Source organism: Mangifera indica, chromosome 10 (assembly GCF_011075055.1).
Source record: "Mangifera indica cultivar Alphonso chromosome 10, CATAS_Mindica_2.1, whole genome shotgun sequence".
Taxonomy (NCBI): domain Eukaryota; kingdom Viridiplantae; phylum Streptophyta; class Magnoliopsida; order Sapindales; family Anacardiaceae; genus Mangifera; species Mangifera indica.
Window position 1 is genome coordinate 17088316 of NC_058146.1, and position 72089 is coordinate 17160404.

At 30.6% G+C, this 72089-nt stretch overlaps 7 protein-coding genes and 1 long non-coding RNA gene across 11 annotated transcripts; 6 read left to right on the top strand and 2 right to left on the bottom strand.

Moving 5' to 3' along the window:
* Nucleotides 1–732: 732 nt before the first annotated feature.
* LOC123227383 (phospholipase A1-II 1-like) lies at nt 733–2528 on the top strand. The gene is made up of 2 exons (XM_044652162.1): nt 733–1292; nt 1772–2528. Exons 1-2 carry the CDS (start codon nt 756–758, stop codon nt 2252–2254), a joined length of 1020 nt encoding a protein of 339 aa, XP_044508097.1. The 5' UTR covers nt 733–755; the 3' UTR covers nt 2255–2528.
* A 5281-nt stretch (nt 2529–7809) lies between these two features.
* On the top strand, nt 7810–33709 carry LOC123226871 (phospholipase A1-IIgamma-like). Of its 2 annotated transcripts, XM_044651410.1 has the most exons (3): nt 7810–8375; nt 8855–9204; nt 33551–33709. In XM_044651410.1, the coding sequence occupies exons 1-3, from the start codon at nt 7839–7841 to the stop codon at nt 33681–33683; spliced, it is 1020 nt and encodes a 339-aa protein (XP_044507345.1). In that variant the 5' UTR covers nt 7810–7838; the 3' UTR covers nt 33684–33709. The 2 variants fall into 2 exon arrangements, with proteins under 2 accessions (XP_044507345.1, XP_044507344.1); XM_044651409.1 differs by lacking the exon at nt 33551–33709 and having other exon boundaries at nt 8855–9614.
* Nucleotides 8777–13623, bottom strand: LOC123226873. Of its 3 annotated transcripts, none has more exons than XR_006504401.1 (5): nt 13503–13623; nt 13336–13386; nt 12748–13236; nt 9255–9851; nt 8777–9162 (listed from the first exon to the last, which is right to left on the bottom strand). It is a non-coding gene; the product is annotated as an uncharacterized LOC123226873 (long non-coding RNA). The 3 variants fall into 3 exon arrangements; XR_006504403.1 differs by having other exon boundaries at nt 9255–9350; nt 13503–13621; XR_006504402.1 differs by having other exon boundaries at nt 9255–9331; nt 13503–13620.
* LOC123226872 (phospholipase A1-IIgamma-like) lies at nt 28572–30202 on the top strand. The gene is made up of 2 exons (XM_044651411.1): nt 28572–29160; nt 29575–30202. The coding sequence occupies exons 1-2, from the start codon at nt 28624–28626 to the stop codon at nt 30055–30057; spliced, it is 1020 nt and encodes a 339-aa protein (XP_044507346.1). The 5' UTR covers nt 28572–28623; the 3' UTR covers nt 30058–30202.
* Nucleotides 33710–44008: 10299 nt separating the features above from the next.
* LOC123227425 (phospholipase A1-II 1-like) lies at nt 44009–45726 on the top strand. The gene is made up of 2 exons (XM_044652216.1): nt 44009–44639; nt 45118–45726. Exons 1-2 carry the CDS (start codon nt 44373–44375, stop codon nt 45574–45576), a joined length of 726 nt encoding a protein of 241 aa, XP_044508151.1. The 5' UTR covers nt 44009–44372; the 3' UTR covers nt 45577–45726.
* Nucleotides 45727–53007: 7281 nt separating this feature from the next.
* On the top strand, nt 53008–54851 carry LOC123227900 (phospholipase A1-IIgamma-like). Its single transcript, XM_044653034.1, has 2 exons — nt 53008–53627; nt 54107–54851. The coding sequence occupies exons 1-2, from the start codon at nt 53091–53093 to the stop codon at nt 54587–54589; spliced, it is 1020 nt and encodes a 339-aa protein (XP_044508969.1). The 5' UTR covers nt 53008–53090; the 3' UTR covers nt 54590–54851.
* A 3250-nt stretch (nt 54852–58101) lies between these two features.
* On the bottom strand, nt 58102–60053 carry LOC123227902. The gene is made up of 2 exons (XM_044653035.1): nt 59809–60053; nt 58102–58519 (listed from the first exon to the last, which is right to left on the bottom strand). The coding sequence occupies exons 1-2, from the start codon at nt 59909–59911 to the stop codon at nt 58299–58301; spliced, it is 324 nt and encodes a 107-aa protein (XP_044508970.1). The 5' UTR covers nt 59912–60053; the 3' UTR covers nt 58102–58298.
* Nucleotides 60054–63864: 3811 nt separating this feature from the next.
* LOC123227903 (phospholipase A1-IIgamma-like) lies at nt 63865–65414 on the top strand. The gene is made up of 2 exons (XM_044653036.1): nt 63865–64424; nt 64934–65414. Exons 1-2 carry the CDS (start codon nt 63888–63890, stop codon nt 65390–65392), a joined length of 996 nt encoding a protein of 331 aa, XP_044508971.1. The 5' UTR covers nt 63865–63887; the 3' UTR covers nt 65393–65414.
* Nucleotides 65415–72089: the final 6675 nt, after the last annotated feature.

Below are 72089 nucleotides of genomic sequence, written 5' to 3' on the forward strand. Positions count from 1 at the left end.
AATGATTTCTTCTTCTTGGAATTTTCCATTAGATTAAGGTTGTGATAGATGAAGGAGAAAATAAATCTAATTATAGATATGTCAACAATTTTATAATTAATTTGGTTAAATGAGCTTTACTTGATTTATAATAGAAATATTATATCGTGAATTGGAGGTTAATTATTGTTTATGGGCTAGTATTCTTTGGACTAACTTAAGAGCACCAATTGTTAGGAGCAAACTGCCCTAGATGGGGGAGTAAGACCTCTTAGAAGACACAATACTGGAGAGAAAATTTTATCATATTTTTATTCAATACCTCTTATTAATTCTAAATGGTTCATATAATGGGATAACAAAAAATATATATTTCTATTAAACGGATGGAACTTTTAATATTTCTAATTAAAAGTATGGCAAAAAGTAAAAACACAAATGAAATTGTTTTTTTTTTTAAACAAGATAATTAATTTGATATTAGTAATTAAAAATACTAAAAATTAAGTGTTTTTCGATATAAAGATATGAAATTTATTTTATTCAATAAAAAAAAATTGAATCTGGATCGTAAATGTGATAGGGAAATTAAAAAAAAAAAAAAGAAAACACTACAAATTTTCTTAATTGCGAAAGGTGTCTTATTTCCTAAATAATATCATCATGAGACCAAAAGGTTGCCTAATTCTCTTCCAGGCTCCATTTGTTCTATAAATGGCATGCAGAAGTATGAGTGTCTCCTGACAGCAAGATCAAGCAAAACGAAGAGAAGGGTGATGGCGAACTGGAAGAAGCTTAGTGGCGAGAAGAATTGGGAGGGCCTGTTGAAACCTCTGAACACCAATCTGGGAAACTCTATAAAACTCTATGGTGAAAGAGTTCAAGTTATTTATGACTCGGTTAACTCAGAAGATGAAACACGTCCAGCTTATGCAAAGGAAGACTTATTTTCTGAAGCTGCCATTAAAACAGGTACATTTGGGAATTTATACACTGTGACTGACTATATTTTTGCAAACTCAGACGTTGCTTCCTGGATCGACTGGAAGGTGGAGGACCAGTCTGCGTGGTTTGGGTATGTTGCTGTGGCCACAGATGAAGGAAAGAAAGTGATGGGAAGAAGAGACATTTTGATTAGCTGGAGAGGAACTCTTTCTCTGGCTGAGTGGTTCAAGAATGCTCAATTCGATCAAGTGTCAGCTTCTGAGATTTTTGGGAAGAGCCATGATCCACAAGTGCACAAAGGGTTTCTCTCAATCTACACATCGCCTAATACTGAACCCTCCTCCAGTAAATTGAGTGCTAGAGACCAGGTAAGAACGTAAGATGAATTTGCATGAATAAAATAAAATCATTTCAGTGCGCAGGATATACATATACCTTATAGAAACGATGAATTTAAGCAGTTTAAGATTACAGGAATTCCGGATGTCTCATGCTTTCTGAATTCATAAACATCATAAAATTACAATGACCTGTCGTCCTCTCATGAAACATTTCTGATGTGTCATGCTTTCGAAAACCATAGATTTTTTAAAATTCACAGTAACATAAATTCCTCTGCTGGAACTTTCTGAATAACAACTTTTAATGTATAAAACTATTGCATCTGGGTTTTCAAAAGGAAACCAAGCCTAAGGTCAAATTAACATGTGTCTACCTAAATCATAACCCATGAACTATATTGGTATGACAGTAAGTTATGTAAGTTTTAATTAAATCAAAATAATTTACTGATTTTTTCATTTTCTTTTTTCTTGATATGTATTTCTATTATGGTACATTTACGTAGGTGCTGAATGCTGTTAAGAATCTGGTGAACAAGCCCGAGTACAGGAAAGAGGAAATCAGTATAACAGTAGCAGGTCACAGTCTGGGTGCTGCTCTTGCAACATTGAACGCAACTGATATAGTTACCAATCAATACAATAAGCGCACAGGTTCGAACAAAGCATGCATGGTCACGGCCTTTGTCTTCGCCAGCCCCAAGGTTGGAAACGAAGGCTTCAGGAAAGTGTTCAATGCACTCAGCAATCTTCATCTCCTGCGCATTGAAAACAGATTGGACATCGTTACTGATCTTCCTCCTTCTTCTATTTCCTACAAAAAAGTGGGCATGAAGTTAAGAATCAAGAGTCACAAGTCGGCATTATTGAATTTTACAGACGGGCTTCAGCTTCATGACATAATACCTGAGTCGCACAGCTTGAAGGAGTATCTCCAAGGAGTCACAGCCAGGCAATCACAGTTGGGGAAGCTTCAGAGTGAACTCTAAAAAATGAATGGGGCTGGATTCATCCATTAGGGCTATTTTCCCTTGCTGTTTAGTTGTTACTTTGTATATTGATTTCTTATTATTTGTTGGTAGAGCTTGAATCTAGTTAAGATGGAATAAGTAAAGTATGAGTCGATCTTTATAATTGGATTTGAGTCAACTAGATTGTGTAGGTCTTGTTCAGAGTTAGCACACTTTGATTCTAGCCCAATCTGCGAGTTTGATGTATTTTAACATCCATTATTATCAATAAAGATGTTTACCATTGAAATTACATATTTATGTTTATGAGTGAAACAATAGAAAAAGAAAATTTTGACTAAACCAATGTGATTTGTAAAATTAAACTTAACAAACTCGACAATAACTTTTGCTTCTATAGCAATTGACATGGCAAGGGCTCAAGGCAACCCGTTGCCTAGATCAGGTCCTTTTTTATTGGTTTGGCCTCATGGGGATATGATTTGTAGGCCATCCACGTTGTGCTGGGGGATTTAACACAAAGCCTACTCGTTGATCCAATATGATTAGTTAAAAAATAATAAATAATTAAATTTTTTTAAAAAAATATTGTATAATTTTGTAGGTCAACTCGATAAGGGCTCGTAAAGGCATGTTCTAAGGAGTTCTAGGTCTTGTTACGAGCCTTGACAAGCTAGTAGGTTGACCTGTCTCTAGGCACAATGCACTGTGTTGAAGTGGTTGACACAACCCACTGTTATGTCTATATAGTTGATTACATTTTCTTTGGCTCACTATTGAATTCCAAAGATCATATCATAATTCCCTTGGGGAAGAATGTAGACATCCATACAAAATTATTGTCCTTGCATTTTCCAACTGAAGCCCTCACACATCAAGTTGCACTCTAATTCTTGCCCATTGTCTATTCTCACCTTTGTTCCTTCAATAGATTCAAGTCTACATCCTGGTTTAGAGGTTTTTTTAGCACTCAATATTGTGAGTACTCCCAGAATCAATCAGTATAAAGATGGGCTTCCCTCTATGTATCCGTTGCAATCTCATGATTCTGGGGCCTGTTGAACCATTGAGGGCATTTAGGGACAGGTGCAGAAGGTTCAGCTCTTCCTCCACTACCTCTCTATCATCATCCATCAATGGATCTCCATCAACCCCTATATCTACTTGCAATTGTAAAGTGCACAATTGCTTTTTCTTACACTTATGCCCAAAGGCATATTTGTCATTACACCAAAAACACATGCCCTTGCCCTTCCGTTCATTTATTGCTTTGCTAGTTAAGGCTCTGGTGTTTTATTGGTATTAAATGGTTGTGGTTTTAGCAGGTTTTCATTCATGTATGCTACCAAAAGCTGAAGATGAATTTATATCTCTGTGTATAAATGGATCATATGTGTATTTCTGCTGAAAAGTTGTATGGAAATAGATTCTCCTTAGAACATTTTTTTAAAGAATTAAAATTGAAATTAGATACGAAATAAATGATATGACAATAGTCCTAGTCCAGGGGAGTGCTTTCTGGCGATAGTAGTGAGCTTGTCACAGGAGGTGGCAGTGGTTCTTCAACAAGTCCAGACTCTTAACGGGCGAATTTGATGGGGCTTTTTCCAAGTCTTTTCGGTTGAAAATTCAAGTCAGAGTGATTCAAGCCTATAAAGAGGATTAGGCCACCTTAGCTTGATCCAAGGAATATATTAGCTAGGAAAATTATGTCAGGAAATAAGCAATAATTATATATTAGCCTTTTATTATTATGCAAACAAGAAAGTTAGTAGACCTTTTTATTATTATGCACCAAGACTTGTTAAGAAAGTAGGATTAGCATTGAAAATAAATAACAAAATTACATTAATATTAGATTGGATATTCAAATAATATGTGATCATATTATTAATGATTTTAATTAAAGATAAAATTATAACTATTTACACGGTGAATAAAATTAATTTGGTACTGAAAATGAGTGCATGTAAAATTGTGCAATTTGTAAATCCACACCTTCTTCATTTGCTGATGGAATTGGAGAATAATTTGATCAAATATTTTCTTTCCTTGTTTTCTTATTATTTACACCTTTTAAAATTATCCCAAAAGTAATCTTTTCCTATTTCAAATATTCTTTTAATATCTTTGCAAGGTTTTGATTTAAAAGATTTTGATTTATCTTGATTATTACTATAATTGCTCTGTGCATATAGTATTGATCCTTATAATTACTTAGATAACTTTAGTTTCTTGGCTTAATTTAGCTTAATATTCCCTTTCTTCTTGTTTCTTCTTCCTCCCGTAGATGATAATGTAAACGTTTGTACATATAAAGGTGGTACTATTTTCTCTATTTTCGGTAAAAGATCAATAATAAGACGTCTTAACTACAAAAATATTATTTTTTACCATTACAAATATAGATGTATAGATTAAGTAACAACAAGTAAAATTTAAAGAGATTATAATGTTTCTATTACATTGTGCTTAAATGTAGATAAGAGAAAATGAATGTAATTGAATGAAGGTAGAAGAACTATGAGTCCATTTATTTTCTTCGATTTGGTCTCCCATAAATTATACTTAATTTGCTATGTATAAATTTATTATACACTTATTCAATGTCACGTGTTAATGACTCCATCTCCATGACTTATTCAAAGTCACAATTAATCTATTAGAATTAATGTTACAAGTCACAAGTAAATGCATTGTTTATACCAAATCTTAGATTTTTCATTACATTTTTTTTAACCTAGTATTGTATATATATTTGTAATTCATAAGTTCAATGTAAGAACAATATATTCAAACTTAGATCAAATGTAAACATAGTCTAAGGATCGATCTAAGTCTTGATTGGTCTAATCAGTGGTCAAACAAATAATAGATTCAATAAATATTGGAATAATAGTCAGAAAAAAAAAATTATGAGTTGGTGGTATGTGGTACATATTCCTAACAAACTAAACTTTAGTTTGAGTCTTAACAATCATAAGCATTGAGTTTTTCACTACTGCAAACATAAAGTCTAATAAACTTTAAGATCCATACTAATGTTATCCACCCAGAGCATAAACTTTAATTATACTGAATTTATTTTTATTGATTACTTAAATTGTTATCGAATTATTCAATTATCTGATTTTATTAAACCAAAATTATAATTAATGTTAGTACATATCAAAAAATTTTCTAACAAGAAAAACTCCCACCCCTTGAGATAGCGTATGGGATTGGACAGATTTTGGTTGTATTGATTACAGAAGAGAGCATCAGGCTTGGATGGCTACTTATTTGAATTCACAAGTTTCAACAATGTCCTATTGTTTGATATTACAAGTCTATTAAAATTACTATCACAAATCATAAGTAAATGCATTTTTTATAACAAGCCTTAGATTCTTGATTATAAGCATTTTTTTTAGGATGAATGTGCTTTCAAAGTCTATTCGGTAGTTGAAAATATGCGGTTATACTTGTTTGCCTATTTGCAGATAGTTAATTCATAGTTATGAAAAAATTTTAGGCCATTCATTTTCTTTGATTTGGTCTCCCATAGATTATATTTAATTTGCTATGCATAAATTTATTATATTGCTTATTCAAAGTCACCTGTTAATTACCCCATCTCCATGTCTACTATACTTGTTTTGACCTTTTGTTCCATATTACAAACTATTAGAATTAATGTTACCAGTTATAAGTGAATACATTTTCATATCAAGCCTTAGATTTTTCATTACAATGTTTTCATTTTTGAACTTGGAGATTTATACATGTTTGTCATTCATAAGTTCAATGTGAAAATTGTGAATTCAAACTCAAATTAAGCATTGACCTAGTCCAAAAGTTAGTTTGAATCTTGATTCATTCGATCGATAATAGAATAAATAAACATGAAACAACAATCAACAAAAAAGATTTGTGATCTAACTATATGTGTTATATTTTCCTTACTAAACGAATTTGGTTTGAGTCTTAATAGTGACATCTATTGAGTTGTCTCATATCCCTTTAAAAAGAGACTAGATGCAAGTATCTAATTGTATGGGAAAATCTCAACCTTTAAAATAGTTTGGTATTGATTACACTAGAGCTTAGATGGTTGTTTATTCAAATTAATAAAGTTTCAACAGTGTCCTATTGTTTAGTGTTACAAATTTATTAAACATTGACTCAGTCAAGAGCTCGATCTGAATTATGATTTATTCGACCAATAATAAATTAAATAAATATTAAAACAATAAGCAACAAAAAAAGAACTATGATCTAATGTTATGTGGTGCATTTTCCACAAGCCTCTAATTGTGAGGGAAAATCTTACCCCTTAAAATAGATGGGTATTGATTCCATGGAAGAACAACAAACTCTAATGGTTGTTTATTCAAATTCACAAGTTTTACATTAGTTGAGAGATAGGCTACATGTTAGTGTCAAGGTGTGAGAAAAAGTCTCTCCACTTAAAATAATAGTTTCTACTATATAAATTACATGGAAGAGTGTCACCTTGGTTACTTATTTAAATTCACAAATTTCAACAATGTCTTAATTGTTTGGTATTAAGTCTATTCAAACTACTATTACAATGCATAAGTAAATGAATTTTTTTTATACCAAGCCTTAGATTCTTGATTACAAGTTTTTTATTTTTTTTAATTTTCTAACATTTAATTTGTAGAAATCTTTCTTCCGAATTTATTATCATTGATTTTACATGCCTAAGTTTTGTTTTCTACGAACCTTGATGAACAAGTTTTAATCCGGCCAATTATGGAAAGAGAAGAGTTGGAATATTCTTCTCCACACCTTCATCAGTCGGCTCTATTCCGACTTTCATGACTTTTTTCCCTAGATAATTTCGATGATTTCTTTTTATTGGAATTTTCCATTAGATTACGGTCGTGATAAGTGAAGAAGAAAAAAAATCTAATGATAGATATGTCAAAAATTTTATAATTAGTTTGGTTAAATGAGCTTTATTTAATTTATAATAGAAATATTATACCGTGAATTGGAGGTTATTTATTGTTTATAGGCTAGTATTCTTTGAACTGACTCAAGAGCACCAATTGTTAAGAGCAAACTACCCTAGATGAGGGAGTAAGACCTTTTAGAAGACACAATATTGGAGAGAAAATTTTATAATATTTTTATTCAGTACCTCTTATTAATTCTAAATGGTTCATATGATGGGATAACAAAATATATATATTTCTATTAAACGGATGGAACTTTTAATATTTCTAATTAAAAGTATGGCGAAAAGTAAAAACACAAAAGAAGTTTTTAAAAAAAAAAAAAGATAATTAATTTGATATTAGTAATTAAAAATACTAAAAATTAAGTGTTTTTCGATATAAAGATATAAAATTTATTTTATCCAATAAAAAAAAATTGAACCTGGACCGTAAATGTGATAGGGAAATTTTTTTTTTAAAAAAAAAAAACACTACAAATTTTCTTAATTGCGAAAGATGTCTTATTTCCTAAATAATATCATCATGAGACCAAAAGGTTGCCTAATTCTCTTCAGGGCTCCATTTGTTCTATAAATGGCATGCAGAAGTATGAGTGTCCCATGACAGCAAGATAAAGCAAAACGAAGAGAAGAGTGATGGCGAACTGGAAGAAGCTTAGTGGCGAGAAGAATTGGGAGGGCTTGTTGAAACCTCTGAACACCAATCTGGGAAACTATATAAAACTCTATGGTGAAAGAGTTCAAGTTATTTATGACTCGGTTAACTCAGAAGATGAAACACGTCCAGGTTATGCAAAGGAAGACTTATTTTCTGAAGCTGCCATTGAAACAGGTACATTTGGGAATTTATACACTGTGACTGACTATATTTTTGCAAACTCAGACGTTGCTTCCTGGATCGACTGGATGGTGGAGGACCAGTCTGCGTGGTTTGGGTATGTTGCTGTGGCCACAGATGAAGAAAAGAAAGTGATGGGAAGAAGAGACATTTTGATTAGCTGGAGAGGAACTCTTTCTCTGGCTGAGTGGTTCAAGAATGCTCAATTCGATCAAGTGTCAGCTTCTGAGATTTTTGGGAAGAGCCATGATCCACAAGTGCACGAAGGGTTTCTCTCAATCTACACATCGCCTAATACTGAACCCTCCTCCAGTAAATTGAGTGCTAGAGACCAGGTAAGAACGTAAGATGAATTTGCATGAATAAAATAAAATCATTTCAGTGCGCAGGATATAAATATACCTTATAGAAACGATGAATTTAAGCAGTTTAAGATTACAGGAATTCCGGATGTCTCATGCTTTCTGAATTCATAAACATCATAAAATTACAATGACCTGTCGTCCTCTCATGAAACATTTCTGATGTGTCATGCTTTCGAAAACCATAGATTTTTTAAAATTCACAGTAACAAAAATTCCTCCGCTGGAACTTTCTGAATAACAACTTTTAATGTATAAAACTGTTGCATCTGGGTTTTCAAAAGGAAACCAAGCCTAAGGTCAAATTAACATGTGTCTACCTAAATCATAACCCATGAACTATATTGGTATCACATTAAGTTATGTAAGTTTTAATTAAATCAAAATAATTTACTGATTTCTTCATTTTCTTTTTTCTTGATATGTATTTCTATTATGGTACATTTACGTAGGTGCTGAATGCTGTTAAGAATCTGGTGAACAAGCCCGAGTACAGGAAAGAGGAAATCAGTATAACAGTAGCAGGTCACAGTCTCGGTGCAGCTCTTGCAACATTGAACGCAACTGATATAGTTACCAATCAATACAATAAGCGCACAGGTTCGAACAAAGCATGCATGGTCACGGCCTTTGTCTTCGCCAGCCCCAAGGTTGGAAACGAAGGATTCAGGAAAGTGTTCAATGCACTCAGCAATCTTCATCTCCTGCGCATTGAAAACAGATTGGACATCGTTACTGATCTTCCTCCTTCTTCTATTTCCTACAAAAAAGTGGGCATGAAGTTAAGAATCAAGAGTCACAAGTCGGCATTATTGAATTTTACAGACGGGCTTCAGCTTCATGACATAATACCTGAGTCGCACAGCTTGAAGGAGTATCTCCAAGGAGTCACAGCCAGGCAATCACAGTTGGGGAAGCTTCAGAGTAAACTGTAAAAAATGAATGGGGCTGGATTCATCCATTAGGGCTATTTTCCCTTGCTGTTTAGTTGTTACTTTGTATATTGATTTCTTATTATTTGTTGGTAGAGCTTGAATCGAGTTAAGATGGAATAAGTAAAGTATGAGTCGATCTTTATAATTGGATTTGAGTCAGTTAAATTCTATAGGTCTTGTTCAAAGTTAACCCACTTTGATTCTAGCCAATCTGTGAGTTTGATGTATTTTAACATTCATTATTATCAATGAAGATGTTTACCACTGAAATTACAAATTTATATTTATGAGTGAAGCACACACAAAAAAAAGAAAGAAGAAAATTTTGACTAATCCAATGTGATTTGTAAAATTAAACTTAACAAACTCAACAATAACTTTTGCATCAATAGCAATAGACATGACAAGTGGTCAAGGCAACCCGTTACCTAGATCAGGTCCTTCTTTTTGGGTTTGGCTTCATGGGGACACGACTTGTAGGCCATCCAAGTTGTGCTGGGGGATTGTCTACTGGCTGATCCAATATGATTCGTTAAAAAAAAAAATAATTAAAAATTTTGAACAAAATATTATATAATTTTGTAGGTCAACTCTGTAAGAGCTTGCAAAGGCACGTTCCAAGGAGCTCTAGATCTCGCCGCAAGCCTTGACAAGTTAGTAGGTTAACTTGACCCTAGGCATGATACATTGTATTGAAGTTAGGCTGACAAAACTTACTGTCATGTCTATATCACTGATTACACTTTGACCTTTATGGTTGAACTACCATAGATGTGATTTAGACACCGTAAAGGTCAAAGTGTAATCGGTTTTGATTGATTCGACTAATAAGGTCAAAGTTTCAATAGTGTCCTATTGTTTAGTGTTGCAAGTTTGTTAAATATTGACTTAGTCAAGAGATCGATCTAAATTTTGATTGATTCGATCAATAACAAATTAAATAAATAATAAAACAATAAGCAACAAAAAAAGAACTATGACCTAATGTTATGTGATGCATTTTCCACAAGCCTCTAATTGTCAAGTTTGTTAAACAACAAACTCTAATGGTTAGTGTCAAGGTGTGAGAAAAAGTCTCTCCAGTTAAATTAACAGTTTCAACTATATTAATTACAGGGAAATGTGTCATGTTGGTTACTTATTCAAATTCATAAATTTCAACAACGTCCTATTGTTTGATATTATGTCTATTCAAACCACTATTACAATGCATCACTAAATGCATTTTTTTATACCAAGCCTTAGATTCTTGATTACAAGTTTTTTTTTTTAATTTTCTAACAATTAATTTGTAGGAGTCTTTCTTTTGAATTTAATATCATTAATTTTACATGCCTAAGTTTTATTTTCTCCGAACCTTGATGAATAAGTTTTAATTCAGCCAATTATGGAAGGAGAAGAGTTGGAATATTCTTCTTCACACCTTCATCAGCCGACCCTATTCCGACTTCCATGACTTTTTCCCTAGACAATTTCGATGATTTCTTTTTCTTGGAATTTTCCATTAGATTAAGGTCGTGATAGATGAAGATGAAAAGAAATCCAATGATAGATATGTCAGCAACTTTATAATTAGTTTGGTTAAATGAGCTTTACTTGATTTTATAATAGAAATTTTCAACCATATTAATTACACGGAAAGATGTCTTGTTGGTTACTTATTCAAATTTACAAATTTCAATAATACCCTCCTATTTGATAAGGCCAAAGGACTATTTCCCACCCAAAGTATGCGCATTTCTCAAGTTTCTCTCCTTAACTTTGAAAATCTCATTTACCCACCCATGAACTGTTAAAATTAATTGAGTTTGTTAGTTATATTATTTCCCACATAAACCCTAAAAACTAATCATTTCACCCCCAACCCAAGTTTAAAAAAAAAGCATTTTCACCCCTAGGGTTTCTAGTTTTGAAAGTGCTTTTTTTCGGTGCCGTTTCTTCCTCTCTAGTGACCTCTAGGCTATGGCTCCTCCTCTCCGACACTGTTTTCTTTTGATGGCTCTCTTAAGAGTGGTGATTGACAAAGACGAGTCATCTTCGTCTGGACAAAGACAACTCGTCTTCCTTGATGACGAAGACCTCGTCTTTATCTCTGGACGAAGACTATTCATCTTTGTCAAAGACGAAGACGACTCGTCTTCGTCTTGACAAAGACAACTCGTCTTCGTCCAATCACCTCTCCCAGGAGAGCCGTCAGAAGAAGACCGTGTTGGAGAGGAAGAGCTATGGCCTGGAGGTCACCAGAGAGAAAGAAACAACATTGAAAAAACACACTCTGAAAACTGGAAACCCTAGAGGGGAAATGCTGTTTTTTAAAACTTGGGTTGGGGTGAAATTATTAATTTTTAGGGTTTAGGGGGGGAAACTTAAATCAAATTTAAGTTTATTTTTTAAAATACAAACAAAATGATGATTTTACTCTTAAAACTGTTAGTTTTAACCGTGCACGGGTGGGTAAATGAGATTTTCAAAGTTAATAAGGAAAAACTTGAAAAATGCGCATACCTTGGGTGGGAAATAGTCCTTTGGCAGTTTGATAATATGTCTATTCAAACTACTATTACAATGCATCACTAAATGCATTTTTTTATACCAAGCCTTAGATTCTTGATTGCAAGTTTTTTTTTTTTTTAATTTTCAAACAATTAATTTGTAGAAGTCTTTCTTCCGAATTTAATATAATTGATTTTACATGCCTAAGTTTTGTTTTCTCCGAACCTTGATGAATAAGTTTTAATTAAGCCAATTATGGAAGGAGAAGAGTTGGAATATTCTTCTCCACACCTTCATCAGCCGGCCCTATTCCAACTTCTATGACTTTTTACAGAGACAATTTCAATGATTTCTTTTTCTTCGAATTTTCTATTAGATTAAGGTCGTGATAGATGAAGAAGAAAAGAAATCTAATGATAGATATATCAACAACTTTATAATTAATTTGGTTAAACAAGCTTTACTTGATTTATAATAGAAATATTATATCGTAAATTGGAGGTTAATTATTGTTTATGGGCTAGTATTCTTTGGATTGACTTAAGAGCACCAATTGTTAGGAGCAAACTACTCTAGATGAGGGAGTAAGACCTCTTAGAAGACACAATACTGGAGAGAAAATTTTATCATATTTTTATTCAATACCTCTTATTAATTCTAAATGGTTCATATGGTAGGACAACAATATAATTGAGTTACAATTCTTGACTAGAATTGATTATCATATTTAATCAATGTGAAATTTTTTCCAAGAATGTTACAATTTGCATTCTCACATGTTTTATATAAACCTATTTACTAAGTTCACAAACCATTAAAAAAAATAATTTTTTTGATAATTAATAAATTATTTTATCAAAATAAACATGAGAAGAAGTGAATAAGCAATCAGAATGGGGGGAATAGTTTATGCTTACCAAACAAGTATTTTCCAAGATATTCCTTTAATTTTTCCTTGTCCTGTTTTGTCATGTCTTTCGTTACTCCCTGAAGATACTCTCTCATCTTTTCACAGCCATACTGAGCTGCGATATGAATCGGTAACTTCTTCTGGACTCTACGGCCGTGTATACCTGGTAGATAATTATTCTTCCTAAACATCGCCTTGGCAACTCCCACCTTTTCGTATGCAGCAACAAGAAAAAATGCAGTATCGCCGTCACTATTTTGAATAGCCAAATCGTCTTTCTTCATGTATTTTACAAGGTTTTGGGCGAAAGTAAAGGACTCTGCTGCAACTGCAATGTGAAGTGCGGTGCCCCCATTTTCAGATATCCTAGGTGTTAAATATTTTGAATTTTTCGCCGGATTTCTGTTGAAAACTTTATCATAAGCTGTTTCCCAGTCATTTTTCAATGCCGCTTTGTACAATGTTTTAATTGGGTCTTCATTTACGCTTTGATCATCTGTGCAATTTGAAACACAAGAACAAGTTTTTGTGGTGAAGTACCGAAGAGATGTTTAAGGATGCTAAAACAAGTCCATCTTTAAATATAAAATCTTACTATTCTCATATTTTCCTTCATTTGAAGCATTTCCTGCAGCTGCTGCATTATCTGAGAAGTTTCATAATGATATGAATTATATATATTAATTAATGCTCAAACAATGGAAGTATAAAATAATATAACATGCAATGATTTATTGTCGCGTAATATGGAATCAGACCAACCTGTTGTTGCGGGGGAGATACGACGGGAATTCTCACTTCATTAAGATTAGACATCCCCTAGAAGAGATACAAAAGTTAATTAAATAAAACCCTATCAGCTGAAAAAAGGAGAAACAGGTTGAAAGACTTACCTGGGTTGGGAAAATTTGGAAAGAAAGTTGTAATTGCAAGTGTGGAGAGTACTCTCTAAGGCCAGCACTATGATATTTATACGTGAAGAATGACCAAGTCATGAAACAGTAAAACACCTCTAAATATGTGTGGACTTAATCCTAGCTACTTGGATTTCAATGAGTTAATATCAAATTAGAGCTTTAATTTGATAATTGGATTTAAAATCTGTTTATTTGTCTATTTAGCAATATTATTTATATAGTGAACTATAATATTGTTCATTTCACTTATCAACAATTTTCAGATGATATTATACATAGTTTAAATAAATTTAAACTCGAGATAAATATTTTAAATTTGATCCAAACTTAAATTAACCCAATTTTAACTAGGATCAAATCGACCCATGCCTCTAAAATCCAAAATGGAAGCCAGTCTCGCACACTTTGTCAAATTAAGGCCATTAACCAAAGCAAGATAAACAATGTGTGAATCATAATCTTTTGCACAAGATTTCGAGATCCGACGACACTACTTTACCTTACCTTATTTATGATGAGGACCACACTTTAGATTCTTCGCTCAGCCATCATCTTTTACTTTTTAAACTTGTTTTTTTCTTTAGTTTTAAAAACAAATATTTTCTTGACGATACAAATTTACCTACATGAACAAAAAGTATATAATGCTACACCAAAGCCACAATTTTGTTACTATTATGCATGATGATGAATTAATAAAGATAATTATGATGAGTTTATGAGATAGTGCCTTAAAAATAACTGCTCATAATTTAATAATTTATATCTACAATTATATTATTTATGACTATGAAATGAATTTCACCAAAGTTTTGATATTGTTTACAAACGAAGTATTTTGTAAACAATATCGGAACTATCTATATATAAAGCATGCATGTATGCATGCACAGATTTAAGTTAATTCTAGCTCACCCTTTTCAAATATTATTTTTTCTTTTAATTTATTTGAATAAATGTTGTGCTTTGGAAGCTATATATGATTATATAATAATGAATTAATACTGATAATATAACCAATTAAATTAATTTCATAATATAATAACACATTAATTAGTATTCATAAATAACCAAATTTTATTTACATAAATTATATATTATATTCATTTATTCAATAAAATTATGTCATATAAGATTTTATTTATTCTACACTGTCATATGAAAATGAATATGATAAAATGACAATCAAAAATAGGCACACCAATATGATATACGTGTTATTAATTAAAAAATATATATAAATATGAGGATTTTTCTGTATAAATACTATTATTACACATACACATTGTAAATATTTTCTTATCATATCATTTATCTTTATTTATTAAACATATATATATATATATATATATATATATATATATATATATATATATATATATATATATATAATGTAAATAAAAATTTGTATACAAGATATATATGTCGAGTGTGATCTAAGGGTTTAAACAAGTTGAATAGCACTTGTAAGTAAATAACTTATATATTTATAAATTATTTTATATATTTAAAGTTAAAAAATAAGATTTTATAGTTATATTTATAAGATTTTGAATTTTTAAAAATTTATTTATATTTTGTTTAAACCAAATCGTATGATCATTGAATTAATCAACATCAAACTTAAGTTCAATTCAAAAATTGAGCTCAAATTACTATAGATGAGTGGAGCCGCAAAAAGCTTGGCTTGTTTGCACACTTAGTGAGATCCTTGATTATTTTGAAAGCTATCCCATCGAAGCAATGTCTTCAAGCTAGTCATGATAAGGGGTACTCCAACGAATATTGTGCTGTCACATGGAAATTATGAACTCAACCTAAATAATAAGGTATACCCTAGTTAGTAGACTTGGCCATAGTTCATGAATCGGTGGTTTCGACTTGAAACCACCGGTTTACGGTTCGAAAAAATAAGGACCCCTTAACCGAAATCGTAAAATAACGGTTTGTAACCGGTTCAGAATCGACAGTTTTGGTTCACGGTTTCAGTACGGAACAGACGGTTTCGGTTTGGAATCGACATTGAACCATCAATTCTAATAGATGATCTTGATTTAATTTTTAAATTATTAATTACAATAATTGAAAATTAAAAGAAAGGTTTTGACTTAATTTTTCAATTAAACTTTTTACGTATTTTCTTGGAGTTTAGAAGAATCAAAGTCTACGTAGTTTTTTACCTTTGCATATTTAATAGCTGACAGTATCTCATTACCTTATCATTCACCTCTAGTATCTTGACTATTATTTACCGTCATCGAACTATCCGTAGTTAAATCAAGCGATTATTCATTGAAGTCCACTTTTATATCTTGTTAACATAATTCGGCTCTTGTCCAATCGTTCACGCATACTTGGGCTTTAATAGACTCAAGAGCCAAACTTGATTGTCTTTCATCCAATATATTACCCCTTTGACTAAAAGCTTGTACTACTGTGACAGTTGATACTGGTGCTGCCAGGACTTGTTTAACAATAGCTGCTAATATTGAAAAGGTTAATGCATGTCGACTCCATCATTCTAGAATTAGAAAGTCTTTACATATATTGCTGTCACCAAACTTAAAAATAGTAGTTAAATAAATATCAAACTCCGAGGTGGAGCCTAATGTTTCTTTAGGTCTTTTGCCCATTTGCATCATAATATGATCACCATAACTCATATTTTGGACTGATGATGGGACAATAAGTGGTAGAGAGGAAGAAGAACCACTTTGGTTACCATAAATTAATGAATATTCAACATAAATTTATTTAATTAAATTCATAATGTTAGTTATAGTTAATGAAATATTAACTTCATCATCACAATCTAATTGCAAACATTCATAAAATAATGTCAAATAATCTATGACACCATCTAATTTAAATCTAGGATAAAAAAAAACAAGCAACAAGGAAAAATTTTGGAATTATTTTATAGTAAGTTAACCATTTTGTTTTCATTAAAAAAATAGCTTATTGTAGAATAATATCTTGTTCGGTTTCTTGTAAAGCCTCAATAATATTAACGGCTTCATTTAAAAATAAATGAGAAGTGAGATAATAAACTCCACTTAAAGTATAAGTTGTATTATTAAAATTTCTTAATACATTTAAAATTATTTTACAAATATTCCAATATTGGGGATAAAATGTAACTTGTAGTACATGTTGTGAAATAAATGAGCATAATAAATCCCTATAATCAAAAGACTCATTGAGTAATTCATATGTTGAATTCCAACGAGTCGACATATCTTTATGAAATCTTTTTGGTCTTCTATTATGTTGTTTACAAAATTTACCCTATTTTTTCATAGTTTGGGGATGTGTCCATAAAAATGAAATTGCTATTTTTATTGGACTAATATAATTATTAAGACAATGTAAATCATCTTGTACACATAAATTTAATACATGACATGCACATTTAATATGAAAAAATCTATCACCTAAATTAGGTTTGCAAATATTAATTAAATCATTTATTGAGACAGTATTTGAACGTGCATTATCAAATAAAATTGAAAAAATTTTATAAAGTAATTTATATTCTTCTAATATTCCTTTAATTATTCTATAATTATTATCTGTAGTATGTCGGTCATCAAACACCCTAAATGCTAAATTTTTTTTTGTAATTGAAAATTATCATTTATCCAATGATAAGTTATACTCATATAAAAGTAAACTTGTCAATGGTCACTTCAAATATCACTACATATAGATACACGTCTATCAAAATTTGTAAAAAATTGAATTAATTCTCTCTTTTACTTTTTATATAAACTAAATAATGTTCTTTTTAATATGTTTCTTGGAATAGTTTTATGTGCAGGATTTAATGCAGTTTTACAATAATTATTAAAACTTAAATTTTCGCCAAAACCAAAACTAAATACACACCCATCAAACTTAAGTTCAATTCAAAAATTGAGCTCAAATTACTATAGATGAGTGAAGCCGCAAAAAGCTTGGCTTGTTTGCACACTTAGTGAGATCCTTGATTATTTTGAAAGCTATCCTGTCGAAGCAATGTCTTCAAGCTAGTCATGGTAAGGGGTACTCCAACGAATATTGTGCTGTCACATGGAAATTATGAACTCAACCTAAATAATAAGGTATACCCTAGTTAGACTATAACATCCCATTCTATAAACGGACCTTTAATGGTAATTATTTAATTTATTTATTTATGTAAAATTTTCTTTTTTTAATAATGATAATCACCAAATACAATTTGATGGTTATGAGAGATCATCACATAGGCACTAAATCGATCCCCTCGTTTTATAAGTAATGCCAACATTGCCTTCCCAAGATTTGAACTTGAACATAAAAAAAAGAAATAATAAAAAAACTTGACATGAATGCATTGAAGGCTGTTTGGTGTGGATTTTTACTTGGTGCAGGTGCACCACAATGTGTGTGGCTGCGCACATGGCATCCCAACCCAATAAGAAATAGCTTAAATGGTGCAAGTGCATCCTAATTTCTGTGGGCGTGCACGTAGCATATCAGCCAATGCATGGCTGGCATGCAATGCAGAGTTCAATTTCCACCCAAAAATTTCGCCATGCCAGAATACTCCAGTTTCTGGAGATTTTATTCTGCCTGGGGTGTGCAACACCTACTTGGGCATCCTTGTTGCACGTCCGACCGGTGCACAGCCCATCCGACGAGTGCGCACACATACAAACCAACACCAGCACCCATATAATTATTTAATCCTTCAGAAATATCATCACACAGCCACGTAATACGTACGACCATCAGCAAATGCATATACGCATATAGCAATATGAAAATCGGTATCATCAAAACTGAAAGTGCAGAAAACTAACAACTAAACGTCTACGTTTTCTTCTTTCTGACATTCTTTCTCAGATTTTCTTTCTTTACATGCCTAAGCACCGAATCAGACTTCATCAATTTATACGAGATTATTTCAACTAATATATTGCAATCCATCATCACCGCTTAATCAATTCCGAATTCACGATGCGTTCGTATGTCTATTTCCTTTTATATATATACACAAACATAATAATGGAGCCTCTGGAAACTTTCATATATATATACACACACACGCACACACAAAACACGCGCATATATATATACGCAACAAATTATCAACTAGTTTTACAGTACACAGATTGCAACAGGGAAGGGTGGATCAAAAGCCTACCTCTCCTTCGGCGATGACGTCCGTCTTCACGTGGCAGTAATCTCCTCAAAGACCTCTTTCTCTGACCGGCGAACGGAAGACTCTTCTTTCTCTTTGGCTGCGTAAGTTGCTGGCAATGTAATAATTATGAAGTAAGAATTCCTTTCTTGGTGCAAAGGAAACAAATAAGAAAACCCAGCCGAGAGATCTTCAGAAAACTGCCTCTTTTCTTTTATACAGTTATCCCTCCGAAACGTCTTCCAGGAGAATTATGTCCAACAGGCGTTACTCAATCCAACATAAATGGCAAGAGTGCGTCATGCCTGTGCACAATTGGTGGGAAAAAGGAATGCGTTTCCCATATGCAATCTCTTAAACAAGTGCCTTATATATATAAACATACATATATTTATTCAAACATTTAACTAAATGACTAAATTGCCCTTTTATTAAATTTAGGAATATTACATAGACAACCCTACAATTGAAGGGCTATATGCCCTAATTTCATACTTCTCATTATTCTTGTCTTCTATACCACATGATGCATTCACTTTTTCAATAATTCAACTTTTATAATCGGTAGAATTCCAATTCATATTCAACTGCTTTTGTCCACTCTGTCATTTAGATATCATTATTTTATTTTTTATTTAAAATAATAATAAAAAATTATAATTAACATATCATTAAATAAAAAAATATTAAAAAATTCCTAACATTTTAAAAATATTTATATACACCTTTACCATCATTATCACTAAACAAATGTATTAATTTGTATTGATAATATGTATCGTGTAATGTATTAATTATATCGTATTAATTTAATATATCTCATAACACGTATAATTTTTTATTTGTATTATATAATTTTATAAAATATATATTATATATTATAAGATACTGATAACTATAGTTTTAACCGTAATTTAAACCAGATTAAACTATATTTTTTAATTCAATTTATTTCGATTTGAAATCTAAAATGATTTTGTTTGGTTTAAAATTTTTTTTAATTTAATTTAAAAAACAACCATTTAACCATACCAAACTAATTATACAAACCCTTATGTCATATTGAAGTGGTTGTGTAACCAAAGGTAAACTTAAGAAGTCAACTATGGATAAAAATAAAATATAAAAACTAAATCTAAGAAATTATAAACCCTAAAAAGTATGTTTGCAATATCAAGAATTATATTAATATTTTTTATATAATTTAAATTAATGAGGGGTTGCCCCACTACACAAACGTCGTTGATGTGAGTTGACTGTGGACGTTTAGTATTCAATTTTGTTGCCCATGTGGTTTTCTAACATAAATTTTTTGCAGCTTGCCTGTTGATCATTTGAACAACTAATTTTCTGCAGCTCTGATTGGCAAATTAGTCTATCTCATAGTTGTAGAGTAGGACATTTATTTAAAGGTTGACAATGTAGTCGGCGACTTAAGGGCGTTTGGTTGAAGATTTTTAAAGATTATTTTGATAATTATTTTTTATTATTTATATTATTTTATTTGATTTATCAGTAATAAAATATTATAGTAATATTCTATTATCAATGCTAACGAGATAGGTAATATAGGTGATAATCAGATTATCAAAGTAATCTTGATTTTGTTATAATTATATTATTATTTTTTAATTTTTTAATACAAAAATAAATTTATTTTTAATTAATATAACAAATAATAATAAACATTTAAAAATAATTACATTTAAGGGCATTTAAGTAAAATAATTTATCAATATTCTTTTATTACCGTTAACCAAACACATTAATTATTTGTACCATCCATTTTTATCAAATTTTATTAAACGTAATAATCATTTATACTCAGTCATCTTCTCAGTAATATATCTTCAAGGTAATTTTTCTATTTTAGTAATAAAACATTATCTAAACCAAATACCCGCAAAGTGTTAATAACATAGTTATCAGTATTATACGATACGACATGATGTAAGAGTAAAACAATATGTATTATGATATGTATTGAATTAATACGACATCATACGATACAATACATATTATCAACACATATCAATATACTTTTTAGAGAAAATGATGATGTTATAAAGATTCATACGAGAGAATTTAAATTTTCAAGAGTATTTGTAATATTTTTCAAAATGATAATGTGTCAATTAGATTTTTTATTATTTTATTAATATTCTATTTATTTTTAAAGTTATATTATTCGATACAAACTGATATTCAATATATGATATGTAAAATTAAATTTTTAATACACAATTTGATACGTGATTTGACTACCATGGATAAATAATATAATTAAAATCCAATTGTAATTTCGATTAATGAACATTATAATTTTATTTTTTTTATTTATCCTCTAAGAATTAAAAAAGTTAACATCCTATAAAATTATTTTGTATTTTAATTAATTATTTTACTTGATAAATATAACATCGTTTTGTTGGTAGGTCTTATAGGATAATTCACAATCCCAGTTTAAACGTTACTTATGACCAAAAAAAAAATAATTAAAACATCTATTTTGAAAGTCTCCCTCACTATTGTTAAGCTCCGAAATTTGGATGCTAATGTTGCTTCTCCCCTTTGATTTTTAGTTTGTATTATTGAATCATGGAAAATTGGTAACCATTAATTAATGCATGCATCAATATTTTGCGCAACTAGGATTGTGTCAATGTCTTTCAATTTCTTCTTAATTTGTGCAGTAATCTCTTCATAAAAATCCAACTTGGAATACTAAATTTATTAAAATTATATAGAATTTATTAAAATTATGGGAAAAGGACTATTTCCCACCCAAATTTTAGCCCAACCTCAAGTCACACCCACGGAAGATGAAAAACCTAACCTCCCACTTATGGTCAAACGACCGTCCAAATTTTCAATTAAAGACAGAAGTAAAATCTTCATTTTATCTATAAATATTGAACTTCAAAATTTTTATCATTTTCCCCCTCTAGGTTTAAAACTAATATTTCAACCAATCCTCAATGTTTGAAAAGTTTATATTTCTCCTCTAGGGTTTGCTTTCTTCTTCGACCACCATTGACGGCAGACTCTTTCCACTGATCTCCCTTCTCAGGCTACAAAGGATGATGAAGCATCGTCCTTCATCATCTGAGTCATGCGACGAATCTCTTCTTCTCACGGTGGTGCAATGAAGAGATCTTCATCTCCTCATCGTACGTCGTTGTCCACCAAGAGAAGGAGGAGGCTGGAGATGACGCCAGAGACGACGTCGGAAGATGAAGTTGAAGAGTGGGGCTGAAACTGTTGTTTTTGAAGTTATAGGGGGCGGCTACGTTTTGAAAAATATGGAAACCCTAGATGTGGGGGTGAAAATTTTATTTTGTAAAGTTTAAAAACTTTTGATAAAGGTGAAATGTTAGTTTCTAAAACCTGGGGATGGAAAGTAAAAAAACTTTATAACTTTTAATATAAATAGTAAAATGACTATTTTACCCTTCTCATTAACAGAAAAAATTAACAAGAGTTTGACTATGAATAAAAGTTTGAGTTTTTCATCTTCTGTGTATATGACTTTGAGACTAAATTAAAATTTGAGTGGGAAATAGTTCTTCCCCCTAAAACTATATATTGCTTACCATCATGAAACAATCCATGCTCTGATCTTTCGTAGTCTTTCAATGTTGTCCTCATTAAATATTTTATGGATAAAAGGAAACAGTACTGTCACTGCTTATGTAATATGTTCTGTTGAAAATCATTTAGGCGGAGGTGAAGTAAAATCAGGCACTGTTTCTATTAGACGAAGTGAGTCCTACTGTCACTTCAGCAAATGTTGCATGGCTAGTTGCAGCTTGGTTTGAGTTTGTTAAAAAGGAACTTGAACAACAGGTCAAATTCTAATCAAGTTAAATTCAATTTGATTTGACTCATGAGTTCATCACCTATCTGAGTAATGGCTTTGTGTTAGCTGGCTTGAATGGCTAAAAGTTGTGCCCGTTTAATAACTCAGCTCTTTTGTCTTCTTTGTTTGGTCACACACTCTGCATCTTTCTCCTTCCCCTTAAGGCATTTTCTCTTGTATTCTCTGTCTCTTTCTTTCACCCAAACAAATCACAAAACCATCAAATAAATCACAGAGCCATTTTCACATGGCATTAGCTCTCTCTCCAGTCTACTTTGCAGTTATCTTCTTTCTGAGCATCCATTATGAGACCGAAAACAATCTTGAAGCTTAAATCAATTACCATCTCTTTCCTTTGGATCTTCCTTCTAACTATCTCTAATTCACTGGGAAAGAGTTCAACTCCGATTACACACCCTTGTGTTGTTCTTATCGGTGCACCATATTTCACCTTTAGCAGTATTCTTATGTCTTTGTTTGTTATATATATTTGGTTAATTTTATCTTTAGCAATATTATTTTTATTCAAACATGTATGGAGTTCTGAAGTTATGGCGTGAAATATATCTCCCAACAGTATTATTTTTATTCAAAACCTGTATAGAGATCTGATTTGATGGTGAGAAATATTTCTGACAAAAACTAAATCAAGCCACAAATTTGAATATTAAATTCGAGTTATGAATTCGAACCGAGCTACAAATTCAAGTCAGATTCAAACCGAATCGAATTGAACCATTATTCATTCCAATTGAACTTAATTTTGACTCAACAAATTCGAATCAAATTTAATTAAAGAGTGTTTGAGATCGGTCCGATTCATATCCACTCCTAGTGGTTGTGTGTTTAGTGAAGAAACGGATGGGTTTTGGTTAGGAGGAAGATCGGTTGTTCAACAGTGGGTTTGTGACAATGATGAAGGGATGGTAGGAGATAATCCATTAGGTGGCCTTGAAAATGAGTTTTCTATCAACCATAACGAGGGCTTCAACGAACAGAGGTGAAGTTACAACAATTTATTCTTAATTCCTCATAGATTCAGACATTTCTTTGATAACCTTTTGAAGAGACATCCATGAATTAATGATGGAAAAATTAGAGAGATTAAATAGGTATTTTGGGAAAGTAAAACTAGGGTTGGGGCGACTGAGAAAAGAAATATAACAACAATTAACTGAACGATTTAAGAAAATAGATTATCTTAAACTCTAGTTTCACTATAATTTTCATTATATTTTCTTTAAGATTAATAATTTATACAAAAATAGACCAAATTAGTGTTTTTAGAACTAAATCGGACATCGACCTTATGAAAAGGACAATCTAATTAATCAATGATTAGACCATTTGATCGATACTCAACTCAGTTAACTGTTTAAAAATAATATTCAAAATATTTTTGTATAATTAATCATTAAATATATAATATGAATCATTTAAATATATAAATAAATTTAATTTGACGTTATACATACTCAAAATTAAAAGATTAGGTCTTGAGTTAAAACCCTAATAATAAAGTTTAGAAAAAAATTATTATTTTTTCATTGATCAGGTTACATCCGAGTTTCTACCTTGTTGAATAAATCAAACTAATCAGTCCAATTCAATTTTAAAAGCCATAGGCAAATGACTAAGATGATGGCGACATTGATCCAATGACTGATGGCAGACAAATATGAGAATGTGTTTATGGTAGTGGCGGTCAAGAAAAATAAATAAGTGAAATTAACTAATGAGAAATTAAACTTCTCATATTTAAAAACATGAAAAATTATCTTTGAGTATAGTTTGGGTGTGAAAAACATTTGAAAATAATTTGGTGAAGAAACATGAAGGTCTTTTTATGCCCCAATTACTTAGTGACAGAGTTTGAGTTGTTCTTTTCTATTTCATATTCTGAAAAGTGGTTGGGTTTGGCGTTTTCATTATTGTCATTCACAAAAGGTAAAATAAGATTATGTTATATCTCATCAACACGCCATGATCAGATGCTCTACGAGGTCACCTGGAGTGCAATTAACAAAGAAAGGCAAGAAAAAAGTGATCTCATTTGTTAATTTAAAAAGCTTCCCTAATGGGGGCAAGAGCAACCGTATGCTGCCGGAATCGACAAGAATAAGGACAATTATATTATTAGTTTATAATTGTCAAATTGATTATCTTCCCACATGAGAGAAAAGATCAAGGACGTGCTGCAATATTTTTAAAATCAAATTAATTATCAAATTAATTATTTTATTAGTTTATAATTTAATCTATTCAATCAAAAAATAATAAAATAATTAAATAATAATTAAATTATTTAAAAATAATTAAAATTTAAAAATCAAACCTAATAAAATCTATTTTTTGACTAATTCATTTAATCAAACTCAATTTTTAATAAATTTTAATTAAATCGATAATAAAATTAATTTTTTATATTAATCAAACCAAATTTAGTGCCAATTCTTAGATTGGCTGGTATTGACTTAATTATTTTTTCGTTGTTTAATAAGAATTTGGTCAAACATAAAACCATTCTTTTTTAAATCCAATGTCTTAAAAGTACAACCCCAGAAATGTTCAGTTAATAATATGAAGTTAAATCATACAAGATGCTGGATTCGATGCAAAACTGCTTGGACTCAGATCAAATCAGTTAAAAGGGTTGAATTTATTTTTACCAGATAAATTTAAATTAATTTAAATATTTAAATTTAAGTTTAATTTAAATATCTAAATTCAATTTAACTTAAATTAATTTTTAATTAAGTCCAAACTTTAAATTATAATTGACTTTTTTAATAAATAAATAAATATATATATATATACCTTAAAATTTTAAACCTGTTTTTTAATTTAAGAGGAATTATTATAATAGTTAAATTATGTGTATTTATTTTAAGTATATAAATAAATATATATTTAAAATTTATCATTATATAATAAAATAATTTTGAATTAATAATAAAATAATATTTAATTATATGATAATATATATAAATATATATTTAAAATAAATATACATAATATTATTCTTATTATTAAAAAGAAAAAAAATGTTAAAATAAACAGAAAAAAAAAATCACTAAGTAGATGATGGAGAAAATTTTCATTATAAATTATACTTAATTTACTATGTATAAATTTATTATATTGCTTATTCAAAGTCACGTGTTAATTACCCCATCTCCATGTCTACTATACTTGTTTTGACCTTTTGTTCCATATTACAAACTATTAGAATTAATGTTACCAGTCATAAGTGAATGCATTTTTCATATCAAACCTTAGATTTTGCATTACAATGTTTTCATTTTTAAGCTTGGAATTTTATACATGTTTGTCATTCATAAGTTAAATGTAAAAATGATGAATTCAAACTCGAATTAGGTATTGACCTAGTCCAGAAGTTAGTCTGAGTCTTAATTCATTTGACCGATAATAGAATAAATAAACATTAAACAATAGTCAAAAAAAAAGATTTGTGATCTAATTGGATGTGTTGTATTTTCCTTACCAAATGAATTTGGTTCGAGTCTTAACAGTGACATGTACTGAGTTGTCTCAGCCTTTAAAATAGTTTGATATTGATTACACTCAAGCTTAGATGGCTGCTTATTCAAATTAATAAAGTTTCAACAATGTCTTATTGTTTAGTGTTACAAGTTTATTAGACATTGACTCAGTCAAGAGGTTGATTGGAATTTTGATTGATTTGACCGATGGTAAATTAAATAAATATTAAAACAATAAGCAACAAAAAAGAATTGTGACCTAATGTTATGTGGTGCATTTTCTGCGAGCCTCTAATTGTGAGGGAAAATCTCACTCCTTAAAATAGTCGGGGTGTTGATTCCATGTAAGAACTGCAAGCTCTAGTGGTTGCTTATTCAAATTCACAAGTTTCACATTGCCTAGGTGTGAGAAAAAGTTTCTCCATATAAAATAGGTGTGAGAAAAAATATTTAAGAAAAACACATTATCTCCTATAAGAGAAGTTTTTTTTTCTTATCCATAAATCTGCATTTAGAGAGAAATTTGTGTGAGTGTGACTACAGTGTGCGATTTCGGCGATCAGTGGGTCTTTCGGTGAGTCCAAAAGAAGAAGAAAAGAGCTACATCGAATCCTTCACGCTAGGCAACCAAGTAAGTAGGATAATGTTTTAATAAGTACAATGTGGTGAATAATGATATGAATTATATGTTATGTCGTTCATGTTGATGCATCAATTAACAAAATCAATCTTCAGATGTTAGATTGTTGTATAATGAGTATCATGATTGTATTATGGTGTATGGGACAAGTTAAACCATGTAGAACTATAGTTAGATCTATAAGTTTGAAAGAATAAGTTACTGGTATGATTGTTGCAGACTTGTGATATGTATATTATGTGTATGTGTATGAAAATGGATGAGTTATAATATGTTAGACAAAATAGTGCAAAAAAGTATGAATGCATGATAGAAACATGATAAGTTGAATATAAAGAAGAGATCAGGATGCTTTAGTGCTTCTGTAGAGTTCTTGTAATTTAAAAAGGTGTTACAAGTCATATTGCAACCATAAAGACTATGTAATGATATCGTTCACAAATGTATGGAAGTCTTTTCCTTTAATGAAAACCATTTTCGAAGATATTAGTGATCAACACATGAACTGTTTTAGCAGAAACAAAAAATCGAGGGATAATGTTTTATCTGATCGAGGATGGTGGCATATGAAAATTATGTTCCAAGAATGTGATTCTGGATCGTTTCGAAGGCATCTAAATCTGAAGTTAAAAGAGTCATGATGATCTTGTCTGACTAAAAAGATTAAAAGGGAAGAAAGGAACTGACTCTCACTTGAACTTGATCCACAGAACCAAAAAAAAAAAAGTAAAAAGTTTGTTAAAGCTACCAACTGATGTAACCCTGCTTTTTGAAAGCAACGGCGGAAAATATCATGCAACACGCAAAGGAATATTAGTGTCATATCAACTATATTAATTACATGGAAAGGTGTCATGTTGGTTACTTATTCAAACTTACAAATTTCAATAATATCCTACTGTTTGATAATATGTCTATTCAAACTACTGTTACAATGCATCACTAAATGCATTTTTTTATACCAAGCCTTAGATTCTTGATTACAGGTTTTTTTTTTTTAAATTTTCAAACAATTAATTTGTAGAAGTCTTTCGTCCGAATTTAATATCATTGATTTTGCATGCCTAAGTTTTGTTTTCTCCAAACCTTGAAGAATAAGTTTTAATTCAGCCAATTATGGAAGGAGAAGAGTTGGAATATTCTTCTCCACACCTTCATCAGTCGGCCCTATTCCGACTTTCATAACTTTTTCCCTAGACAATTTAGATGATTTCTTTTTCTTGAAATTTTCCATTAGATTAAGGTCGTGATAGATAAAGAAGAAAAGAAATCTAATGGTAGATATGTCAACAACTTTATAATTAGTTTGATTAAATGAGCTTTATTTTATTTATAATAGAAATTTTATGTCGTGAATTGGAGGTTAATTATTGTTCATGGGCTAGTATTCTTTGGACTGACTTAAGAGCACCAATTGTTAGGAGCAAACTACTCTAGATGAGAGAGTAAGACCTCTTAGAAGACACAATACTGTAGAGGAAATTTTATCATATTTTTATTCAATACCTCTTATTAATTCTAATCCAAATTTTTTATATGATGGGATAACAAAATATATATAAATACATATATTTCTATTAGGCGAACCGAACTTTTAATATTTCTAATTAAAAGCACGGCAAAAACAAGAAAACGCAAATTTTCTTAATTGCGAAAGATTGCTTATTTCCTAAATAATATAATCATGAGACCAAAAGATTGCCTAATTCTGTTCCAGGCTCCCTTTGTTCTATAAACGGCATGCAGTAGTATGAGTGTCTCCCCACAGCAAGATAAAGCAAAACGAAGAGAAGAGAGATGGCGAACTGGAAGAAGCTTAGTGGCGAGAAGAATTGGGAGGGTCTGTTGAAACCTCTGAACAGCAATCTGGGAAACCATATAAAACTCTATGGTGAAAGAGTTCAAGTTATTTATGATTCGGTTAACTCAGAAGATAAAACACGTCCAGCTTATGCAATGGAAGACTTATTTTCTGAAGCTGCCATTGAAACAGGTACATTTGGGAAATTATACACTGTGACTGACTATATTTTTGCAAACTCAGACGTTGCTTCCTGGATCGACTGGATGGTGAAGGACCAGTCTGCGTGGTTTGGGTATGTTGCTGTGGCCACAGATGAAGGAAAGAAAGTGCTGGGAAGAAGAGACATTTTGATTTGCTGGAGAGGAACTCGTTCTCCGGCTGAGTGGTTCAAGAATGCTCAATTCGATCAAGTGTCAGCTTCTGAGATTTTTGGGAATAGCCATGATCCACAAGTGCACAAAGGGTTTCTCTCAATCTACACATCGCCTAGTACTGAACCCTCCTCCAGTAATTTGAGTGCTAGAGACCAGGTAAGAACGTAAGATGAATTTGCATGAATAAAATAAAATCATTTCAGTGCGCAGGATATACATATACCTTATAGAAACGCTGAATTTAAGCAGTTTAAGATTACAGGAATTCCGGATGTCGCATGCAAACATCATAAAATTACAATGACCTGTCGTCCTCTCATGAAACATTTCTGATGTGTCTGCTGGAACTTTCTGAATAACAACTTTTAATGCATAAAACTATTGTATCTGGGTTTTCAAAAGGAAACCAAGCCTCAGTTCAAATAAACATTTGTCTACATAAATCATAACCCATGAACTATATTGGTATCACATTAAGTTATTTAAGTTTTAATTAAATCAAAATAATTTACTGATTTCTTCATTTTCTTTTTTCTTTATATGTATTTCTATTATGGTACATTTACGTAGGTGATGAATGCTGTTAAGAATCTGGTGAACAAGCCCGAGTACAGGGAAGAGGAAATCAGTATAACAGTAGCAGGTCACAGTCTCGGTGCAGCTCTTGCAACATTGAACGCAACTGATATAGTTACCAATCAATACAATAAGCGCACAGGTTCGAAGGAAGCATGCGTGGTCACGGCCTTTGTCTTCGCCAGCCCCAAGGTTGGAAACGAAGGATTCAGGAAAGTGTTCAATGCACTCAGTAATCTTCATCTCCTGCGCATTGAAAACAGATTGGACATCGTTACTGATCTTCCTCCTTCCTCTATTTCCTACAAAAAAGTGGGCATGAAGTTAAGAATCAAGAGTCACAAGTCGGCATTATTGAATTTTACAGACGGGTTTCAGCTTCATGACATAATACCTCAGTCGCACAGTTTGAAGGAGTATCTCCAAGGAGTCACAGCCAGGCAATCACAGTTGGGAAAGCTTCAGAGTAAACTTTAAAAAATGAAAGGGGCTGGATTCATCCATTAGGGCTATTTTCCCTTGCTGTTTAGTTGTTACTTTGTGTATTGATTTGTTATTATCTGTTGGTAGAGCTTGAATCGAGTTAAGATGGAATAAATTAAGTATGAGTCGATCTTTATAATTGGATTTGAGTCAGTTAGATTGTGTAGGTCTTGTTCAGAGTTAGCCCACTTTGATTCTAGCCCAATCGGGGAGTTTGATGTATTTTAACATCCATTATTATCAATAAATATATTTACCATTGAAATTACAAATTTATATTTATGAGTGAAACAATAGAAAAAGAAAATTTTGACTAAACCAATGTGATTTGTAAAATTAAACTTAACAAACTCTACAATAACTTGTGCTTCTATAGCAATAGACATGGCAAGGGCTCAAGGCAACCCATTGCCTAGATCAGGTCCTTCTTTTTCGGTTTGGCCTCATGGGATATGATTTGTAAGCCATCCACGTTGTGCTGGGGGATTTAAGGCAAAGTCTACTGGTTGATCCAATATGACTAGTTAAAAAATAATAAATAATTAAAATTTTCCAAAAAAGATATTATATAATTTTGTAGGTCAACTCAATAAGGGCTCGCAAAGGTATGTTTTAAGGAGCTCTAGGTCTTGCTGCGAGCCTTGACAAGTTAGTAGGCCAACCTGTCTCTAGGCACGATACACTGTGTTGGAGTGGCAACACAACTCACTGTCATGGCTATATAGTTGATTACACCTTGGCCTTCATGGTCGAACTACCACGGACGTGATCTGGAACCCATGAAGGGTGGATTTATGTCGAGTCTGAATAATGGTCAACTCAAGTTCAATTTGAATCTATAATGATTAGTTCGAGTTTGAATTCAATTTATTTAAATTAGTCGTTGAAACATGTCAAAGAAGAAAAAATAGTTGTAAAAGAAAAAAGAATTATCATTAGAGAAAAAAAGAATAACCAGATAAGTAGAATAATTGCCAAAAAATCAAATAAAATTCACTAACAAAAGTAGATACTGGATGAGAATTTGATTTTGTAAAACTTTATAAAAAAAATTACCATTTCATCCAACCTTGGGTGTGAAATAGTCTTTGGGCCTCCTAAATATTTTGATAATAAGAATATTTACACTTTTCTAATTTCAAAGAACTCTTTCTTCTTCTCCTATTAGTTTTTATTATTTGTATTGATTACACAAAAACTCTAATTACAAATCTCTAAAATATTTGTATATTTATATTTTATTTTCAAGGTTCTCTAGAAAAAATTGAATGAAGGTAGAAGAACTACTACTCTATTTATTTTCTTCAATTAGGTCTCCCATAAATTATACTTAATTTGCTATGTATAAATTTATTATACGCTTATTCAAAGTCAAGTGTTAATGACTCCATCTCCATGTCTAATACACTGTTTTTCTTTTGTTCCATGTCACAATTAATCTATTAGAATTAATGTTACAAGTCACAAGTAAATGCATTGTTTATACCAAACCTTAGATTTTTCATTACATTTTTTTTAACCTAGTATTGTATATATTTGTAATTCATAAGTTCAATGTGAGTACAATGTATTCAAACTTAGATCAAATGTAAACATAGTCTAAGGGTCAGTCTAAGTCTTGATTGGTCTCATCAATGGTCAAACAAATAATAGATTAAATAAATATTAAAAAAATAGTCAGCAAAAAAAAATTATGACCTGGTGCTATGTGGTACATATTCCTAACCAACTAAACTTTGGTTTGAGTCTTAACAATTACAAGTATGAAGTCTTTCACTACTGAAAACATAAAGTCTAATAAATCTTAATATTCACATTAATGTTATCCACCCAGCAGTTTAATTATATTGAGTTTATTTTTATTGATTACTTAAATTGTTATTGAATTATTGAATTATCCAATTTTATTAAACCAAAATTATAATTAATGTTAGCACATACCAAAAAATTTTCTAACAAGAAAAACTCCCACCCATTGAGATAGCTTATGGGATTGGAGAGATTTTGGTTGAATTGATTCCACAAGAGAGCATCGGGCTTGGATGGCTACTTATTTGAATTCACAAGTTTCAACAATGTCCTACTATTTGATATTACAAGTCTATGAAAATTACTATCACAAGTCATAAGTAAATGCATTTTTTATAACAAGCATTAGATTCTTGATTACAAGTACTTTTTTTGGACGAATGTGCTCTCAAAGTCTATTCAATAGTTGAAAATAGCCTTGGCCACGATTCATGAACCGACGGTTTTGGTTCAAAACCGTCGATTCATGGTTTAAAAAAATAAGAACCCTGAACCAAAACCGTAATAGGACGGTTTGTAATTGGTTCGGAATCGATGGTTCCGGTTCATGACCACGGTTTAAAACCGACGGTTCTGGTTCATGACCTTAGTTCGAAACCGACGTTGAACCGTCAATTCTAATACACAATCTTGATTTAATTTTTAAATTATTAATTACAATAATTGAAAATTAAAAGAAAGACTTAGACTTAATTTTTCAGTTAAGCTTCATATGTATTCTCTTGGAGTTTAGAAGAATCAAAGCTTACGTAGTTCTCTTACCTTTGCATATCCGATAGTCGGCAGTACCTCCTTACCTTATCATTCACCTTCGCTATCTTGACTATTATTTTCCGTCATCGAACTATCTGTAGTTAAATCAAGCGATTCTTCATTGAAGTCCACTTTTATATCTTGTTGGCGTAATTCGGCTCTTGTCCAATCGTCCACGCATACTTGGGCTTCAATAGATTCCAGAGCCAAACTTGATCGCCTCTCATCCAATATATTGCTCCCTTAACTAAAAGTTTGTTCTACTGCGACAGTTGACACTGGTGCTGTTAGGACTTGTTTAGCAATAGCTGCTAATGTTAGAAAGGTTGATGCATGTCAACTCTACCATTCCAGAATTGGAAAGATATCACATAATCTTGAAAATATCGGAGGTAGAATTTTTTGGGAGTGTTGTTCCATCTCCACCTGTTGTTGATGTTGTTGTTGCTGCTTCACCTCTACATAGTGGCTTCCACTTTCTTGTGCTGAAAAATCATCTATAAATTGATTTTCATTTACATTTGATATATGTGAATATTGACTAAATCTTTTATTATCAAAAGAATTTCCACTATTTGCCATTTTTTGATAATAAATAAATTTGATTATATAAATAAATTATATGGTTAATTATGAAAGATAATAAATAAATAATAAATAAAATTAATTATAGGAATAAATTCTATAATTAATTATGAATTGTATAATAAAAATAGAAATTGGAATTAATAAAAAATAAATAAAGAATTTAATTAAATTTGAGAGAATTTGATTGAAAGATTGAGAGAGTATTAAGAATTGAAAGAATGAGAATGAGAATGAGAGTAAATGAGAGAGTTTGAAGGATTTAGTGGGAGAGTTGAGAGATTGAATGGATATACTCCTACCAAAAAGTGGGCATGAAGTTAAGAATCAAGTGTCACAAGTCGGCATTATTGAATTTTACAGACGGGCTTCAGCTTCATGACATAATACCTAAGTCGCACAGCTTGAAGGAGTATCTCCAAGGAGTCACAGCCAGGCAATCACAGTTGGGAAAGCTTCAGAGTAAACTGTAAAAAATGAATGGGGCAGGATTCATCCATTAGGGCTATTTTCCCTTGCTGTTTAGTTGTTACTTTGTATATTGATTTTTTATTATCTGTTGGTAGAGCTTGAATCGAGTTAAGATGGAATAAATTAAGTATGAGTCGATCTTTATATTTGGATTTGAGTCAGCTAGATTTTATAGGTCTTGTTCAGTTGATTTTAGCCTAATTTGCAAGTTTGATGTATTTTGTCATCCATTATTATCATTGAAGATGTTTACTATTGAAATTACAAATTTATGTTTATGAGTGAAACAATTAAAAATTATAGTTTTGACTAAACCAATGTGATTTGTAAAATTAAACTTAACAAACTCTACAATAACTTGTGCTTCTATAGCAATAGACATCGCAAGGGATCAAGGCAACCCGTTGCCTAGATCTGGTCCCTCTTTTTGGGTTTGGCTTCATGGGGACACGATTTGTAGGCCATCCAAGTTGTGCTAAGGGATTGTCTACTGGCTGATCCAATATGATTCGTTAAAAAAAAATAATTAATTAAAAATTTTGAACAAAATATTATATAATTTTGTAGGTCAACTCTGTAAGGGCTCGCAAAGGCACGTTCCAAGGAGCTTTAGGTCTTGCTGAAAGCCTTGACCAGTTAGTAGGTCGACTCGACCCTAGGCATGATACACTGTGTTGAAGTTGGGTTGACACAACTTACTGTCATGTCTATATAGCCGATTACACCTTGGCCTTTATGGTTGAACTACCACAAACGTGGTCTGGATACCGTAAAGAGTGAATTTATGTTGAGTCTAAATAATAGTTAATTCAAGTTCAATTTGAATCTCTAATGGTTAGCTCAAGTTTGAGTTCAATTCATTCGAATTAGTCGTTTAAACATGTTAGAAAAGAAAAAAAAATCATAAAAGAAAAAAAAATCATCATTAGAGAAAAAAAGAATTTCCAAATAAGTAGAATAATCACCAAAAAATAACGTAAAATTTGATTGTGTAAAACTTCATGAATAAAAATTTACCATTTCATCCAACCTTGGGTGTGAAATAGTTTTGGCCTCCTAAATATTTTTGTTGGCTGCTGAAAACTTTAAAGTTTGTGGGACACCATGCCATTATGAAGACTTTGCCATAATAAATGAACTTGAAAATAGTCTAAGAAATACTCACAAATATTTTCTACTATAAATGAGACATTTTAGTGACAATAGTTCTTAATATCTTAATTAGTCATAGATCCTTATATATAAAGGATCATTTCAAAACTAATAAGTGAATTTAATAGCTTTAAGAATGTCAAATTTTATTATAATTAGACTGAACTAGACAAAAAGTAACAAAAGAGTGTGATTGAGTAGAAAATAAAATCCTATATATGATTAACATATATGTATGGGTTGATTTAACTTATTTGAACTTTAGTTAAATCTAAAAGAATTAATTTTAATTTGAGTTTGAGACAGTTAAATAGTAATTAATTGAACAAGAATAATGTTAAAGAAAAGAATTATAAAAGAATAAGGTTCTGTTTGATTACCAAACTTTATAAATTACAATACTAATATACTTTTTATTATTTATATTATTTTATTTGATTTATAAGTAATAAAAAATTATGATAATTTCTATTGTCAACGGTGAGGTAATTTTATTACCACATTTATCGTAAATATTAAAAAATTATCAATATAATCTTAATTTTATTATAATTATATTTTCATTTATTAATTTTTAAGAACAAAAATAATTTTATTTTTAATTAATATTACAAATAATATAAAAATATTTTAGAATAATTAAACTTGAGGACATTTAAGTAAAATAATATACTAATATTTTTTTATTACTTCTAACTAAACATAATAATTATTTATACCTATCAAATTTTATCAAATATAGTAATAATTTATACTTAATAATCCTCTAAGTAATCTATCTTGAAAATAATATTTCAATTTTAATAATAAAATATTACCTAAACCAAATACCCCTTAAAAGATTTGGTAAATACCACTAACAAGTTTTAGAATTCCAACCAAATTGTTAAATTAAAGATTTAATTCAAGGTCAATTTTATTGATCATTAATTAATCAAATAATGGAAAGAAAAGAGTGAAGAAAGAACTTTTCAGTGTTAGAAATCTAAACTACCCACTTCCTCTCAACTACAAACCCAATCTCTATTATTATACAAAAAATAAAATAAAAATAGAAAATTCACACCTAAAATATCTAAGTCAACATTTTCTTCAGCTCACCTCTCATATAAAGCTTCAAAGTGGATAACCATTGAATTCCAAAGATCAGATCATAATTCTTTAGGGGCAGAATGTAGACATCCATACAAAATTATTGTCCTTGCATTTTCCAACTGAAGGCCTCACACATCAAGTTGCACTTTAATTCTTGCCCATTGTCTACTCTCACCTTTGTTCCTTCAATAGATTCAAGTCTACATCCTGGTTTAGAGGTTCTTTTTGCACTCAATATTGTGAGTACTCCCAGAATCAATCAGTATAAGATGGACTTCCTTCCATGAATCCCTTGCAGTCTCATGAGTCTAGGACCTGTTGAACCATTGAGGGCACTTAGGGACAGGTGCAGAAGGTTCGGCTCTTCCTCCACTACCTCTCCATCATCATCCATCATTGGATCTCCATCATCCCCAATATCTACTTGCAATTGTAAAGTGTACAATTGCTTTTTCTTACACTTATGCCCAAAGGCATATTTCTCATTACACCAAAAACACATGCCCTTGGCTCTCCGTTCATTTCTTTCTTTGCTAGTTAAGGCTCTGTTGTTTTATTGGTATTAAATGGTTGTGGTTTTAGCAGGTTTTCATTCATGTATGCTACCAAAAGCTGAAGATGAATTTATATCTCTTAGTGAAAATGGATCATATGTGTATTTCTGCTAAAAAGTTGTATGGAAATAGATTCTCCTTAGAACATTTTTTTAAAGAATTAAAATTGAAATTAGATACGAAATAAATGATACCACAATAGTCCTAGTCCAGGGGAGCGCTTTCTGGCGATAGTAGTGAGCTTGTCACAGGAGTTGGCAGTGGTTCTTCAACAAGTCCAGGCTCTCAACGTGCGAATTTGATGGCGCTTTTTTCCAAGTCTTTTCGGTTGAAAGTTGCTCATTTTGATGGTATGAATCCTGAAGGGTGAAAATTCAAGTCAGAGTAATTCAAGCCTATAAAGAGGATTAGGCCACGTTAGCTTGATTCAAGGATTATATTAGCTAGGAAAATTATATCAGGAAATGAGCAATAATTATATATTAGCCTTTTATTATTATGTAAACAAGAAAGTTAGTAGACCTTTTTATTATTATGCAATAAGACTTCTTAAGAAAATAGGATCAACATTGAAAATAAATAACAAAATCATGTCAACATTAAATTGGATGTTCAAATAATTTTTAATTAAAGATAAAATTATAATTAATTATACGATGACATAAAATTAATTTGATACTGCAAATGAGTGCATGTAAAATTATTCAATTAGTAAATCCACACCTTCATCTGCTAGTGGAATTGGAGAATACTTTGATCAAATATTTTCTTTCCTTGTTTTCTTATTATTTACACCTTTTAAAATTATCCCAAAAGTAATCATTTCCTATTTCAAATATTCTTTTAATATCTTTACAAGGTTTTGATTTAAAAGATTTTGATTTATCTTGATTATTACTATAATTGCTCTGTGCATATAGTATTGATCCTTATAATTACTTTGATAACTTTAGTTTCTTGGCTTAATTTAGCTTAATATTCCCTTTCTTCTTGATTCTTCTTCCTCCCATCGATGAAGAAGAAACAATCACATATGATAATGTAAACGTTTGTACACATAAAGGTTGTACTATTTTCTCTATTTTCGGTAAAAGATCAATAAGACGTCTTAACCACATAAATATGATTTTTTACCATTATAAATATAGATGTGCAGATTAAGTAATAACAATTAAAATTTAAAGAGATTATAATATTTCTATTACATTGTGCTTAAATGTAGATAAGAGAAAATGAATGTAATAAGATAATATTCGAGATCTATAATGTGATTTGATTTAATAATCAGAATGTTTACATTTGTCTAATTTCAAAGAACTCTTTCTTCTTCTCCTATTAGTTTTTATTGTTTGTATTGATTACATAATTACAAATCTCTAAAATATTTGTATATTTGTATTTTACTTTCAAGGTTCTCTAGAAAAAATTGAATGAAGGTAGAAGAACTATGAGTCCATTTATTTTCTTTGATTTGGTCTCCCATAAATTATACTTAATTTGCTATGTATAAATTTATTTTACACTTATTCAAAGTCACGTGTTAATGACTCCATCTCTATGTCTAATATACTTGTTTTTTTCTTTTGTTCTATGTCACAATTAATTTATTAGAATTAATGTTACAAGTCACATGTAAATGCATTGTTTATACCAAACCTTAAATTTTTCGTTACCTTTTTTTTTTTAAAAAAAACTTAGCATTGTATATATGTTTGTAATTCATAAGTTGAATGTAAGAACAATGTATTCAAACTCAAATCAAATGTAAACATAGTCTAAAGGTTAGTCCAAGTCTTGATTGGTCTTATCAATGGTCAAACAAATAATAGATTAAATAAATATTGGAATAGTAGTCAGCGAAAAAGAATTATGACCTAGTAGTATGTGGTACATATTCCGTACCAAATAAACTTTGGTTTGAGTCTTAACAATCACAAATATTGAGTCTTTTACTACTGAAAATATAAACTTTAATAAACTTTAACTTATCTATAAATTGCCATTAAACTATTCAATAACCTGATTTTATTAAACCAAAATTATAATTAATATTAACACATATCAAGAAATTTTCTAACGAGAAAAACTCCCATCCCTTCAAATAGCTTTTGGGATTGGAGAGTTTATGGTTGCATTGATTCCACAAGAGAGCATCAAGCTCGAATGGCTACTTATTCGAATTCACAAGTTTCAACAATGTTCTATTGTTTGATATTACAAGTTTATTAAAATTACTATCACAAGTCATAAGTAAATGTATTTTTTCTAACAAGCATTAGATTCTTGATTACAAGTACATTTTTAGGACGAACGTGCTTTCAAAGTCTATTCAGTAGTTGAAAATATTTGGTCATACTTGCTTGCCTAGTTGCACATTGTTAATTCATAGTTAAGAAGAACTTTTAGTCCATTTATTTTCTTTGATTTGGTCTCCAATAAATTATAATTAATTTGCTATGTATAAATTTGTTATATTGCCTATTCAAAGTCACGTGTTAATTACTCCATCTTCATGTCTACTATACTTGTTTTGACCTTTTGTTCCATATTACAAACTATTAGAATTAATGTTACTATTCATAAGTGAATGCATTTTTTATATCTTAGATTTTTCATTACAATGTTTTCATTTTTAAACTTGAAGTTTTATATATGTTTGTCATTCGTAAGTTAAATGTAAAAATGATGTATTCAAGCTCTGATTAGACATTGACCCAATCAAGAAATTAGTTTGAGTCTTGATTGGTTTGATTGATGAAAGAATAAATAAACATTAGAATAATAGTTAACAAAAACGATTTGTGATCTGATTGGATGTGTTGTATTTTCCTTATCAAATGAATTTGGTTCGAGCATTAACCATGACAAGTATTGAGTTGTCCCATATCCCTTGAAAAAGGGAGTAGATGCAAATATCTTATTGTATGAGAAATTCTCAACCTTTAAAATAGTTTGGTATTGAATACACTCAAGCTTAGTTGGTTGCTTATTCAAATTAACAAAGTTTCAACAGTGTCCTATTGTTTGGTATTACAAGTCTATTAGACATTGACCTAGTCAAGAGGTCAATCTAAATTTTGATCGATTCGACCGATGTTTAATTAATAAATATTAGACCAATAAACAACAAAAAAGAACTATGACCTAATTTTTTGTGGTGCATTTTCCACAAGCCTCTAATTGTTAGGAAAAATCTCACCCCTTAAAATAGCGGGGTATTGATTCCATGGAAGAACAAAAAACTCTTATAGCTACTTATTCAAATTCACAAGTTCTTGAGAAATTGGCTATATGTTAGTGTCTACATGTGAGGAAAAGTCTCATATGGTTACTTATTTAAATTCACAAATTTCAACAATATCCTATTGGTTGATATTAATTCTTCAAATTACTATTACAATTTATAAGTAAATGCATTTTTTTATGGGAAATTAATCAAACCCAAAAATTAGGGATGGAAAAAAAATTGCCCAATTTTTTCAATTTTAAACAAAAATGTCTTATTTTTAATGTAAAAACAAAAGTACCCTTCATTTCAAAATCGAAGAAAACGACAAATTTTCCAAATCACACCTATTCCACAATTTTGAATTTTGTGATTTTATTTCTATTATACAATTACACCTATTCCATAATTTTATTACATATTGATACTAATTTTTAAAAATATTAGTTTACCTTATATTGTAAAATATCATTTTACTCTCAAATATTATCTAATATTTTTAACATTCTTTATTGTAAAATATCATTTTACCTCCAAATATTATCTAATACCTCTAACACCCTTTATTATAAAATATTATTTCACCCCCTACCATTATAATAATTACAAAATACCCCTATAATTTTTATCAATTTAATTTTTATTCACAACTCTAAATTTATTATAGAAAACAACACATATAATTGCATTATTAATAAAATAATAACAATTGAAGTTATAATACGTATAAATACCTTGATATCACGAACTTCTTTTCTCTCTCTAGAAATCTCTTTTGGATAATGATTAAAATTGTATATGTTAATAGATAACAAAAGAGATATAGTTTATATAGAATAAAAGAATGGTAGTTTTGATATTTTATTATATATTTAAAACATTTTCGTTTAAATCCTTTAAAATATGGATATTTTGTTTAAACCCCAAAATTAGGGGTAAATTCTTATTACCCATGCAAAATGGGTAAATTAATTAATTTTCCTTTTTTTTTTTATACCAACCTTAGATTCTTGATTGCAAGTCTCTCTTTTTTTTTTTTTTTTTTTAATTTCTAACATTTAATTTGTAGAAGTCTATTCTTCCTAATTTAATATCATTGATTTTACATGCCTAAGTTTTGTTTTCTCCCAAACTTGATGAACAAGTTTTAATACAGCCATTTATGGAAGGAGAAGAGGGCTTTTTTTTTTTAAAATTAAATTTTGGGTAAGTAAGCATGTACATTTGACAAACCAAGCCAAAAGGCAAACAGTCTAAGCTCATCCCCCACAAGAGGACCGCGGAACTCTAAAATACAAAATTGCAACTCAATGACATGTCCCAGCTTTAAATGTAACATTTATTATGCAGGAACAAACATAAAATCATGTAATTATAACTCACATAATCAATGCATAGATTATAAAATACTGTATTAAATTTAAAGTTTTAGAAATATCTAGATCTCTATTTAATTTGAAACTGAAAAGCCTTTACAAATCGCCAGAATTATCTGTCGAAATCACCTTTCGATGTGACTTGATTTTTTACTTTAAAAACCTTCCTGAATGATAGTTTTGTATGGGTAAATTATATTGCAACTCTACTGTATTAGGTTTTTTGGCAAGGACCTAACCAATTTATAGTAGGTTAATTAACTTTTCATCAAAATCCAATAAACCTCAAGATCCACACTTATACTGTCCACCCAGATCATAACTTTTAAGTGTATTGAACTTGTCTTTATTGATAATTTAAATTTATCTATAAACTGACATTGAATTATTCAATTATCTGATTTTATTAAACCAAAACATAATTAATATTAGCCTACATTTAGAATTTTCTAATATTAAACAGTTCCAAAACAACACTCTCAATCTCAAATTCACAAGGCCAAGTTAAGCAACATCCTAGCCAGGCAACAATACACCTCAACATGGGAAAGCAACAGCCATGAGAACAAAACTACAAGAAAGCTCAGTATTCAATAGGAACCACAACAAAACTCTTCCACAGGAATGCATCAGCCGGCCCTATTCCAACTGCAATTACCTTTTTCCTAGAAAATTTCGATGGCTTTTTTTATTTGGAATTTTCCATATTGGATTAAGGTTGTGATATGGAAGGAGAAGAGCTGGAATATTCTCCTCCACACCTTCATCAGCCGCCCCTATTCCAACTTCAATGACTTTCAAGTCCCTTCCAAAACATTTTGCAAAAGAAGACAAGCAAACATACGACAATGGTGCCCTTTGCGTAAAGGAAATGGTGACATTTCAGTTTTATTTCATTTTTCATAACTCTCCACAAAGCTTGGTCGAAATATCTTGACCATTTTTTCAGATTTTTTTTGTCTCTCTAAAGAAACTCTTTCTCTCTATGATGGAAGGTTAGGATTTATAAATTAGACTCTGTATAATCAATGTTTTTGCAGATACTCAAGTGTAATTGAATGGTAAATAATGTATTTTGACAACTGTTATTCATTTGTTATGTTTTTTTATTAAATAAAATATATTTTATTCTTATTCAATCAGATTCAATATGATTTTGATTTAATATGATTATGATATATTGTTTATTATTTTTCTTATTTTATAGAATTAAGATTTTATTTCAACTTCTTATGTTATATTTAAACCAATATTTTCACTTTTTGCTAAGCCATCATTATCATCATCATCGTAAACACTAAATTTCTGCTCTATCATATACTTTGATATGGGTAGTTATAACAAAAATTAAATAACATTCTTTGAAGTAGTTAGATAAGTACTTGACATCTTTATCATTTTAGAATTGTACAAGACATTTGTCATCGATATATTTTGCTTTTATGCATACCTAAATGTTTTTAAGGGTTTGATCGATATGACACTTTTTACTCAACAATTTGATTAATCTCCTAAGTGTTTATTTCTTTAAAATTTTAACTACTTTTCTGTCATCTCCAATATATTCTATTATATTTTCATCACTTTTGATTCACTCTTCTCCATATTGAATTAAAGTATAACCCACCATTATTGATCCTCCTGGGGCAATATTGATAACAAAATTTATCAAAAAATTCTATATTAAACTATATCAATATAATTACCTTTATTTCATCAGTAAAAATTCAATTTACTAGTTTTTTAAGGTTTTACACTTTCAGAGGATTTGAATTATGTGATTTATATGGTTAAAATATCCATTTATTACACCTATTTTGGTTACAAGTATTCCAAAATTCTACTTGAAATCGTTTCTAATAATATATAATTTATCCCCTACTTCGTATCTATTATACTCATTCAATTGATTATCTATATTTCTTAACTAATAATATCTCACCTAAAAAAAACAAAAGACTAAATTTGTCAAATATCAATTTAGCCCATCAATTTTTGAGTAAAAATTTCATGTATACCTTAAATTAGAAAATATCATTTCACCCCCAACACATTGTCTAATATCTTAATGCCCCACATTGTAACTACAATTATAATATCAAAATACCCTTTATATTTTTCTAACATTGCAAATTTTAAGCATAGTTTTAAGAAATTATTTAAAACACAACATAATTAACGGATAAATGATTTTTTTGTTAAAATTATATAAATATATCAATATTACAAACCAATTTTCTTCAAATCAAATTCAAAAATATTAACATATTTTCTTCTGAATGAAATCATAGTGTGGAATATTGAATGAAAATCAAAATGTCAATGCATTGGTAAAGTTTAGAGTTTATATAAAAGATAGTATAGATATTTCTTGTATTATTTAAAAATATTTGGATATTTTTTTAAGTAATTTCCATTTTAGGTAATTGGATTTAAGTCCTTCAAAAGTGGACAATTTTCTTTAGGATATGTAAAAATGGGTATTTAATTTAATTTCCTTATATTATATTAATAAAAACCTTATGTGAAATCATTTTTAAAATATTTTCCACGTTGGATTAAGGTAGTGACAAGAATATATATATATATATATATATATATATATATATATATATTAAAAGAATTAAATTTTCAATAATTTTCATTAAAAGTACGGAAAAAGAAAAAAGGCAATTAAGATTGTTTCTTTTAAAAATAGGATAATTAGTTTGATATCTTTAATTAAAAATGTTGAAAAAATTGCTTTCTTCAATATAAAGATACGAAATTTAGTTTCATTAATCAAAAAATTTGAAAGTTGAATCTCAAATAAACATAATTTGGATAGTAAATGTGATAGGGAAATAAAAAAAACTACAAATTTTCTTAATTGCGAAAGATTGCTTATTTCCTAAAAAATATAATCATGAGACCAAAAGGTTGCCTAATTCTCTTCCAGGCTCCATTTGTTCTATAAATGGCACGCAGAAGTATGAGTGTCTCCCCACAGCAAGATAAAGCAAAACGAAGAGAAGAGTGATGGCGAACTGGAAGAAGCTTAGTGGCGAGAAGAATTGGGAGGGCCTGTTGAAACCTCTGAACGCCAATCTGGGACACTATATATAACTCTATGGTGAAAGAGTTCAAGTTATTTATGACTCGGTTAACTCAGAAGATGAAACACGTCCAGCTTATGCAAAGGAAGACTTATTTTCTGAAGCTGCCATTGAAACAGGTACATTTGGGAATTTATACACTGTGACTGACTATATTTTTGCAAACTCAGACGTTGCTTCCTGGTTCGACTGGATGGTGGAGGACCAGTCTGCGTGGTTTGGGTATGTTGCTGTGGCCACAGATGAAGGAAAGGAAGTGATGGGAAGAAGAGACTTTTTGATTTGCTGGAGAGGAACTGTTTCTCCGGCTGAGTGGTTCAAGAATGCTCAATTCGATCAAGTGTCAGCTTCTGAGATTTTTGGGAAGAGCCATGATCCACAGGTGCACAAAGGGTTTCTCTCAATCTACACATCGCCTAATACTGAACCCTCCTCCAGTAAATTGAGTGCTAGAGACCAGGTAAAAACGTAAGATGAATTTGCATGAATAAAATAAAATCATTTCAGTGCGCAGGATATACATATACCTTATAGAAACGCTGAATTTAAGCAGTTTAAGATTACAGGAATTCCGGACGTCTCATGCTTTCTGAATTCATAAACATCATAAAATTACAATGACCTGTCGTCCTCTCATGAAACATTTCTGATGTGTCATGCTGTCGGAAACCATAGATTTTTTAAAATTCACAGTAACATCATTCCTCTGCTGGAACTTTCTGAATAACAACTTTTAATGCATAAAACTATTGTATCTGGGTTTTCAAAAGGAAACCAAGCCTCAGTTCAAATAAACATTTGTCTACCTAAATCATAACCCATGAACTATTTTGGTATCACATTAAGTTACGTAAGTTTTAATTAAATCAAAATAATTTACTGATTTCTTCATTTTCTTTTTTCTTGATATGTCTTTCTATTATGGTACATTTACGTAGGTGATGAATGCTGTTAAGAATCTGGTGAACAAGCCCGAGTACAGGGAAGAGGAAATCAGTATAACAGTAGCAGGTCACAGTCTCGGTGCAGCTCTTGCAACATTGAACGCAACTGATATAGTTACCAATCAATACAATAAGCGCACAGGTTCGAAGGAAGCATGCCTGGTCACGGCCTTTGTCTTCGCCAGCCCCAAGGTTGGAAACGAAGGATTCAGGAAAGTGTTCAATGCACTCAGTAATCTTCATCTCCTGCGCATTGAAAACAGATTTGACATCGTTACTGATCTTCCTCCTTCCTCTATTTCCTACAAAAAAGCTGGCATGAAGTTAAGAATCAAGAGTCACAAGTCGGCATTATTGAATTTTACAGACGGGCTTCAGCTTCATGACATAATACCTAAGTCACACAGTTTGAAGGAGTATCTCCAAGGAGTCACAGCCAGGCAATCACAGTAGGGAAAGCTTCAGAGTAAACTTTAAAGAATGAAAGGGACTGGATTCATCCATTAGGGCTATTTTCCCTTGCTGTTTAGTTGTTACTTTGTGTATTGATTTGTTATTATCTGTTGGTAGAGCTTGAATCGAGTTAAGATGGAATAAATTAAGTATGAGTCAATCTTTATAATTGAATTTGAGTCAGTTAGATTGTATAGGGCTTGTTCAGAGTTAGCTCACTTTGATTCTAGTCCAATCTGTGAGTTTGATATATTTTAATATCCATTATTATCAATAAAGATGTTTACCATTGAAATTACAAATTTATATTTATGAGTGAAACAATAGAAAAAGAAAATTTTGACTAAACCAATGTGATTTGTAAAATTAAACTTAACAAACTCAACAATAACTTTTGCATCTATAGCAATAAACATGGTAAGGGGTCAAGGCAACCCGTTGCCTAGATCAGGTCCCTCTTTTTGGGTTTGGCTTCATGGGGACACGATTTGTAGGCCATCCAAATTGTGTTTGGGGATTGTCTACCGGCTGATCCAATATAATTTGTTAAAAAAAATAAATACTTAAAAATTTTGAACAAAATATTATATAATTTTGTAGGTCAACTCTGTAAGGGCCCGCAAAGGCACGTTCCAAGGAGCTCTAGGTCTTGCCGTGAGCCTTGACAAGTTAGTAGGTCGACTCGACCCTAGGCATGATACACTGTGTTGAAGTTGGGCTGACACAATTTACTATCATGTCTATATAGCCGATTACACCTTGGCCTTTATGGTTGAACTACCACAAACGTGATTTGGACACCGTAAAGAGTGAATTTATGTTGAGTCTAAATAATAGTCAATTCAAGTTCAATTTGAATCTATAATGGTTAGCTCAAGTTTGAGTTCAATTCATTCGAATTAGTCGTTTAAACATATAAAAAAGAAAAAAATCATTAAAAAAAAAAAAACGTCATTAGAGAAAAAAAGAATTACCAAATAAGTAGAATACTCACCTAAAAATAACGTAAAATTTGATTGTGTAAAACTTCATAAATACAAATTTGCCATTTCATCCAACCTTGGGTGTGAAATAGTTTTGGCCTCCTAAATATTTTTGTTGGCTGCTGAAAACTTTAAAGTTTGTGGGACACCATGCCATTATGAAGACTTTGCCATAATAAATGAACTTGAAAATAGTCTAAGAAATACTCACAAATATTTTCTACTATAAATGAGACATTTTAGTGACAATAGTTCTTAATATCTTAATTAGTCATAGATCCTTATATATAAAGGATCATTTCAAAACTAATAAGTGAATTTAATAGCATTAAGAATGTCAAATTTTATTATAATTAGACTGAATTAGACAAAAGTAACAAAAGAGTGTGATTGAGTAGAAAATAAAAGGTTATATATGATTAACATATATGTAAGGGTTGATTTAACTTATTTGAGCTTGACTCAAATCTAAAAGGATTAATTTTAATTTAAGTTTGAGACAGTTAAATAATAATTAATTAAACAAGAATAATATTAAAGAAAAGAATTATAAAAGAATAAGGTTCTGTTTGATTATCAAACTTTATAAATTATTATACTAATCTACTTTTTATTACTTATATTACTTTATTTGATTTATAAGTAATAAAAAATTATGATAATTTCTATTGTCAATGGTGAGGTAATCTTATTGCCACTTTAATTGTAAATATTAAAAGATTATCAACCTAATCTTGATTTTATTATAATTATATTTTCATTTATTAATTTTTAAGAACAAAAATAATTTTATTTTTAATTAATATTAAAATAATATAAAAATATTTTAGAATAATTAAACTTGAGGACATTTAAGTAAAATAATATATTAATATTCTTTTATTACTTCTAACTAAACATAATAATTATTTATACATATCAAATTTTATCAAATATAATAATAATTTATACTTAATAATCTTCTAAGTAATCTATCTTTAAAATAATATTTTAATTTTAATATTAAAATATTACCTAAACCAAATGCTCCTTACAAGATTTGGTAAAAAATCACTAACAAATTTTAGAATTCCAACCAAATTGTTAAATTAAAGATTTGATTCAAGGTCAATTTGATTGATCATTAATTAATCAAAAAATGGAAAGAAAAGAGTGAAGAAATAACCTTTCAGCGTCAGAAATCTAAACTACCCACTTTCTTTTAACTACAAAACTAATCTCTATTTTATACAAAAAAATAAAATAAGAATAGAAAATTCCCTGCTAAAAAATCAAAGTCAACATTTTCTTCAGCTCACCTCTCATATGAAGCTTCAAAGTGGATAATCATTGAATTCCAAAGATCAGATCATAATTCTCTAGGAGAAGAATGTAGACATCCATACAAAATTATTGTTCTTGCATTTTCCAACTGAAACCCTCACACATCAAGTTGCGCTTTAATTCTTGCCCATTGTCTACTCTCACCTTTGTTCCTTCAATAGATTCAAGTCTACATCCTGGTTTAGAGGTTCTTTTCGCACTCAATATTGCGAGTACTCCCAGAATCAATTAGTATAAAGATGGGCTTCCCTCCATGTATCCCTTGTAGTCTCATGATTTTGGGACCTGTTGAACCATTGAGGGCATTTAGGGATAGGTGCAGAAGGTTCGACTCTTCCTCCACTGCCTCTCTATCATCATCCATCATTGGATCTCCATCAACCCTTATATCTACTTGCAATTGTAAAGTGTACAATTGCTTTTTCTTACACTTATGCCCAAAGGCATATTTCTCATTACACCAAAAACACATGCCCTTGGCTCTCCGTCCATTTATTTCTTTGCTAGTTAAGGCTTTATTGCTTTATTGGTATTAAATGGTTGTGGTTTTAGCAGGTTTTCATTCATGTATGCTACCAAAAGCTGAAGATGAATTTATATCTCTGTGTGAAAATGGATCATATGTGTATTTCTGCTAAAAAGTTGTATGGAAATAGATTCTCCTTAGAACATTTTTTTAAAGAATTAAAATTGAAATTAGATACGAAATAAATGATATGACAATAGTTCTAGTCCAAGGGAGCGCTTTCTGCTGATGGTAGTGAGCTTGTCACAGGAGGTGGCAGCGGTTCTTCAACAAGTCCAGGCTCTCAACGGGCGAATTTGATGGGGCTTTTTCCAAGTCTTTTCGGTTGAAAATTCAAGTCAGAGTGATTCAAGCCTATAAAGAGGATTAGGCCACCTTAGCTTGATCCAAGGAATATATTAGCTAGGAAAATTATATCAGAAAATAAGCAATAATTATGTATTAGCCTTTTATTATTATGCAAACAAGAAAGTTAGTAGACCTTTTTATTATTATGCACCAAGACTTGTTAAGAAAGTACGATTAGCATTGAAAATAAATAACAAAATTACATTAATATTAGATTGGATATTCAAATGATATGTGATCATATTATTAATGATTTTAATTAAAGATAAAATTATAACTATTTACATGATGACATAAAATTAATTTGGTACTGAAAATGAGTGCATGTAAAATTGTGCAATTTGTAAATCCACACCTTCTTCATTTGCTGATGGAATTGGAGAATAATTTGATCAAATATTTTCTTTCCTTGTTTTCTTATTATTTACACCTTTTAAAATTATCCCAAAAGTAATCTTTTCCTATTTCAAATATTCTTTTAATATCTTTACAAGGTTTTGATTTAAAAGATTTTGATTTATCTTGATTATTACTATAATTGCTCTGTGCATATAGTATTGATCCTTATAATTACTTTGATAACTTTAGTTTCTTGGCTTATTTTAGCTTAATATTCCCTTTCTTCTTGTTTCTTCTTCCTCCCATGGATGATAATGTAAACGTTTGTACACATAAAGGTTGTACTATTTTCTCTATTTTCGGTAAAAGATCAATAATAAGACGTCTTAACTACAAAAATATGATTTTTTACCATTACAAATATAGATGTATAGATTAAGTAATAACAAGTAAAATTTAAAGAGATTATAATGTTCCTATTACATTGTGCTTAAATGTAGATAAGAGAAAATGAATGTAATAAGACACTATACGAGATCTATAATGTGATTTGATTTGATAATCAAAATGTTTAAATTTGTCTAATTTCAAAGAACTCTTTCTTCTTCTCCTATTAGTTTTTATTGTTTGTGTTGATTACATAATTACAAATCTCTAAAATATTTGTATGTTCTCTAGAAAAAATTGAATGAACGTAGAAGAACTATGAGTCCATTTATTTTCTTCCATCTGGTCTCCCATAAATTATACTTAATTTGCTATGTATAAATTTATTATACACTTATTCAAAGTCACGTGTTAATGACTCCATCTCCATGACTTATTCAAAGTCACAATTAATTTATTAGAATTAATGTTACAAGTCACAAGTAAATGCATTGTTTATACCAAATCTTAGATTTTTCATTACATTTTTTTTTTAACCTAGTAATGTATATATATTTGTAATTCATAAGTTCAATGTAAGAACAATGTATTCATACTTAGATCAAATGTAAACATAGTCTAAGGGTCGGTCTAAGTCTTGATTGGTCTAATCAGTGGTCAAACAAATAATAGATTAAATAAATATTGGAATAATAGTTAGAAAAAAAAATTATGACTTGGTGGTATGTGATACATATTCCTAACCAACTAAACTTTGGTTTGAGTCTTAACAATTATAAGTATTGAGTCTTTCACTATTGAAAATATAAAGTCTAATAAACCTTAAGATTCATACTAATGTTATCTACCTAGAACATAAGCTTTAATTATATTGAATTTATTTTTATTGATTACTTAAATTGTTATTGAATTATTGAATTATCTGATTTTATTAAACCAAAATTATAATTAATGTTAGTACATATCAAAAAATTTTCTAACAAGAAAAACTCCCACCCCTTGAAATAGCTTATGGGATTGGATAGATTTTGGTTGTATTGATTCCACAAGAGAGCATCGGGCTTGTATGGCTGCTTATTCGAATTCACAAGTTTCACCAATGTCCTACTGTTTGATATGACAAGTCTATTAAAATTACTATCACAAGTCATAAGTAAATGCATTTTTTATAACAAGCCTTGGATTCTTGATTAGAAGTATTTTTTTAGGATAAATGTGCTTTCAAAGTCTATTTAGTAGGTGAAAATATGTGGTCATACTTGTTTGCCTATTTGCACATAGTTAAGAAAAAATTTTAGGCCATTCATTTTCTTTGATTTGGTCTCCCATAGATTATATTTAATTTGCTATGCATAAATTTATTATATTGCTTATTCAAAGTCACGTGTTAATTACCCCATCTCCATGTCTGCTATACTTGTTTTGACCTTTTGTTCCATATTACAAACTATTAGAATTAATGTTACCAGTCATAAGTGAATGCATTTTTCATATCAAGCCTTAGATTTTTCATTACAATGTTTTCATTTTTGAACTTGGAGATTTATACATGTTTGTCATTCCTAAGTTAAATGTGAAAATGATGAATTCAAACTCAGATTAGGCATTGACCCAGTCCAAAAGTTAGTTTGAATCTTGATTCATTCGACCGATAATAGAATAAATAAACATTAAACAACAATCAATAAAAAAGATTTGTGATCTAGCTATATGTGTTATATTTTCCTTACTAAATAAATTTGGTTTGAATCTTAATAGTGACATCTATTGAGTTGTCTCATATCCCTTTAAAAAGAGACTAGATGCAAGTATCTAATTGTATGGGAAAATCTCAACTTTTAAAATAGTTTGGTATTGATTACATTAGAGCTTAGATGATTTTTTTATTCAAATTAATAAAGTTTCAGCAGTGTCTTATTGTTTAGTGTTACAAATTTATTAAACATTGACTCAATCAAGAACTCGATCTGAATTATGATTTATTCAATCAATAATAAACTAAATAAATATTAAAACAATAAGTAACAAAAAAAAAAGAACTATGACCTAATGTGAGTCATCGTTATTATTTTTAATTATGATTTTATTTTATCTTTTAACAAAATTTTTTATTTAATGGAAATAAATCTAAACCTAATCTTATTTTTTGAGTGAATCAATCGATTAAACCAATTAAAGAATTAATCGATTGAACCAATCGATCTTATCCTATTTTAAATTCATTGATTAAAAGTCATGCCTTCCTTCCAGCTTTCGCATCTCTTTTCATATCTTCTCTCTCTTTCTTGGCTTTTTCCTCTCCCTTTTCCTTTGCTGCCACATCTCTCACTACTTTTTCATGGCCCACTTCACAAACGATTACGGCTCCCATCATTGGTGCACTGCCACGTTTGGTCTTTGCCTTCCTGTTCCTCACATAGACCTTAATAGATCAGAAAAGCCGACGTAGATTTTCTGTTCAGCATTAGGAATCGCAGGCCATTATGTAAGCATTAGCAGATCCACTAGCATCAGTCATAAATGAACAAAATCTAACTCTGCAATAAATTACTACTCATAAGAAAAAGTTTACTATTACAATGCATAAGTAAATGAATTTTTTTTTTTATACCAAGCCTTAGATTCTTGATTACAAGTTTTTTATTTTTTTTATTTTCTAAAATTTAATTTGTAGAAATGTTTCTTCCGAATTTAATATCATTGATTTTACATTCCTAAGTTTTTTTTTCTATGAACCTTGATGAACAAGTTTTAATCCAACCAATTATGGAAGAAGAAGAGTTGAAATATTCTTCTCCACACCTTCATCAACTGGCCCTATTCCGACTTTCATGACTTTTTCCCTAGATAATTTTGATGATTTCTTCTTCTTGAAATTTTCCATTAGATTAAGGTCGTGATAGATAAAGAAGAAAAAAAAATCTAATGATAAATATGTCAACAATTTTATAATTAGTTTGATTAAATGAGCTTTACTTAATTTATAATAGAAATATTATATCATGAATCGGAGGTTAATTATTGTTTATAGGCTAGTATTTTTTGGACAGACTCAAGAGCACCAATTGTTAAGAGCAAACTGCCCTAGATGGGGGAGTAAGACCTCTTAGAAGACACAATACTGGAGAGAAAATTTTATCATATTTTTATTCAATACCTCTTATTAATTCTAAATGGTTCATATGATGGGATAACAAAATATATATATTTCTATTAAACGGATGGAACTTTTAATATTTCTAATTAAAAGTATGGCAAAAAGTAAAAACACAAATGAAATTGTTTTTTTTTTAAAACAAGATAATTAATTTGATATTAGTAATTAAAAATACTAAAAATTAAGTGTTTTTGGATATAAAGATATGAAATTTATTTTATTCAATAAAAAAAAATTGAACCTGGATCGTAAATGTGATAGGGAAATTTAAAAAAAAAAAAAAACACTACAAAGTTTCTTAATTGCGAAAGATGGCTTATTTCCTAAATAATATCATCATGAGACCAAAAGGTTGCCTAATTCTCTTCCAGGCTCCATTTGTTCTATAAATGGCATGCAGAAGTATGAGTGTCTCCCCACAGCAAGATAAAGCAAAACGAAGAGAAGAGAGATGGCGAACTGGAAGAAGCTTAGTGGCAAGAACAATTGGGAGGGTCTGTTGAAACCTCTGAACAGCAATCTGGGAAACTATATAAAACTCTATGGTGAAAGAGTTCAAGTTATTTATGACTCGGTTAAGTCAGAAGATGAAACACGTCCAGCTTATGCAAAGGAAGACTTAGTTTCTGAAGCTGCCATTAAAACAGGTACATTTGGGAATTTATACACTGTGACTGACTATATTTTTGCAAACTCAGACGTTGCTTCCTGGATCGACTGGAAGGTGGAGGACCAGTCTGCGTGGTTTGGGTATGTTGCTGTGGCCACAGATGAAGGAAAGAAAGTGATGGGAAGAAGAGACATTTTGATTAGCTGGAGAGGAACTCTTTCTCTGGCTGAGTGGTTCAAGAATGCTCAATTCGATCAAGTGTCAGCTTCTGAGATTTTTGGGAAGAGCCATGATCCACAAGTGCACAAAGGGTTTCTCTCAATCTACACATCGCCTAATACTGAACCCTCCTCCAGTAAATTGAGTGCTAGAGACCAGGTAAGAACGTAAGATGAATTTGCACGAATAAAATAAAATCATTTCAGTGCGCAGGATATACATATACCTTATAGAAACGATGAATTTAAGCAGTTTAAGATTACAGGAATTCCGGATGTCTCATGCTTTCTGAATTCATAAACATCATAAAATTACAATGACCTGTCGTCCTCTCATGAAACAATTCTGATGTGTCATGCTTTCGAAAACCATAGATTTTTTAAAATTCACAGTAACATAAATTCCTCTGCTGGAACTTTCTGAATAACAACTTTTAATGTATAAAACTATTGCATCTGGGTTTTCAAAAGGAAACCAAGCCTAAGGTCAAATTAACATGTGTCTACCTAAATCATAACCCATGAACTATATTGGTATCACATTAAGTTATGTAAGTTTTAATTAAATCAAAATAATTTACTGATTTTTTCATTTTCTTTTTTCTTGATATGTATTTCTATTATGGTACATTTACGTAGGTGCTGAATGCTGTTAAGAATCTGGTGAACAAGCCCGAGTACAGGAAAGAGGAAATCAGTATAACAGTAGCAGGTCACAGTCTGGGTGCTGCTCTGGCAACATTGAACGCAACTGATATAGTTACCAATCAATACAATAAGCGCACAGGTTCGAACAAAGCATGCATGGTCACGGCCTTTGTCTTCGCCAGCCCCAAGGTTGGAAACGAAGGCTTCAGGAAAGTGTTCAATGCACTCAGCAATCTTCATCTCCTGCGCATTGAAAACAGATTGGACATCGTTACTGATCTTCCTCCTTCTTCTATTTCCTACAAAAAAGTGGGCATGAAGTTAAGAATCAAGAGTCACAAGTCGGCATTATTGAATTTTACAGACGGGCTTCAGCTTCATGACATAATACCTGAGTCGCACAGCTTGAAGGAGTATCTCCAAGGAGTCACAGCCAGGCAATCACAGTTGGGGAAGCTTCAGAGTGAACTCTAAAAAATGAATGGGGCTGGATTCATCCATTAGGGCTATTTTCCCTTGCTGTTTAGTTGTTACTTTGTATATTGATTTCTTATTATTTGTTGGTAGAGCTTGAATCGAGTTAAGATGGAATTAAGTAAAGTATGAGTCGATCTTTATAATTGGATTTGAGTCAGTTAGATTCTATAGGTCTTGTTCAGAGTTAGCCCACTTTGATTCTAGCCAATCTGCGAGTTTGATGTATTTTAACATCCATTATTATCAATGAAGATGTTTACCACTGAAATTACAAATTTATATTTATGAGTGAAACACAAAAAAAAAGAAGAAAAATTTGACTAAACCAATGTGATTTGTAAAATTAAACTTAACAAACTCAACAATAACTTTTGCATCTATAGCAATAGACATGGCAAGTGGTCAAGACAACCCGTTGCCTAGATCAGGTCCCTCTTTTTGGGTTTGGCTTCATGGGGACACGATTTGTAGGCCATCCAAGTTGTGCTGGGGGATTGTCTACTGGCTGATCCAATATGATTCGTTAAAAAAAATAAATAATTAAAAATTTTGGACAAAATATTATATAATTTTGTAGGTCAACTCTGTAAGGGCTCGCAAAGGCACGTTCCAAGGAGCTCTAGATCTTGCCGCAAGCCTTGACAAGTTAGTAGGTCAACTCGACCCTAAGCATGATGCATTGTGTTGAAGTTGGGCTGACAAAACTTACTGTCATTTCTATATAACCGATTACACTTTGACCTTTATGGTTGAACTACCATAGATGTGATTTAAACACTGTAAAGGTCAAAGTGTAATCGATTTTGATTGATTTGACCAATAAGGTCAAAGTGTAATCGGTTTTGATTGATTCAACCAATAAGGTCAAAGTCTCAATAGTATCCTATTGTTTAGTATTGCAAGTTTATTAAACATTGACTCAGTCAAGAGATCGATCTAAATTTTGATTGATTCGACCAATAATAAATTAAATAAATATTAAAACAATAAACAACAAAAAAAGAACTATGACCTAATGTTATGTGATGCATTTTCCACAAGCCTCTAATTGTCAAGTTTATTAAACAACAAACTCTAATGGTTGTTTATTCAAATTCACAAGTTTTACATCAGTTGAGAAATAGGGTACATGTTAGTGTCAAGGTGTGAGAAAAAGTCTCTCCACTTAAATTAATAGTTTCAACTATATTAATTACACGGAAATGTGTCCTTCAACTCCTCTCCATCCACCATCTCAACCCACTCAGATTTCTTCTCATCAAGCTTAAATACCATTAAAAAATCCTCCTGATCCTTAAATTTGTCACTCCTGGCAACCAACAGCAGATCTCCAGACGCCTCTACAAAGTACAGAATGGACGAACGTTTCACACTCTTAGGGGGGTCCAAAAATGTAGTAAGAGTCAGAGATTTAGAATCCACCATCAGAGTGAAACCAGTAGTGGCCACAGCATAGAATTTCTCATTATGATAAATAAAATCCCAAATATACTGAGGAACGGCCAGCCCCATGTTTATATGACTCCATTTCTTGTCCACGTTTCTCCATAAACTCAGCATTGGTCCTGTAAACCTCGCCATGACAGCAAACCCATCATCGGTCTCATCAAGATCAGAAGTATAAACCGCTTTTATATGAAAAGAGCCTTGTCTTTTGTATATCCCATTAGGTCGTCGCCACTTTCCAGGACAGCAAGTGACACTAAAGAGTAGGATCGAGTTATTTCCTGAACCTGATAATCGAGCAAGTTTAAAGACTTGGGTCAAATTTTAGGCAGGTTTTTAAACCAAAGTTTAGTGAGGGGGTCCTTGATTTGCACTCTTCCTGGTTTGGACTCTTCGACTTTGACCAGCCATATTGGAGTTGGAGAGGCTTCTTTGTCAATGGGCTTGATGGCATAAACCACAGACTCGACGAAGACGTATATATTATCTTTAGGGTTGATGGGGTAATTGAAAACGAGGTCAGTGCCTGTGAGAAAGTCAGTGTCTGTCAAAATGGACCGAGGAAATTTGAGTATTACAGGACGAGGAGGAGGCAGTAGGTATCGGAACAGACGAGAGACGGCAGAAAGACGGCTGACGTCAAATGGTGTGGGGAGAAAGCTTGCGATAAAGAGGAGGATGTGGTGTGGAAGACTGGTCCAGTCGGGCTTGATTTCATCCATGGGAGGAAGAAGAAACAAGAAGAAGAGAGTATTAAGCTAAATTAAGCCAAGAATTTAGAGTTAAAAAGAAGTTTTATAAAAGGAGAAATATCTAAATAATTATAGTAGTAATAATCAAGATAAATCAGAACGTTATCAGATTAGTTATAGTAATAATCAAGATAAATCATAATCTTTGAAATCAAAACCTTGCAAAGATATTAAAAGTATAATTGAAATAGGAAAAGATTACTTTTGGGATAATTTTGAAAGGTTTAAACAATAAGAAAAGATACGAATTTCTCAAAGAATACATCAGAAGATGGGGATTTATTAATTTTCACATATAATCCTAGTAAATCCTATTTTCCTAAGAAGGGCACATAACATTGCTCATTCAAAAAGAGTACTTTCTAATTGCGTAATATTATTATATAATTATTGCTTATTTCGTCATATAATTTTCCTAAATAATATAATCCTTGCCTAATCTAGGCTGCCTTTGTTGCTGCATATTCTTAACATTTTCCTCCCCATCCAGCACAACATTGTCCTCCTTAGCCCCCCGGAGCTCATCAGCATCCCCCCATGAAGTCTGTGTTTGGGCTACCGTCAAGTGCTTCTCTATAAGGGAACCAACAGGCGAAGGAGGTGGTATGTCTGGCCACAAAATTTATCATGGTCGGATTCGGCAAAATTGGCAAAAAGGCAACTAAATATGTTGCAACTTGCTTGTTGAGGTCCCAAATGCGAAAACATAAGGGCATCAACTACTGTCATATTTCACTTCACTTATCCTCTTGAAGTCGTGCCAATCCTATCGCTGAAGAACGTCAAGATTGAAGTTGCCCTTGGCATGCATTTAACAGTACCAAGTCAAGGTTGGACCATCCATGTGAAAGGAAGAGCTGGTAAAAGCTGCTCTCGGGACATACCAGGATAGTCCAAAAATTAACTCCGACTTCAAATTTTCACGCTTTAGGACCCCATGTCATCAAAATGAGGCACTTTCAACTGGAAAGGCTTGAAAGAAAGCCCCATCAAATTTGCGGATTGAGTGTCGAAGAACCATTGTTGCCCTCTGTGACAAGCTCACTACTATCACCCGCATGTGCTTCCCTGGTTTAAGACTGTTGTCGTTAGAATTCCATCCATTCCATATCCAAAGCTGGAACTTTCAATCTTAATTCTTTCTAAAAGTTTTCCAAGGAATCTACTTCGGTACAACTTTGTAGCAGAAATAGAAATATGATCCATCTTCAGAGATATGAATGAAAAAATAAAGCAATCGTTGAATGACTGAGTTTATTTGAATTCGGAAACTCACTATTAAAAATCTAACTCAAGAACTTTATTCTTGGCTAACAAAAATTGCATATTTAATTAATCTGAAAACAGAGTTTACACTAATCATACACCTTGAACTTAACAAATAGCAAATGGCAGCATAAATAAGATATACAAACAAGTAGATTGAAGCTATTCTGCTATTAGAAGCTCTGCCATCATGGTTCGGCTTCACTCTTTCCACAGGTGAAATGAGAAAGGCTTTGGCTGTCCTACTTTTCTTTCTTAGAGGCCACGGAAGAAATCTCAGCTTCACCAGTGGGCTGGCTGACACTAGCTTTGGCCTTGGCAAGAAATACAGGATCTGGCTGGTGTTTGTCTGAAGGTTCCTTAATTGCCAAATAAATGTAGAATGCAATAACTATATTGACTGATAAAACAGCAAGTAATCCACTTAACAATGTCATTCCATAGGGAGACAAATGGGCCAAACCTGAATAAACTAATGATGCATCAGCAAGCAAGTATTATACGAGGAAACTTAGCAACAATTCTTAAGACAGATCTTACCGCACATTGATAAACTCAGCGTGGCTCGTACAGACAGAGGGACAATTATGATAGTATAAATCAAGTGTAAACAGCATCGAACACATTCTTTTAGTTTTCCATTTTTCTGCCTTTCTTTCCATGTCTTAGTTCCAAAAAGTATCTCTTAATTTGATGAAGATTAAAACCACAGATGTCTAGGATGCAAATATATATCAGTCGGATAATACTATATTTATTAACTTTTCTTACTAACTTATAAATATAAACTAGTATGCATTAACATAATTGGATAATATAATTATTCATTTTATCTCTAAATTAAAATAACTCACTCATACTAAAACACATTAGTTTGTTTAGATAAATTAGTAAGAAAAGTTAGTATATTATTAGTCTTATTGGACCATATATTTTACATCTAGAATGGCAAAGAAAAATCAACCAGTCACTATAAATGGGACAAGGCTTTTCAGTTTGGAAGAGACAACCATGGTTTTGAAAGCTTATTTATAAGAGATAAGTTTATCCATTAGTTCTTCAACAATGTCACAAATTACCATAACAATTACTAAAAATTATGGAACAAAATAGATGTAAGGTCCCAATCATCCATCCCCAATCTTCACTGCAACAACATCTCTCTTCACCAGGTCTCCACATAAAGAAACAAATCCAAAATTAAAAAAAACAACAATCTGCAACTCATGCATCAACCTTGTGCAAGCAATTATCACCTGTCAGCTTTATACCAGCTAACAGTCTTCCTAAAGCATTGCTCAAATATTTCAAACTCACTGCCACTACACCTTCAAATAAGTACTTAACAAGCATTGCATTAAACGGCCAAAATATTCAATTTAAAGATTTGGGATCACTATCAACAGTTCTAAAACATGCGAATACCTCAACTAATTATCTTAATTAAAAGGTTATGGAAATCCCAATTCTCAAATTAGCATTAGGGTTTCTCAGACTTCCAAAATAAGTTGATCAATTTGGACGCTGATCAGTCTAATTACCCGTATAAAAGAATAAATTTTAAGCTATACCCAGAACAAAATCAATGATTTTTATCATAAATGTTCAGAACAAGAGCTCAAAGAAGAATCAAAGTCGTAAATAAATTAGAAAAAATAAAACAGAGCTTTCAAAGTGGGCTCTAAATCACCAAATTATTCATTAAAAAAAAAACATATACAAAACAAGATAATTTAGATGATATGATTTTACCAGGAATTAAATTATGATTGAAGCAAAATAAGATCGCGAGAGGAGCAATCCACATGAACATGGATGCAATGAAGATTTTTTTAACAACCTCTGCCATTTTCATGCTTCAATGCATCACTGAGATGCCCGGATGCTCAATCAACTGCAATTTTGGCGAATCGTCTTGTTTGAGATTGATTATGCGATTTGATTAGTTTTCGCATGAGAAAGTTGGAAGCTTTTGAGCGAAACATAAATGCTGCTGCGTTTAAACTCCATCTTCGAATCGCGGAAGGAGCGAAGGGCAGGCCGAATATTGGGCTGACTCTTGGGCCTATTGGGCCACGATGACGGCCCAACTTAAAACCATCAAACGAATTTATATTAATTTAAAAGGATGATATCATTTGAAACTACCCCACTCTCACGAAATGCTCTTTTTTTAATTTTTAATTGTTAAAATGATTAAACAACAAGGTTTTTTTTTATTGGAAAAATTAAAATTTTAGATTTTTTTCATAAATTAAACTAAACTTTTCATACTTTTTATTGAAGTTACCAGATAAATATAATTAGAATTATTTATTATATTTTAAAAACAAAATGATTAGTTTGGCATTATTAATAGAAAATACTGAATGTTAATGCCTTTTAATCCTTTCAATAAAATACTTAAAAATTTGATTCATTTAATAATAAAAATTACAAAATTTAGTTTCTTTAATGAAAATAAAAAAGATAATAATTGGATACCTTAGAGTGTTATTATCCATAATTTAAACATGGAGCATTTTGCTTATTTCAAAGGGCAGATTTGATCTGAATTGTTCGAGCTTAAGCTTGGATCATTGTTCAATTCAATTGGAACCCTCTTGCATTGTTAGCATGGTCACTTTAAAGCTCAGTTCTCTGATACCATTCACCAATCCAGTGAACTAAGTTTAATCTTGAATTGATTATTCTAAATTCGAGTCAAACTCAAATTGACATTTGTTTGGATTTAGCTAGAGTTGACTCGAATTCACCTTATTTACTCCTATAAAAAGGTTTCCATAAATTCACTTGCACCCTTATGGCATTGAAAACTAGATTATCTTTGTCACATTTATACATTTAAAATGAATACTAAATTGGGTAGTAGTGATGATGTATGGTTATGTGGTTAAATGTTACCTTATTCTTAATTCAAAATTACTCAATCACATAATAACATGTTATCATCTATATTTAATTTAATACTCAATTTAAATTGCCTCTCTCATTTTCCAAATTGCCTCAATAGAAATGTTTAAAAAAAAAAAAAAAATACAATGCATTTTTTGCCCTCACGAAGATAGATGACTGATTACCCTCACCTCTCTTGAGGTTTGTGTTTGTATTGACACCCCCACAAATTTACATAGTATCCTTAACCTTTCCATGGATTTCAAAATTTCTTCCAAACCTCCTGTCTTCGCAGTTTGCTAACATAATCCATTAAGTCAGTTATAGTTTTCTAACAATAATACTACTTGTATTAATCGGGGTATAAATATAATACAAAATGTATTATAATATAATTAGATAATATTTTATATCTTATTTAAAATCAATCAATTACATATAACATATAAATATTTGTACAAATAAGGGTTGGACTATTTTTTATATTCCCAGTAAAAGATCTATAAGACATCTTAACCACCAAAATATTATATTTAACTATTACAAATGTAGATGTATAGATTAAGTAATGACAATTAAAATTTAAAGAGATTATAGTGTTTTTACCACATTGTGCTTAAATGTAGATAAAAGAAAATGATATATAATAAGACAAGATACAAAATCTTTAATATGATTTGATTTGATAATTGAATAAAACAAGATACAAGATCTTTAATATGATTTGATTTGATAATTAAAATGTTTAAGTTTGACTGATTCCAAAGAACTTTTTCTTCTTCTCCTATTGGTTTATTGTTTGTATTGATTACACGGACACTCTAATTACAAATCTCTAAAATATTTGTATATTTGTATTTTATTTTCAAGGTTCTCTACAAAAAATTGAATGAGGGTAGAATATCTATTATTCCATTTATTTTCTTTGATTTGGTAGCCCATCAATTATTATATGCTTATTCAAAGTCACGTGGTAATGACTCCATCTCCATGTCTAATATACTTGTTTTTACCTTTTGGTCTTTTGTTCCATGTTACAATTAATCTATTAGAATTTATGTTACAAGTCACAAGTAAATGCATTTTTCATATCAAGCCTTAGATTTGTCATTTCAATGTTTTCATTTTCAAACTTGGAGGTTTATACATGTTTGTCATTCATAAGTTAAATGTGAAAATGATGAATTCAAACTCGGATTAGGCATTGACCTAGTCCAGAAGTTAGTTTGAATTTTAATTCATTCGACCGATAATAGAATAAATAAACATTAAACAACAATCAATAAAAAAGATTTGTGATTTTGTTGTATGTGTTATATTTTCTTTACAAAATGAATTTGGTTTCAGTTTTAACAGTGACATATATTGAGTTGTCTCATATCCCTTGAAAAAGAGATTAGATGTAAATATCTAATTGTATGGGAAAATCTCAACCTTTAAAATAGTTTGATATTGATTACACTAGAGCTTAGATGGTTGCTTATTCAAATTAATAAAGTTTCAGTAGTGTCCTATTATTTAGTGTTACAAGTTTTTAAACATTGACTCAGTCAAAAGGTCAATCTGAATTTTAATTGATTCGACCAATAATAAATTAAATAAATATTAAAACAATAAGCAACAAAAAAAGAACTATGACCTAACGTTATGTGGTGCATTTTCCACAAGCCTAATTGCGAGGGAAAACCTCACCCCTTAAAATAGTTGGGTATTGATTCCATGGAAGAACAACAAACTCTAATGGTTGTTTATTCAAATTCACAAGTTTTACATCAAGGTGCGAGGAAAAGTCTCTCCACTTAAAATAACAGTTTCAACTATATTAATTACATAGAAGAGTGTCACCTTGGTTACTTATTTAAATTCACAAATTTCAACATTGTCTGGTAGTAAGTCTATTCAAACTACTATTACAATACATAAGTAAATGCATTTTTTTTATACCAAGCCTTTGATTCTTGATTACAAGTTTTTTATTTCTTTTATTTTCTAACATTTAATTTGTAGAAATCTTTCTTACAAATTTAATATCATTGATTTTGCATGCCTAAGTTTTGTTTTCCGTGAACCTTGATGAACAAGTTTTAATTCAGCCAATTATGGAAGAAGAGTTGGAATATTCTTCTCCGCACCTTTCTCAGTCGGCCCTATTTCGACTTCCATGACTTTATCTCTAGACAATTTCGATGATTTCTTTTTCTTGGAACTTTCCATTAGATTAAGGCCGTGATAGAGGAAGAAGAAAAGAAATCTAATGATAGATATGTCAACAACTTTATAATTAGTTTGGTTAAATGAGGTTTACTAGATTTATAATAGAAATATTATATCGTGAATTGGAGGTTAATTATTGTTTATGGGCTAGTAATCTTTGGACTGACTTAAGAGCACCAATTGTTAGGAGCAAACTGCCCTAGATGGGGGAGTAAGACCTCTTAGAAGACACAATACTGGAGAGAAAATTTTATCATATTTTTATTCAATGCCTCTTATTAATTCTAAATGGTTCATATGATGGGATAACAAAATATATATATTTCTATTAAATGGATGGAACTTTTAATATTTCTAATTAAAATTATGGCAAAAAGTAAAAACACAAATGAAATTGTTTTTTATTTTAACAAGATAATTAATTTGATATTAGTAATTAAAAATACTAAAAATTAAGTGTTTTTCGATACAAAGATATGAAATTTTTTTTATTCAATAAAAACAATTTGAATCTGGATCGTAAATGTGATAGGGAAATTAAAAAAAAAAAAAAAACACTACAAATTTTCTTAATTGCGAAAGATGGCTTATTTCCTAAATAATATAATCATGAGACCAAAAGGTTGCCTAATTCTCTTCCAGGCTCCCTTCGTTCTATAAATGGCATGAAGTAGTATGAGTGTCTCCCCACAGCAAGATAAAGCAAAACGAAGAGAAGAGAGATGGCGAACTGGAAGAAGCTTAGTGGCAAGAACAATTGGGAGGGTCTGTTGAAACCTCTGAACAGCAATCTGGGAAACTATATAAAACTCTATGGTGAAAGAGTTCAAGTTATTTATGACTCGGTTAACTCAGAAGATGAAACTCGTCCAGCTTATATAAAGGAAGACTTATTTTCTGAAGCTGCCATTGCAACAGGTACATCTGGGAATTTATACACTGTGACTGACTATATTTTTGCAAACTCAGACGTTGCTTCCTGGATCGACTGGATGGTGGAGGACCAGTCTGCGTGGTTTGGGTATGTTGCTGTGGCCACAGATGAAGGAAAGAAAGTGATGGGAAGAAGAGACATTTTGATTTGCTGGAGAGGTACTCTTTCTCTGGCTGAGTGGTTCAAGAATGCTCAATTCGATCAAGTGTCAGCTTCTGAGATTTTTGGGCAGTGCCGTGATCCACAAGTGCACAAAGGGTTTCTCTCCATCTACACATCGCCTGATAGTGAACCCTCCTCCAGTAAATTGAGTGCTAGAGACCAGGTAAGAACATAAGATAAATTTGCATGAATAAAATAAAATCATTTCAGTTCGCAGGATCTATACATATACTTTATAGAAATACTGAATTTAAACAGTTTAAGATTACAGGAATACCGGATGTCTCATGCTTTCTGAATCCATAAACATCATAAAATTACAATGACCTGTCGTCCTCTCATGAAACATTTCTGATATGCCATGCTTTCGAAAACCATAGATTTTTTAAAATTCACAGTAACATATCTTCCTCTGCTGGAACTTTCGGAATAACAACTTTTAATGTATAAAACTATTGTATCTGGGTTTTGAAAAGGAAACCAAGGCTAAAGTCAAATAAACATTTGTCTACCTAAATCATAACCCATGAACTATATTGGTATCACATTCAAGTTATGTAAGTTTTCATTAAGCTATTCAACTAACCGGTTTTAATTAAATCAAAATAATTTACTGATTTCATCATTTTCTTTTTTCTTGATATGTATTTCTATTATGGTATATTTACGTAGGTGCTGAATGCTGTTAAGAATCTGGTGAACAAGCCCGAGTACAGGAAAGAGGAAATCAGTATAACAGTAGCAGGTCACAGTCTGGGTGCAGCTCTTGCAACATTGAACGCAACTGATATAGTTACCAATCAATACAATAAGCGCACAGGTTCGAACAAAGCATGCATGGTCACGGCCTTTGTCTTCGCCAGCCCCAAGGTTGGAAACGAAGGATTCAGGAAAGTGTTCAATGCACTCAGCAATCTTCATCTCCTGCGCATTGAAAACAGATTGGACATCGTTACTGATCTTCCTCCTTCCTCTATTTCCTACAAAAAAGTGGGCATGAAGTTAAGAATCAAGAGTCACAAGTCGGCATTATTGAATTTTACAGACGGGCTTCAGCTTCATGACATAATACCTGAGTCGCACAGCTTGAAGGAGTATCTCCAAGGAGTCACAGCCAAGCAATCACAGTAGGGAAAGCTTCAGAGTAAACTTTGAAAAATGAATGGGGCTGGATTCATCCATTAGGGCTATTTTCCCTTGCTGTTTAGTTGTTACTTTGTACATTGATTTGTTATTATCTTTTGGTAGAGCTTGAATCAAGTTAAGATGGAATAAATTAAGTATGAGTCGATCTTTATAATTGGATTTGAGTCAGTTAGATTGTATAGGTCTTGTTCAGAGTTAGCCCACTTTGATTCTAGCCCAATCTGCGAGTTTGATGTATTTTAACATCCATTATTATCAATGAATACGTTTACCATTGAAATTACAAATTTATATTTATGAGTGAAACAATAGAAAAAAAAATTTTAACTAAACCAATGTGATTTGTAAAATTAAACTGAACAAACTGACATGGCGAGGGCTCAAGGCAACCCGTTGCCTAGATCAAGTCCTTTTTTTTTGGTTTGGCCTTATGGGGACATGATTTGTAGGCCATCCACGTTGTGCTGGGGGATTTAAGGCAAAGTCTAATGGCTGATCTAATATGATTAGTTAAAAAATAATAAATAATTAAAAATTTTCAAAAAAAAATATTATATAGTTTTGTAGGTCAACTCGATAAGGGCTTGCAAAGGCATGTTCTAAGGAGCTTTAGGTCTTGCTGCGAGCCTTGACAAGGCCTACCTATCCCTAGGCATGATACACTATGTTGGAGTGGTTGACACAACTCACTGTCATGTCTATATAGCTTATTACACCTTGATTTTCATGGTCGAACTACCACGAAGGGTGGATTTATGTCAAGTCTGAATAATGGTCAACTCAAATTCAATTTGAATCTATAATGATTAGCTCGAGTTTGAATTCAATTTATTTGAATTAATCGTTTAAACATGTCAAAGAAGAAAAAATAATCGTAAAAGAAAAAAGAATTGTCACTAGAGAAAAAAATAATAACTAGATAAGTAGAATAATTGCCAAAAAATCAAATAAAATTCATTAACAAAAGTAGATACGGGATGAGAATTTGATTTTGTAAAACTTTATAAATATAAATTTACCATTTCATCCAACCTTGGGTGTGATATAGTCTTTTGGCCTCCTCAATTTTTTTGTTGGCTGTTGAAAACATTAAAGTTTGTGGGACACCATGCATTATGAAGACTTTGCCATAATAAATTGACTTAAAAATAGTCTAAGAAATACTTACAAATATTTTCTACCATTAATGAGACATTTTAGTGATAATAGTGCTTAATATATAAAGGATCATTTCAAATCTAATAGTATTAAGAATGTCAAATTTTATTATAATTAAACTGAATTAGATAAAAAGTAACAAGAGAGTGTGATTGAGTAGAAAATAAAAGACTATATATATGATTAATTTTAGTATATGTTGAGGTTGATTTAACTTATCTGAACTTGACTCAAATCTAAAATGACTAATTTTATTTAATTTATAAGTAATAAAAGATTATGAAAACTTTCTTTTGTCAATGGTAAGGTAATCTTATTATCATATCGACTTTTAATATTAAAAAATTATCAACGTAATTTTAATTTTATTATAATTATATTTTATTATAATTATATTCTTATTTATTATTTTTTTAGAACAAAAATAATTTTATGTCTAATTAATATTATAAATAATATAAAAAATATTTTAGAATAATTATATTTGAGAACATTTAAGTATTACTTCTAATAAAACATAATAATTATTTATACTTAATCTAAATTTTATCAAATTTTATTAAATATAATAATTATTTATACCTAATCTATCTTCAAGATAATATTTCAATTTTGATAATAAAATATTATCTAAACTAAATGCATTTTAAGAGATATGGTAAAAAATCACTAATAAATTTTAGAATTCGAACCAAATTATTAAATTAAAGATTTAATTTGAGGTCAATTTTATTGATCATAGATGAATCAAATAATGGAAAGAAAAGAGTGAAGATATAACTTTTCAGTGTCAGAAATCTAGACTACCCACTTTCTCTTAACTACAAAACCAATCTCTATTATTATACAAAAAATAAAATAAAAATGGAAAATTCACTGCTAAAAAATCAAAGTCAACATTTTCTTCAGCTCACCATTGAATTCCAAAGATCATATCATAATTCCCTTGGGGAAGAATGTAGACATCCATACAAAATTATTGTCCTTGCATTTTCCAACTGAAGCCCTCACACATCAAGATGCACTCTAATTCTTGCCCATTGTCTACTCTCAACTTTGTTCCTTCAATAGATTCAAGTCTACATCTTGGTTTAGATGTTCTTTTTGCACTCAATATTGCCAGTACTTCCAGAATCAATCAGTATAAAGGTGGGCTTCCCTCCATGAATCCCTTGCAGTCTCATGATTCTAGGACCTATTGAACCATTGAGGGCATTTAGGGACAGGTGCGGAAGGTTCGGCTCTTCCTCCACTACCCCTCTATCATCATCCATCATTGGATCTCCATCAACCCCTATATCTACTTGCAATTGTAAAGTGTACAATTGCTTTTTCTTACACTTATGCCCAAAGGCATATTTCTCATTACACCGAAAACACATGCCCTTGCCCCTCCGTTCATTTATTTTTTGTGCTGGTTAAGGCTCTGTTGTTTTATTGGTATTAAATGGTTGTGGTTTTAGCAGGTTTTCATTCATGTATGCTACCAAAAGCTGAAGATGAATTTATATCTCAGTGTGAAAATGGATCATACGTGTATTTTTGCTAAAAAGTTGTATGGAAATAGATTCTCCTTAGAACATTTTTTTAAAGAATTAAAATTGAAATTAGATACGAAATAAATGATATGACAATAGTCCTAGTCCAGGGGAGCGCTTTCTGGCGATAGTAGTGAGCTTGTCACAGGAGGTGGCAGTGGTTCTTCAACAAGTCCAGGCTCTCAACGTGTGAATTTGATGGGGTTATTTTCCAAGTCTTTTCGGTTGAAAGTTGCTCATTTTGATGGGGTTATTTTCCAAGTCTTTTCGGTTGAAAGTTGCTCATTTTGATGGTATGAATCCTGAAGGGTGAAAATTCAAGTCAGAGTGATTCAAGCCTATAAAGAGGATTAGGCCACCTTAGCTTGATTCAAGGATTATATTAGTTAGGAAAATTATATCAGGAAATAAGCAATAATTATATATTAGCCTTTTATTATTATGTAAACAAGAAAGTTAGTAGACCTTCTTATTATTATGCAATAAGACTTCTCAAGAAAATAGGATCAGCATTGAAAATAAATAACAAAATCATGTCAACATTAAATATGATGTTAAAATGATATATAATCATACTATTAATGATTTTTAATTAAAGATAAAATTATAACTAATTATTTGATGACATAAAATTAATTTGGTACTGCAAATGAGTGCATGTAAAATTATTCAATTAGTAAACCCACACCTTCAACTGCTGAGGGAATTGGAGAATACTTGATCAAATATTTTCTTTCCTTGTTTTCTTATTATTTGCACCTTTTAAAATTATCCCAAAAGTAATCTTTTCCTATTTCAAATATTCTTTTAATATCTTTACAAGGTTTTGATTTAAAAGATTTTGATTTATCTTGATTATTACTATAATTACTCTGTGCATATAGTATCGATCCTTATAATTACTTTGATCACTTTAGTTTCTTGGCTTAATTTAGTTTAATATTCTCTTTCTTCTTGTTTCTTCTTCCTCCCATGGATGAAGAAGAAACAATCACATATGATATGTAAGCGTTTGTACACATAAGGGTTGTACCATTTTCTCTATTTCCGGTAAAAAATCAATAAGGCCTCATAACCATGGAAATATGATATTTTACCATTACAAATGTAGATGTATAGATTAATTAATAACAATTAAAATTTAAAGAGATTATAGTGTTTCTTATACATTGTGCTTAATGTAGATAAAAGAAAATAGATGTAATAAGACAAGATACGAGATCCATAATATGATTTGATTTGATAATTAGAATATTTACATATGTCTAATTTCAAAAAACTCTTTCTTCTTCTCCTATTAGTTTTTATTGTTTGTATTGATTACACAAAAGCTCTAATTACAAATCTCTAAAATATTCGTATATTTGTAATTTACTTTCAAGATTCTCCAGAAAAAATTGAATGAAGGTAGAAAACTATTACTCTATTTATTTTCTTCGATTAGGTCTGCCATAAATTATTCTTAATTTGCTATGTATAAATTTATTATATGCTTATTCAAAGTCACGTGTTAATGACTCCATCTCCATGTCTCATCAATTGTCAAACAAATAATAGATTAAATAAATATTAAAATAACAGTCAACAAAAAAAAATTATGATTTGGTGGTATGCGATACATATTCCTAACCAACTAAACTTCGGTTTGAGTCTTAACAATTACAAGTATTGAGTCTTTCACTATTGAAAATATAAAGTTTAATAAACCTTAAGATCTACACTAATGTTATTCAACCAAAACATAAACTTTAATTATAATAAATTTATTTTTATTGATTACTTAAATTGTTATTGAATTATTCAATTATCTGATTTTATTAAACCAAAATTATAATTAATATTAGCATATATAAAAAAATTTTCTAACAAGAAAAACTCCCACCCCTTGAGATAGCTTATGGGATTGGGCAGATTTTGGTTATATTGATTCCACAAGACAGCATCGGGCTTGGATGGCTGCTTATTCGAATTCACAAGTTTCAACAATGTCCTATTGTTTGATATTACAAGCCTATTAAAATTATTATCACAAGTCATAAGTAAATGCATTTTTTATAACAAGCCTTGGATTCTTGATTATAAGTACTTTTATAGGATGAATGTGCTTTCAAAGTCTATTCAGTAGTTGAAAATATGTGGCCATACTTGTTTGCCTATTCATAGTTAAGAAAAAAATTTTAGGCCATTCATTTTCTTTGATTCGGTCTCCCAAAGATTATATTTAATTTGCTATGCATAAATTTATTATATTACTTATTCAAAGTCACGTGTTAATTACCCCATCTACATGTCTACTATACTTGTTTTGACCTTTTGTTCTATATTACAAACTATTAGAATTAATGTTACCAGTCATAAGTGAATGCATTTTCATATCAAGCCTTAGATTTTTCATTACAATGTTTTCATTTTCAAACTTGGAGGTTTATACATGCTTGTCATTCATGAGTTAAATGTGAAAATGATGAATTCAAACTCGGATTAGGCATTGACCTAGTCCAGAAGTTAGTTTGAATCTTGATTCATTCGACCGATAATAGAATAAATAAACATTAAACAACAGTCAATAAAAAATGTGTGGAGAGTACTCTTTAAGACGAGCGCTATGATATTTATACATGAAGAATGACCTCTAAATATGTGTGGTGCTCTTTATTGTTATGATGTAAGTTCTTCACTCTTTTCTTCCTCTCTCTCTTTTTTTTTTTTAGTTATACACACATATAATTTTGATTATATAATTGATTATACAAATGATATATATATATATATATATATATATATATATATATATATATATATATATATATATATATATATATATATATATATATATATATATATATATATATATCATAATTAAATATTAATTTTATTTTTAATTTAAAATAATTTAATTATATAATAATATACCATTTGTATAATCAGTTATACAAAAAAATATATATATACATAATTTTATTCTTTTTCTAATCATAACTGATAGTGAATATGTAAGTGTTAAAGAAAGGGTCATTATGATTACAAATGCCCGCAAATACTTTCAATAATTTTTTATTTTATAACTATGTATAACATTTATATATATACCGTCCATTTGAAAAGATATTTTGGTGATAAATTAAGTCTTCCCACCTTCTTGTACGGTCCATGGCCTACCGAATCATGTTTAAGAATCTTGCCATTTCTTTTATTCCCTATCCAAAACAATATTTTGCATCCCATACCGGTAATGGGCTGTGCCTGCTGTGCCAAGGGGGCAAGCGAGCCCACAAAATTTTAAGGCCTGGGGGGGCACAAATTATTTTAATGTTTAATTATTATTCTATTTTTGGTCAACTGTGTCATACCGATTTGTAAACCTTCCCGTGAGATTTCGATACGACTCCGTTACACTAATAGGCCTGAGCAGGACTAATAAATTTGCAACCATGTTAAGCTTGGAACTTGAAGTTTCTGGCCGAAGTTGTAGATGGCCAATCCAAATTTTGACTTAGTATATATATTATATTTATTTTATCTGTTTATTTCATATTCAAGATAATTATAATTTATTATCATATATTTATTACAAAATATTTGAAAATAAATAATTTCTACTTGATTCAAACCGTAGTTTAAATCAAATAAAACAATAATTTTTTAGTTTGGTATGAAAACAATGAGTCATGAACCTTTACATAAAATTTCACTTTGATCCATAGTTGTTAGACATTAAAAATCATGTAAAATTCTTTTTATTTTTCATTTGTTTTTCAATCCTTTCACACCTCTTACACCTTCTAATTGACACCTAACCTACGTATATAGGTTATATGTGAAAAAGTCATCTCCTTATATGTGTGGACTTAATTCTAGCTATTTGGATTTGAACGCGTTAATATCAAATTAAAGCTCTAATTTGATAATTGGATTTAAAATCTGTTTATTTGTCTATTTAGCTATATTATTTACATAATGAACTATAATATTGTTCATTTCACTTA

Bases quoted from the DNA above. Each gene is read 5' to 3' on its own strand.
- LOC123227383 (XM_044652162.1), top strand. From the start codon at position 756: ATGGCGAACTGGAAGAAGCTTAGTGGCGAGAAGAATTGGGAGGGCCTG. The intron at 1,293-1,771 runs GTAAGAACGTAA...ACATTTACGTAG, and splicing joins AATTGAGTGCTAGAGACCAG to GTGCTGAATGCTGTTAAGAA.
- LOC123226871 (XM_044651410.1), top strand. From the start codon at position 7,839: ATGGCGAACTGGAAGAAGCTTAGTGGCGAGAAGAATTGGGAGGGCTTG. The intron at 8,376-8,854 runs GTAAGAACGTAA...ACATTTACGTAG, and splicing joins AATTGAGTGCTAGAGACCAG to GTGCTGAATGCTGTTAAGAA. The intron at 9,205-33,550 runs GTCGGCATTATT...CAAGTGTCACAA, and splicing joins TTAAGAATCAAGAGTCACAA to GTCGGCATTATTGAATTTTA.
- LOC123226872 (XM_044651411.1), top strand. From the start codon at position 28,624: ATGGCGAACTGGAAGAAGCTTAGTGGCGAGAAGAATTGGGAGGGTCTG. The intron at 29,161-29,574 runs GTAAGAACGTAA...ACATTTACGTAG, and splicing joins ATTTGAGTGCTAGAGACCAG to GTGATGAATGCTGTTAAGAA.
- LOC123227425 (XM_044652216.1), top strand. From the start codon at position 44,373: ATGGTGGAGGACCAGTCTGCGTGGTTTGGGTATGTTGCTGTGGCCACA. The intron at 44,640-45,117 runs GTAAAAACGTAA...ACATTTACGTAG, and splicing joins AATTGAGTGCTAGAGACCAG to GTGATGAATGCTGTTAAGAA.
- LOC123227900 (XM_044653034.1), top strand. From the start codon at position 53,091: ATGGCGAACTGGAAGAAGCTTAGTGGCAAGAACAATTGGGAGGGTCTG. The intron at 53,628-54,106 runs GTAAGAACGTAA...ACATTTACGTAG, and splicing joins AATTGAGTGCTAGAGACCAG to GTGCTGAATGCTGTTAAGAA.
- LOC123227902 (XM_044653035.1), bottom strand. From the start codon at position 59,911: ATGAAAATGGCAGAGGTTGTTAAAAAAATCTTCATTGCATCCATGTTC. The intron at 58,520-59,808 runs GTAAAATCATAT...TAGTTTATTCAG, and splicing joins CAATCATAATTTAATTCCTG to GTTTGGCCCATTTGTCTCCC.
- LOC123227903 (XM_044653036.1), top strand. From the start codon at position 63,888: ATGGCGAACTGGAAGAAGCTTAGTGGCAAGAACAATTGGGAGGGTCTG. The intron at 64,425-64,933 runs GTAAGAACATAA...ATATTTACGTAG, and splicing joins AATTGAGTGCTAGAGACCAG to GTGCTGAATGCTGTTAAGAA.